We start from the raw sequence: 72,089 nt of genomic DNA, 5'->3' as shown, positions 1-72,089 counted from the left end.
TTTTATTGCATGTAATAAAACTGATGATGCATCTAATGTTGCTAATTTATTTTTCAAAGCAATTGTGAGATTGCATGGAATGCCTAGGACTATTGTATTAAATAGGGATGCTAAGTTCTTAAGTTATTTTTAAAAAAATTTGTTGGCTAAGTTAGGTCCTATGCTTTTATTTTCAACTACTTGTCATGCACAAACTGATGCACAAACCGAAGTAGTGAATAGAACTTTGTGTGCATTGTTGAGAGCATTAATTAGTAGAAATTTGAGAACTTGGGAGGAATGTTTGCCACGTGTTGAATTTGCTTATAGTAGGTCTTTACATTCAGCGACCAAATTTACTCCTTTTGAAATTGTTTATGGGTTTAATCTTTTGACTCCATTAGATTTAACACATTTACCTTTAAGTGAACGTGCTAATCTAGATGGAAAACAAAAAGCTGATTTTGTGAAGCAGATTCATGAAAAGACTAAGGCAAATATTAAGAGGAGGATCGAGCAGTATGCACGGAATGCTAATATAGATGAAAAACAAAAAGCTGATTTTGTAAAGCAGATTCATGAAAAAGACTTAGGCAAATATTGAGAGGAGGACTGAGCAATATGTAAGGAATGCTAATCAAGGTTGAAAACAAGTTGTCTTTGAACCTGCAGATTGGGTTTGATTGAAGTCCAAACTTATACCGCATGGAGATGAACATTTTCAAGTTTTGGACCGGATCAATGACAATGCTTACAAACTTGATTTGCCCCGTGAGTATAATCTTAGTGCTAGATTTAATGTTGCTGATTTGTCTCTTTTTGCTGCAGGTGATGATTTTGATTTGAGGGAAAATCTTTTTCAAGAAGAGGGAATGATGCGACTCTGCCTGTGCCCAAACAATCGACAAACTATTAGGATGATGACCCGATACAGATGAAGACCGGGCCAATCACTAGGGCTCAAGCTAAGAGGTTTAGGGATAATCTTACTGCCTCTATCTAGGTGGTAATTCATTCTCAATAAAGCTTGTCCATATCCAAGACCTATTTTGGGCATACAGGTGGTGGCAGCCGATACGGATCCGGCTAGCGATTTTGGTGCATTTATGGATTCAGGGTAGCGTGAAATGGGGTAAAATATTCTTGAATTCACTTGATATCATTAAAAAGTCATGGAAACTGGTCAAGGCTGAAGCTAAGCTGGTCATTTAAGTGGTGTGCACATGAGAGAGAAATTGGCCAGGTTTTGCTGTATTTTCCACTAGCTTTACTGTATTTTGCTGAGTTGGTTCTTTCTTTTTCCTCCAAGAAAGGAGAACGTGTGGGACTTCATGATCAGCCTATTTGGTATCCTACAAAGCATATCGAACTGATTTGAAGCCCAAATTGGTCAAAGATTGATCAAAGTCAACCTAGTCAAAAAGATAGTATTTTAGTTTCCTAATTTGGTTTCTACTTTTTGTTTTAGGAAATTACCTTTACTTTTTAGTTTTTATTTATTTATTTTCTGGAAAAATAAGTTTAGGAAAGTTATTATTTTATTATTTTTATTGTAAATTAATTAATTCCTAATTTAAAATAAAAGAATTAATTAATTAAAATTAGATTAGGAAAAGAAGAGATTTTCGGCCATATTAGGAATCTTCATTGCATGGCCGGTTTTACCTATTGTAATTAGGGTTTAGTTTGTTTTCTCTTAGCCTACAAAAGGGCTTGTTTTTTAGGAAGATCACACCATTAATATTCAGAATTTATTTTGTGAAACTGAATTCTCTTTGTTCTTTTTGAACACCTAAAACACCATTAGTGAATGAGTGTTTTAGTTTAACTTATCAATAGGATATCCATCACCTATTGTGGCATTATCAATATACTAAGGCTTCTAATCACATGTTGATTAGAGGTTGAAATGATGCGAATACGTCCGAACCCACACAACCGACAACCCGCTGGGGTGCCGATCCGTTACGGATGAAGGTAAGACCAATCACTAGAGCACAAGCCAAGAAGTTCAAGGATAACCTTGCTGTGCTTATTCAAAGGATAAATCATAGTCAAGAAGGAATGATCATGACCAAAGAACCAAGACCTGTTTTGCTGATACAAGCGCTAGAGACTGGTACGGACTCGGGTGACAGTTTTGGTACATTTTTGGAGTCCGGGAAGCATGAATTGGTTCCAATGCTTTATGGGTTCAATACATATGCCTAAGAGGTCATGGAATCAAGTTAAATCAGCCTCAAATTCAATCGAAAAGGGCTTGTACGGAAAGCATCAACAATTTGGCCGAATTTGCTGTATTGCTTGCTGGCTTTATTGTATTTTACTGTATTAGCCTTTTCTTATTTTTCCAAGCATGGGAACGTGTGGGACTTCATATTCAGATTATTTGGCATCCTACAAAGCATGTAGAAGCTGATTTGGAGCTTAAAGAGGTCAAAGATTGATCAAAGTCAACTTGATCAAAAGGCTAGCATTTTTAGTTTCCTAATTTGTTCTTACTTTTTGTTTTAGGAAACTACCATTACTTTTTGGCTTTTATTTATTTATTTTCTGGATAAATAACTTTAGAAAGGTTTTTATTTTATTATTTCCATTGTAAATTAATTAATTCCTAATTTACTATAAAGGAATTAATTAATCAAACTTAGATTAGGAAAGGAAGTATAGTTTCAGCCAACTACGGTTCTTTATGTGTGGTGGCCGGTTTTCTTTATGTTCTAGGGTTTTTAAGTTGTATTTTCAAAGCCTATTTAAGGCTTAGTTATCAATAAGAATTAACTTTGATTTGATTAAGAAAATACTTGTGAGATTAATTATCTCTTTGTTCTTTGAGAACACCTAAAACACCATTAGAGAATTGGTTGTTTTAGCTTGACTTATCAATAGGTTTTCCATCCCCTATTGTGGTGTTTACATTATACCAAGGTTTCTAACCATAGGTTGGTTAGAGGTTGAGGTCAATTCCATTAGAACTTGAACTTAAGTAAGATCCGGGCTAATATAATACGGGTTTAGGAGCATGTCATCCTAGGTTCGTATCATTTGGTATCAGAGCTAAGTTTTGTTCAGGTTTGATCTATCTTTATTTGATTTATTTGTTTTTGTGTTATTCTGCAATTTTAGCATTAGGTTAAGGTTGCATCCATCCCATACACGTTCTGCATCTTAAAAAAGAAAAAAAGAATATATTCATTCCTAGTTGAATTAGGATTTCCTAGTTTTACCTTATTTTTTGTTTCCTAGTTTGTTGGTTGTCTTTCATCATTGTTCTTTTAATTTGGTTATTATTGATTTTTCTTTGCTGTTTTAGTCCTAAATATTTGCATTTATATATTTAAAAAAAAAAAAGAGTTTGTGGCAACATTTAAAAAAAAAAAAAAAACTGCACATTTGTGTTTATTTGGAGGTCACGGGTTTGGTGAATTTTTGGAGTTGGAATTGCAAATTTGTTGTTTATTCTTGCTACTGCAGTTGTGTCTAATATTCAGTGAGTGAAAAAAAAAAAGAAAGCTGAATATAAATATATATATATATATATATATATCTCGGTTTGTTGAAATTGGTGTTGAAGTTTGTTGCTGGAAATTTCTTGTAACTGTTGCTTTGTTGATTATTTATTCCATATTTGGAGTTTTTGGAGAGTTATTTTTGCTGCTAGATATTTGAGTTTGAGTGCTAAATTATTTAGATTAAAATTAGTTAAAGGATTTGATACAAAACTTGAATTACAAGAACAACAACCAACAATTTTCTATATTTTTGTTCTCTTTGATTCTTGTTCGTATTTGAATTTATTTTTCTAGAATTTTATTCTTGAACTCATAATCTATTACCATCTGGTCCAGTTCTTCAAAATTCCAAAATTTTCCCATTAATTTCCTTTATTTTGCCTAGAAAAGTCGAAACTAGGTTTTGTTGAATTCTTTCGGTATTGCCTACCTTTAGCTACTGTTTTATTGATAAGTTTAATTAAAACATACTTGTAATCTAATTGCTATTTTGTGGGTGTTTTAATTAGAACTTTGAGATAATTCATTGAGAGGAAAAAGGCAAGAGAGTGTGAGCACAAAAGAGGGTTAAAAGCTGAAATTAGTGTGCAAACACGATTGTCGAGTTCTTATATTGAGTGAAACACGTGAGGGAGTGAATCTGGTGAGAATTTATTTTATTTTTGTACTATTCATACTAACATGGCAGATTCAAGGGTGCAAAGAGGAGATCCACCTTTGAGAATTAATGAAGAGGAGTCCGTAGGATTTAAAGGTGATTTCCGAGCTACGGGAAGTGGTAAGTAAACGGATATGAGGGCTATATTGGAGCAATTACAGCTTATAAATGCCCAATTTGACCATTTAAATCAAAAGATGGATAGGTTAGAAACATCCCAAGAAGTGCCCAATATAAGGTTAGATGCTCATGGAGGTCGAGGTCGAGGAGGCCGAGGGCGACTAAGAGAGGAATTCGGGGGAAGTAACTATGGAGATGACTTGGATGAGGGGTTTGATAAAATTTTTGAACCTTAAGAAAGGCTAATCCATGGGAGACCAGCAAGGAATAAAGATGATGATCTTGGTAACATCAAGGTAAACATCCCACCATTCATGGGTAAAAGTGATCCGGAAGCATATTTGGAATGGGAAGAGAGAATGGAGATGATTTTTTACTGCCACAACTATTCGGAAGGTAAGAAGGTGAAGTTGGCAGCAATGGAGTTTGGACATTATGCACTCCAATGGTGGACCAATGAGCAAAATACCCGAAGGAGAGTTGGTGATGATTTAATCTCGACATTGCGTCAAATGAAAGGAGCCATGAGGAAACGGTTTGTGCCATCCCATTACCATTGGTTGCTGCATCAAAGGCTTCAATCTTTATAAGGAACTAGGTCTGTGGAGGATTATTACAAAGAGATGGAGATGCTCATGATGAGGCTGAATATGAATGAGGATAGGGAGGCAACAATGGCAAGATTCTTTGGAGGGTTAAACCGTGACATTGCCAACCAGCTTGAATTACAACAATACTTGGAATTGAAGGAGATGTTGCATGTAGCAATTAAGCTTGAGAACCAATTCAAGAGGAGGGGTATTAGCACACGATTTGGAGGAGTTTCTAGCAGTGGAAGGACAAGTTCAAGTGGCTGGAAAAACAATTCCACTTATGAAAGCAAGCTGACGCTGAAACTTGGTGAAGAAGCTACCAACCGGCCGAGAAGAGAATTTAAAACCGAATCTGCCCAAGCCATTAAAGGTGAGGTAAAATCTGAACCTAAACCTCAAAAGTCAAGAGAAATTATTTGTTTCAAGTGCCAAGGAAGAGGACATATAGCGAGCCAATGCCCAAATAAAAGGATAATGGTAATTAGGGGTAATGGAGAGGTGGAATCCGAAAGTGAGGCTAGTGAGGCTAAAATCGAACAAGAAGATGAAAGACTTGATGATGAGGTCGAACCATTAAACACATCAAATGTTGAGCTAAATTTGGTCTCAAGGAGGGTACTTGCTATTTACAAGGATGAAGAACAAATTCAACGAGAGAACATCTTCCACACTAGTTATGAAATACAAGGTAAAATTTGTAGCATGATTGTAGATAGTGGGAATTGTACTAATGTAATAAGTAACCTTGTAGTTGATAAATTAGGCATACAAACAATAAAACATCCTAAACCATATAGATTACAATGGCTTAATGATAGTGATGAGATGAAAGTAAACAAACAAACCAAAGTAAAATTTAATATAGGTAAATATGAGGATGTAGTTTTATGTGATATTGTACCCATGTTTACTGGACATATACTATTAGGTAGGCCATGGCAATTTGATAAAGATGCTACTCATTTTGGTCGAGAAAATAGTATTGTTTTCAGGTTTAAAGGGAAGAAGGTCAAGCTGGAACCATTATCTCCTGAAGAGGTTTACAAAGACCAATTACAAATGCAACAAAGGAGAGAAGCCGAAAAGCTCAAGGAAAAAGCAAGTATGGCACCAACGGCTTCACCACCCTTTCAAGAAGGTAAGAATGAGGTTGCTGATCAAGGTAAGGTTTCTAAGACTCATATTGAGTGGAAAGATCAAGGAAAAACCGAACGAAAGGGGAAAGAAAGTGGCAAACCTAAGAGCTTGGAGAAGGGAAATCCGAAGGTTTGTGCCAATCCAAGGGGGAAAAAGAAAAAGAAAGAAAAGAAAGGTCAAGTAGCAACTTTTATTTGAGTTTAGCCGATATTAATAAGGTTATTGAGTGTAAGAAACCTTTGTTGGTCATGATTTATAAGAAAAAATTATTTTAATGATCAAACTAACTTTAAAGAACTTGAATTGCCAAGTTCAATGATTTCTCTTTTGAAGGAATTTGGAGATGTCTTCCCAAATGAAATTCCAAATGGACTACCACCTATTCGAGGGATAGAACATCAAATTGACTTTGTTCCAAGGACTGCCATACCAAATAGACCAGCTTATAGGAACAATCCCGAAGAAACAAAGGAGCTGCAAAAACAGGTAAGTGATTTGCTTGATAGAGGATACATTCGTGAGAGTTTAAGTCCATGTGCTGTTTCTGTTTTGTTGGTACCTAAAAAGGATGGTTCTTGAAGAATGTGTGTTGATTGTAGGGCTATAAATAACATCACCATTAAATATAGACATCCCATTCCTAGGTTAGATGATATACTTGATGAGTTGCATGGTGCTTGCATGTTTACAAAAACTGATCTTAGGAGTGGTTATCATCAAATTAGGATAAAAGAAGGTGATGAATGGAAAACCGCATTCAAAACTAAATATGGGCTGTATGAATGGTTAGTTATGCCTTTTGGATTATCCAATGCACCTAGTACTTTCATAAAGCTTATGAATCATGTAATGCGTCCATTTATTGGTAAATTTGTGGTTATTTATTTTGATGACATTTTAATATATAGCCCAAATTTCGATGACCATGTGGATCAACTTAGGCATGTTTTGCAAGTTCTTAGAAAGGAAAGATTGTTTGCTAACATTAAAAAATGTAATTTTTGCAAAGATGAGCTTGTGTTTCTAGGATTTGTAGTAAGTGCTGCAGGAATCAAAGTTGACCAAGCTAAGGTGCAAGCAATTCAAGAGTGGCTGGTTCCTACTTCTATCACCCAAGTGAGGAGCTTTCATGGCTTGGCAAGCTTTTGTAGAAGATTTGTCAAGGATTTTAGTACCATAGCAGCACCATTGAATGAATTTGTCAAGAAGAATGTTGGCTTTAAATGGGGGGAAGTACAAGAAAAATCTTTTAATTTGTTGAAAGAAAAATTGTGTAATGCACCTTTATTAGTTTTGCCAAATTTTTCTAAGACTTTTGAAATTGAGTGGATGCTTCGGGTGTAGGTATTGGAGCTGTCTTAATGCAAGAAGGAAAACCCAAGTCTACTTTAGTGAAAAATTAAATGGAGCTACCCTAAACTACCCGACTTATGACAAGCAGATGTATGCTTTGGTGAGGGCTTTGGGGACATGGCAGCATTATCTCATGCCAAAGGAGTTTGTGATTCATACTGAGCATAAGTCTTTGAAGCATATTAAGGGTCAAGGAAAGCTCAACCGAAGGCATTCCAAGTGGATTGAATTTATTGAAACCTTTCCATATGTGATCTGCTACAAAAAAGGTAAGGAAAATGTGGTTGCCGATGCATTATCCCGAAGGTATGTACTCTTTTCTACCTTAGATGCTAGATTGCTTGGATTTGAACAATTGAAAGAACTTTATGAGCATGATTTAAACTTTGAGAAATTTTTAGAACCTGTTTGAAACATGGATTTAATAAATTTTACATATTTAAGGGATATTTGTTTAAGGAAAACAAACTTTGTGTGCCTAATTGTAGCATTAGGGAATTATTGGTTCGGAAAGGACATGGGGGTGGTTTAATGGGTCATTTTGGTGTTTTAAAAACTTTATCCTTATTGTAAGAACATTTTTATTGGCCTAACATGAGGAGAGATGTTGAGAGAATTTGTGAAAGATGTTTGAAGTGCCGAAAAACAAAATCAACATTGAAGCCGCATGGATTGTATAAGCCTTTGCCGATTCCTACCTATCCTTGGGTAGATTTGTCTATGGATTTTATTCTTGGTTTGCCTAGGTTAAGGACGTGTAAGGATTCAATATTTGTTGTAGTAGATAGGTTTTCTAAGATAACACATTTTATTGTATGTAATAAAACTGATGATGCATCCAATATTGCTAATTTATTTTTCAAGGAAATTGTGAGATTGCATGGAATGCCAAGAACTATTGTTTCAGATAGGGATGCTAAGTTCTTAAGCTATTTTTGGAAAACTTTGTGGGCTAAGTTAGGTACTAAGCTTTTATTTTCAACACTTGTCATCCACAAACTAATGGACAAACTGAAGTAATAAATAGAACCTTGTCTGCATTGTTGAGAGCATTAATTAGTAGAAATTTAAGAACTTGGGAAGAATGTTTGCCACATGTTGAATTTGCATATAATAGGTCTTTACTTTCAGCAATTAAATTTACTCCATTTGAAATTGTTTATGGTTTTAATCCTTTGACTCCATTAGATTTAACACCTTTACCTTTAAGTGAGCGTGCTAATCTAGATGGAAAACAAAAAGCTGATTTTGTAAAGCAGATTCATGAGAAGACACGGGCAAACATTGAGAGGAGGACTGAGCAATATGCAAAGGTGGCTAATCAAGGCCGAAAATCAATGGTGTTTGAACCTAGAGATTGGGTGTGGCTGCATTTAAGGAAAGAAAGGTTTCCTGAACAAAGGAAATCCAAACTCATGCCAAGGGGCGATGGACCTTTTCAAGTTTTGGAGAGGATAAACGACAATGCCTACAAACTTGATTTACTGGGTGATTATAGCGTTAGTGCTACATTTAAGGTTGCTGATTTATCTCCTTTTGCTGCAGGTGATGACTTCGATTTGAGGACAAATCCTTTTTAAGAGGAGGGGAATGATGCATATCCACCCGAACCCGTACAACCGACAACCCGCTGGTGTGCCGATCCGTTACGGATGAAGGTGGGACCAATCACTAGAGCCAAGAAGTTCAAGGATAACCTTGCTGTGCTTATTCAAAGGATAAATCATAATCAAGAAGGAATGATCATGACTAAAGAACCAAGACCTATTTTGCTGATACAAGCGATGGAGACTGGTACGGACCCGGGTGACGATTTTGGTACATTTTTGGAGTTCGGGAAGCATGAAATGGTTCCAATGATTTATGGGTTCAATTTATATGCCTAAGAGGTCATGGAATCAAGTGAAAGCAGCCTCAAATGTAATAAAAAAGGGCTTGTATGGACAGCATCAACAATTTGGCCGAATTTGCTGTATTGCTTGCTGGCTTTACTATATTAGCCTTTTCTTATTTTTCCAAGCATGGGAACATGTGGGACTTCATATTCAGCTTATTTGGCATCCTAAAAAGCATCTAGAAGCTGATTTGGAGCTCAAAGAGGTCAAAGATTGATCAAAGTCAACTTGATCAAAAGGCTAGCATTTTTAGTTTCCTAATTTGTTTTTACTTTTTGTTTTAGGAAACTACCATTACTTTTTGGCTTTTATTTATTTATTTTCTGGATAAATAACTTTAGGAAGGTTTTTATTTTAATATTTCCATTGTAAATTAATTAATTCCTAATTAACTATAAATGAATTAATTAATCAAACTTAGATTAGGAAAAGAAGTATAGTTTCAGCCAACTAGGGTTGTTTTATGTGTGGTGGTCGGTTTTCTTTATGTTCTAGGGTTTTTAAGTTGTCTTTTCAAAGCCTATTTAAGGCTTAGTTATCAATAAAAATTAACTTTGATTTGATTAAGAAAATACTTGTGAGATTAATTATCTCTTTGTTCTTTGAGAACACCTACAACACCATTTGAGAATTGGTTGTTTTAGCTTGACTTATCAATAGGTTTTCCATCCCCTATTGTGGCGTCTACATTATACCAAGGTTTCTAACCACAGGTTGGTTAGGGGTTGAGGTCAATTCCATTAGAACTTGAACTTAATTAAGATCCGGGCTAATATAATACGGGTTTAGGAGCAGGTCGTCCTAGGTTCGTATCATGAAGTGACTATTAGAACTTAAACATAATTAGATTTGGGTTAATATAATACGGGTTTAGGAGCAGGTCGTCCTAGGTTCGTATTAGCTACAAATCATATCACTTTTGAACCTTCCAATATTACAAAGAAAAGCGACTACCATGGTGACAATGAACTAATTGTCGGTAATGGCCAAGGTTTAGAGATTAAACATACTAGTTGCTCTTCTTTTCATACTCCCCATGGGAAAGTTCATTAAATAATATCTTGCATGTTACAAAATTTAAGAGAAATCTTTTAAGTATATCTAAATTAACCCCTGATAATAATGCTATTGTGAGTTTAATTCCCATTTTGCTTTTATGAAGGACAAAGATACCAAGAAGGTACTGCTTTAATAAAGGGTTAAAAATGATCTCTATTAAGTGCTGTTACCTAATGTGTCAAGCGTTCCTCATAGGAATGTCAATTCATTTTTAACTTCATTGAATAATGCTCCTGCACAGCCTTATAACTTTAATTCTACTTTTTCTATTCATCAATTATGGCATTTTAGGTTAGGTCATCCCTCTAATGTTATTTTGAATAAAGTTGTTTCAAAAGGCAAACATTCATTCCCTATCAATCCTTTATGTGACAATTTTTGCATTTTTGTCAATTGGGAAAAAATAAAAGACTTTTTGCTCCTTGCTCTTTCACTATAGACCATGCTCCTCTTGAATTAGTATTTTTCGATGTGTGGGGACCAACTCTTGTTAAGTCCCTAGAAGGATACAAACAACATGTTTTATATATTGATAGTTTTACTGGATTTTCATGGATATATCCCATGAAATTAAAGTCTAACATAACAAAAGATTTTCTCCAATTTAAAACAATGGTAGGAAATCTAACAAAATAAAAAAAATAAAGTTTTTCAAGTAGATTGAGGTGGTGAATATCGAACACTAAAACAAATTTTAAATAGTTTTGACATCATTTTTCAACACCCATGCCCCCATACTCATAATCAAAATGGTAAAGTTGAGTGTAAACATAGACATATTACAGAAACCATTTTAATCTTGTTGGTCCAAGGTTCTATGCCTCTTTCTCACTGGTGGAATGCTTGTTTCAATGCTACTGTTTTAATTAATAGATTACCTACCAAAATACTCAACTTTAACTCACCTTTCCAAAAACTATTTAACAAAAAATTTGATTTTTCATTTAAAAATGCTTTGGGTATGAGTGTTATCCTTATTTAAGACTTTACAGTTAAAAAAAAGTTGTTAATATAATTATTTATTTTATTTACAATATTAAAATTATGTAATACAAATCCTTAATGAAAAAATAAACGTGTAATTAGAATAAAAAATTTATACTCATTTAATTGTTATTTTTATTTTATTTTAATTATTAAGTTAATAATTTTTAAATTTTTTTACTGATTTTTTTTGGCTACTTGTTGTTGTGTTTTTTTTTTTTTTTCCTAGTTATCAATTTGGTTGACTACTTTATACCAAAATAAAATTTATTTTATTTTCTATATTAATTTCTAGTTAATTTATTATGAATGTCAAATCACAATCAACCATTGAAATTGCACTTTCTCCAAAAATAATTATGGGAGAATTAAAAAAGATTTGTTTTCAAAAATAAAAAAAGATTCAACGGTACTTATTTATTAACTAATTTAACTGGTTGCACTATAATATATTAAAAAAATTACATTATATATATATATATATATATATATATATATATGAATCAACAATTTAGGAAGTTATAAATACAATGATGCCCCTCCTGGAAAAAATAAAATAAAATTCTGAGTCTGCCATTGTAGTCAATGACCAATATATATTTTTTTGAAAACAATAATACCGCATCCCCTTTCACCATTTTTGGTCGTTCAATAATATCCTTTTACCATGTCAAAATAATAATAATAATGATATCCTATACAATTATAATAACTTCACCTTCATCTTAGTATTTCAAATGTACGATTTTTCAAAAATAAATACGAGTGACTCACTAACTGAATTCACCTTGTTTGGATAGAAAAAGTATATATTTGAAATAGATTTCTTCATTATCTATGCTTGAGTTTTCATTCTCAATCCTCACATAAAGAATTTTCTCAGATTTTATTTTCTTTTATAGTTTAGAAAATGGGAATTTAGACATTTATCCTATGTTTGGTTAGAATTAAATTTTTTTAAAGCATTTGAATATTTTCCATTAAAGCATCTATTAAATGGTTATTTAAGCAAAAATTCTGTCCATTACATGAAAGTACAAAATTATTGTTCCGTTAAAAATATAAATTCTGGCTACCTGTTTGAATAAATATGAGTTTAGGGTCATTTTGAAGAGAAAACAAGTATTTTGATTTTATTTTTATTTTTTTAATTTTTTTTGGTAAGTATTTCGAAAAGTTGAATACTCGACTAGCCTTAAATTTGAATATTCGACAAGTCAAGTAGGAAGATTTGACCAATTTGGTGCCTGTAGCCAGTAAGCCAGGGGCGGATCAAGGTTGCCCTAGTTTTTTTGCCACATAATATTCTTTTAACAATTTGTTAGCCTATTTGTTATTTGCCCCTCGATTCACATACATAATGTTGTGGCTCTCCTATATGTCTCACCTTAGTAAACTATACCCAAAAACAAAAGCAAAACCAAAAACAAAAATCCAACTGCTCATGCATCCTCCACTAAAACTCAAATAAATATTTTAAACATTTTTTCCCTTATACAAAAAAATCTCCATGTCTAGCTTTCGACATTAATATAAATATAAAATTTTTATGTTATATATAGAGCTGAGATAGTTCTAATATAAACCTATATATTAATAAATGAAACCTATTTATTGAACCTTTTCAAAAGTATTAACCAACTTGTTTTAAGATCTAAATTATATATATATATATATATATATCTTTATTTTTAAAGAAAGCCAGTGATCCATTTCAATTTCTATCTAAGTTTCTGTCTCTTGATTCAATTTATCTTATTGTTGCCCGCAATTCTAAGGAGTTTTTTTTTAATCAATCGGCCACAGAACTGAGTTTCAAGTGTCTTTGTGCAGACTTTGTTCATAGGCGATCGATCTGGTTGGTGCCTAGTCTGTCGACTCTGTCCCAACAAATGAAAAGTTATTCGTTCAAGGCTTTTTTTTTTTTTTTTTTTAAAGTAATTCAAGATTTTTCTTGTTTCTATATAAGTATCATGTTTTAAGGGTTAGTTACACTTTTTAGTATCCTTTAATTTGGAAAAGTTACACTTTTGGTCTTTAAATTTAAAATGTTTCTTAGGTCTTCAGATTTTAATTTGTTGCATTTCAATTCAATTGAATTTTTTAGTTAATGGCGGTTATGATTTGCAATTATCAAAATGCAATTTTTTTAAAAGATAAATTACAACAAATTAGAACTAAAAAACCTAAATTGCAAGAGATTGTATGTTAATATTTATTAAATATGATAAAATCGTTAATCATAGTTAACCCAAACAATCAAATTCAACCAATGTGTAACAAATTGAAATTAAACGATTTATACTGGAACATTTTAAATTTGAGGATCAAAAGTACAACAACCCTAAGCTAGAAGATATTAAAATATAATTAACATTAACTTTAAAGCATAATGCATGAGCAATTTGGAAGTTTCACGTTATATACTTTTGTAAACAAGTTGTTTAATGTTCACAGCATTATTAATTTTCTCATTTAGACGTTGGAAAATAAATAAATAAATAAATAAATAACAGTAATAATAGTATACTTCAATTTTACCTTTAGGCCCGGTAGCTGCAGTTGCAAGGGGTAGAGTAGTAGTAGCAGTAATAGTAGTTGTTGTTATTGTAGTAGGTGGAGATAAGAGTTTTGGAGTAGTATTGGGTGGTGCTTGCACATGTTTGTAAAAGGCAAACACTTCGACCCTAACATTACAACTAGGACTAAGAACTCTCGCACCTTGCTTTCTATCACAACACAATAAATAATGGAAGCCTTTTGATGGCGTACTCGAGGCATGTGGTGTAGTTTTTGCTGGACAAGTCTTTGAGTGCACTGCACCCCGCTATAAATCGTCTCAATAATCCAGCGTTAGGTACTTTTTAGCGCTACTTGAAGCCTCTTTCGTGAATCGCTGCATTGTCTCTCTTAGTCGCTCTTTAAATTGTTCTCGGTTCATCGCATTATGGACATTCGAAAGAATTAAAGTCCTGGTTCCAAGGCGATTCTGAGTTAAAATCTTGGTTTGAGTAGCTTAAATAAATAAATAATTTGTGAACTTAGCATAATCAATTATTCGCTTACAGAACTTATTTATGTTATTAATGGGACTGATTTATTTTATTATTTTGTAGTAAGATCCTTGGTCATACATTTTCTATAACATTTCAGTTGGTCCATTGGACTGGAAGATCAACTCTCTTTATAAGTCCATTGACTTACCCATATTTTTCCTAATATTATTATATTATTAAATTATTAGTATTTTGTATGTGTTAAAATTAATGGATATGTGTGATTTGCAGAGATTATAAAAATGTCTAGGACAAGCAAACAGATATATGTGTCCATAGGTACTACTTTGTTGTTTTCTATTTTACAGGATTAAATATTTAATTTATCAATAACTACGTTTGGAGATTAATAATTTATGATTTAATAGAATTTATTATGTATATCTAGATTCTTAAAATTCTAACATAACATGCATTCATCATACCGTATCACAACCTCTTTCTCTACAGGACACATTTTGCATGCTTCTTTGGTCGAGTGTTCAACACAATGCTGGCAGATTTCATAGCGACCATAGTCTTATGTAGAGGAGTGCCTCAATTTTAGCGGACATGATTGAGTTAGTATGGCTGAGGTAAGTGAACATGGAAGAGAGGACCAAAAGGATCGTAAATATGTCGTGTTAAGGCAATATTAAGTCTCAAAAAATGTTCTGTTTTCCTCTTCGCAAACATTTTGCTTTTGGATATTTCAATCAAAATATATTAGCTGCATAAATTTTTTTTATTTTTTTTATTTTTTTTTACATACATTGTACATGTTATTTATTGACATTTTTGTTTCTTATTTTTTTCTATTTAAGTGTGAAAAACATCTTCATTAGACTGTGTCCACAAGGGGTAACAAAACATATCTTTGCACAACAATTCAATCAAGAAACTCTTCCTTTCAACTTGGGTTTGAATAGCTTTTAACTTTTCTTTTACAATTGAAAACAAATGGGTTTGCAGCTTTTTTGTTCTAGGGTGAAGATGTAAAAGTTTAAAGCTTAAACGTTATATACAATTTTATGTTTTTCATTTCTTCTCAATCACTTTGTCCAGACAAGTTCGACTTTAATTTCTGCATTGCTTCCGGTTGATGACTACTAAATCCTAATTATGCCTCCCTCTTCCTGCTGATCTTTTGACTTCTACTTGTCTTTTGTCAGACTATATTTGATAAGAAGGAAAAATAAAATGAAGGAAAAGGACGGATAAAAAGTGAAAGGGTGAAAATTATTATAGTTGTTTGATAGGAGTGAGACACGGAAGGATGAAAAGTTTTCCATCCAAAAGAGTCACTCCAAAATTTAGAGGATTGGATGAAAAAAAATAATAATAATAATAAAAAAATAAAATAAAATAAAAAACTCTTGTTATATTTTTTTACTTGTGTTGTTAAAATAATTACTCGAGATATTTTTATAACTCTTTATTTTTTCTTTTTCCTCGTTTTGTTCAATGTAAATTTTTTTCTTTAACTTGAGGTTTTCTTTCCCTTTCCTGTGATAATTCCTGTTTCATTCTTCTTTTTTAATTTTTTTATTCTATCTTTTTTTCTAACATGTATTTTTATGTTTCTTCGATTTTATTTTTTTAACTAGTCTTTCATTTTTTTAAGTGATTTTTTTGTTTTTTTATTGCTATATTTTTGCATTTTTTTTTTTCCTTTTTACACTCACTCTATTCCTTTTTAATGGTGCCCCTCTAAGAAAATTTTGCCACTCCATACAAGCAACAAGTCTATCAACTTATTAATGACAAATAATGTGTTATAGTATTTATTGGTTTGAAACATATTCAGCAAAAAAAAAATATCTATATATATATATATATATTATTGGTTGAAACATTAATACAAACTAAATATAGATAAATGGACCTTAATTGAAACTCAAATATAAGTCAACACAACGTCATTAACTTGGTAAGTAAACAAGTTGTTAAAGCTACTAAGCATTATTATATCATAGAGGAAAAATATCAGTAAACTTTCACTTTACCTTTAGACCTAGTTAGCAGTAAAGTAGTAGCTGTATGCGTGGTTTGCAGACAATCTGAAGCCGGAGGAGTGTGGGGTGGTGCAGGTACACGGACATATATAAGCTGTCTTCTTTTCCTGTGGATCATCATCCTCCAAAATACAACTGCCCAAAGTTATCATCTCTAATTGGAACAGAGACATATAAGCTGTTGCCAATGGATTTTAGAAGGAACTAGTGGCGGTAACAGACCCACAACAGATTTGAAGATCACACTATATATTTAATATGCGATCAAAGAGGAGATTAGAACTCTCTATGCTTGACCAGAAAGACAGACGCAATTGATTTGAGGTGGTTCAGTATCTATGTGTATATAGAAGTTATTTTCATCAATCAAGAAGAAGAAAGCAATTTACATTTACAGCAATGAAATGCATCAGATACTTTAACTCTAATTCATCTTATATAAGTTTTTATACCCTTATCAATTATAAAGAATAATGTCATCGTGTATGACATTACAAATTGAATGCTGGTTTGCAGAAAACGTATTACAGAACCAAAAATGAAATAAATCTTAAAGAGATATTATTCTAGTCCAAGGAACTTATCAGGTCTCTGAAACCAAAAACAAGCCAATCAGCATTTGCTGCAACAGCAGCTCGAAGTTGAACACCAGCATAGCAAATGAACAAGTCAGCACCTCCTGGTTGACGGGCCTACAAAATGAAAAATTAAAACAAATAAAAAAGAGAAAAGGTAAAAGAAATTATGTCGACACAAAAACTCCATATTGGAGTCAAAAGAACCACATTATTTTTCTGCTCATGCTAAGTTAACCATATTATTTATCTACCCATGCTAAGATATCATTAGAAAAGCGTACAAGATGGTCAATTAATTTCACCTACTAGCCAAACTTAGCTGACTTTGTTTGATAACCAAACCAAATGATCATGAAACTTTGTTTCTCCTATTTCTTTTTTACTCAAAAAATACTAGAGCAGACCAAGTTCATATTGCTGTTTTGAATACAGAACTTGTACTGTTTCAGCCACAGGCCAAAGAGCACAAAAACAGTTTCCTTGAATATATAGCTACATTCTGGCAGGAAAGAAAAACAAATTTTGTCATCAAAATTGCAGATTTAAATTCCGTTCTCTACTTACCTCAAGATCAGTTGCACCATCCCCAATCATGATGAGTGTTTTGTAGCAATGAGCCTGAAATAGCAGTTCAATCAGCTTTGCAAGTAACATTCTTGACATTCAAACTTAATGATCACCATTTTACCAACCTTCCTTATTTGTTGCACTGCAGTTGCTTTTCCTCCACTCCTTGAAGTTGGTTCGTTTTTGTCAAACCCAAGAAACTCCCCGGATTCTCCAAATAGTAGTTGATTGGCAAAAATGTTTTCAGGTGGTATTCCAAGAATAGATGCAACAGGCTGCAACGGAAATATGGCTCAATTAACATTTATTCCAAAAAGCATATTGCTGTTCCAATTCTCTGTTTTAGAACCTGGAGATTGCATATACAATACTTCACATATATAAAGCATCCCGTAACCACAATATTGTTGGTTTAGCACCAATCCAACTAGGGAAACAGCTTTAGAAGGGTGACAGCATTTTAGCATCTAGGTCTACATGCATGAGTAATTATTTGCTTATTGTCACTCCCTTAAAATCCCTCTGCCCATGAAGTAAGACAGAGTCATATAACAATTAAGCTTTTCCTAGATTCCTAGTTAGAGTTCCATGTGGCCTCTACCAAATTGTCTTTGGATAGGGCATATCTATCACTAGGATATGACAATATGTGATTTAAAAGGATTTAACAGTAGTCACTATCCATGGCCATCAAACTGACTCTGAATAAAGTACAAATTTTCAGTTGACAAATGAAAAACAAAATAAGAAAGTAGAGATGAAGCAACATACATTAATCATTTGACGGAAGCCACCTGAGATTAAGTAAACATCAGTATTATTAGCTTTCAGCTTCCTCACTAATTCATCTATTCCAGGAGAAAGGCTACAGAGACATGGTGAAAACTGTCAACCTATGACTATGCTTAAAATAAGTTGTGTTTATAAAGATGTATGAAACTTCAAAAAAGAATTCATGGCATAGGTTCAACAGTATTCTAAATACTTCATATTCAAAGTAAAAACTATTTAAGGTTTAAACATAATAAGAGTATCAATCACATAGTAAAATAATGTCATGAACCATAATAATACTAAGGCCAAACTTAAAACAATTACATTAAAAGTCTGTTCCTGAGACTTCACAATTCCAAGCTTAATTGCAGGGGTAGCTTTAAGCTACAGCATAAATTCACTTGTTTGGCCATGTAACTTAAAACCTTTTTTTATAGAAAAAAAAATGTTGTTTCCAAAAACATATTTTGAGTTAAATCAATTTCACAATTAACAAACCCATTTCAAAATCAATTTCTTGCTCCATCTCTTTCCTTGCAATTGCAAAGTGGCAATAAATTTCACTATGCACTTTTGAGCAAACTGAGATATGCTTTGTGCAAAATAACCTGTTATGTGGTGTCTGAAACATATCAGACTAAATATTTTCATGATCATAGACAAACAGAATAAGACATATTGTTGAGGGGAATTCTAAGTAGGCAATATGAAAGTATGATAAATGTTTGGCTGGAAAAGAAAAAGACTACCTATTGAACACAGAAACAGACCAATTATTTAATCCCCCAAGTGATGTACTCAATTGTAAAACATGCAACCATGCACCTCAAGGAAAGTTCAAAGTTCCATCACAATTTTCCAGATATGGTGCAAGCAATTTGTGCTTTTTGGTGATATATAATTTTGTTTGCAATTTACCTTGGAGGCTTCTTTTCGAGAAAATCCTGGAGTTGGGACAGGGAAGGATTGAACAGTGCTAGTCTGGCGGCCAAGGCATCCTCAAAAGGTACAGAACCACTCATTGCCCTAGAAAATCAAGTACAAACATTGGTACGAAATCTATGGGACAATAAACAAATGCAAGTATTTCAAGAACCATCTCACCTTGCAGTCCATTCGGCAACAGCCTTTCCAGCTCCACAAAACTCTGCAAGTTCATCAATACCCTCATCCAGGCACACTGTGCTATCCACGTCAAAACACACAGCATTTGCATTTTTCCATAACTCAAGAACCTCTGTAAAGATTCAAAAGGCAATCATCGACAATAGCCATAGCATTACATAACTTCCAAAACTATTTTATGCCCAGGTAACAAACCAGATTCATACTTTTTGAAAACCAACTACAAAGTTACATTTAAAATGTAAATTCTTCCACACTAAGCAATACAACCAAACTTCCACTAAACTGAAAAGAAGATCTATGACACAGCATAGTTTTGCACTCCATTAAATTCAAAAACTTATACCAAATTTTGCATCAACCATTTTTTCACTCAAAGCATTGAAAAGAAACGATGCAATTACAAATTTCAATATTCAAATAGATTGTATATAACCTTTAGATGGCTGCGTGTTCTTGAAGCGGCTTGGTGTCGATGTTTCTAATGGTTGAACTGAAGCAACAATTGGGCTGCACGAATTTGGTTGTTTCTTCATCCCAAAATGACTTTTATAAGAACTCCTAGCAAATTGCAGAGAGAATGTAGGAACAAAATGAAGGTGATTTCTTCTACCATGAATAGGAATTTTGACGATTTGTGAAGAACCCACTAACCCTTCCATGGAATAATCTGTGACCCACAAATCAAAATCCCAATAAAAATCAGAAAATTCTAAACAAATCCTCTAAAACCATAAAAATGTTCACACAAAATGAAACTGTACACGGTTCAGGATTCCTTTTCTCATAAATTATTTTTCCCGGTAACCAAACAGAAAATAGAAAGAGAAACCGAAATGATTTACCGAGTAACTAACTTCGGCTAGAAGCGGTACTTTGGCAACCTTCTTTCCTTTTTCCTCTGCTTTCTTCTTAGATCCCACTACTTTGCCGCTGTATCCTTTTATTATTTTATTATTTATATTTATTTATTTTGAAACCCCAAAAAAAAAAAAAAAAAAAAAAAAAAAAAAAAGCGTCATTGTATTTTACCTACCAAAAGTCAAACTTTTCCTAATTACATAGAAATCCATTTGCAATTTGCATGGTGTTTTTTTCATTCCCCCCACCAAGTCACCAACCACTGCGCTGCCCATAGTGATTTTTTTTTTTAATAATTCTTTTCCAAATTCTTAACGAATATCCGACCCATTTCCCCCTCTTTTTTTATTTTATTTTTATTTTATTTTATTTTTTTTACAACACATCAAGAAAATGAGAGATAATTTGCTTGTTTGCTTGTTTTTGATTTGTTGGAACAAAAACAATCTTCAAGCTTTAGTAGTTTTTATTCAGTTTAGGGGACACTTTTTACAATTTTATGGAAAATTATAATATTTGTCATCAACAATTAACGGATAAGTTGTTAAAACAAAAAACAAAAAAATTAAAAAAACGATAAATTCAATTTATACTCAAAATATTTATGTTTCTTCAAGGAAAAAAGTCTTAATGCATTATTCTTTTTGTTTGTTATTTTTTGAAAAAAAAAATAATATCTCAACCAAAACATTTTAGCACCCAACAAAAAAAAAAATTAAGAAGATTTTCGTTTTAATTAAAAAATTAGATTTTCAAACTTCTGTATTAAGGAAATTAAGATATTTTTTATCCCAAAAAGTTATGTCTTTTTCTCCTTTTTGGAGCTTTGTTACTTAAAGAATAATTAAATAAATTATACAATTTTTTTCAGAAAAAAAGTAATTATTTAAAAAAATATTTGTTCCTCTTAATATTTTTCAAAAAAAAAATTATTATCAAATATTTGTTTAATAACTTGATCAAACTATGTTACTCTCCCCTCATCTTTGACCCCGGTACCAAAGCTATCAAAATTTTTATTTAATTTATTTATTAAATAATGTGGAATATTTTAATTGGTTTATTTTTTTTATTTACTTATTAATATTAACGTTTACATATTCATAAGGTTTAAAAAATATGTGTCAATGTAAATATAACGAATTTAAAATACAAAAATATTCATAGAATATAAAAAATTATTAATAAATTTCTTTCAGTTAATTATTATATAGTAAACATTAATGATAATAAAAATATTTTTATCAATAAAAAAAAGCAAAAAAGATATAAATTTGATAAAAATATTTAAAGTAAATTATATAAAATAATTATTACAATTATATTATATTTAATACAATGTCATTTTAATATCATATAAAACTTTTAGATGGTCGAAAACTATTAGTCTCTTCTTCATCTTTATCTTGAGATGTAAAATATAAGAAATAATTATTAAAATTATTTCTTTAATAACTTTGCATATAATTGTTAATATGCTAAGAAGATGGATCTTATATTAAATGTGGATGTTCTTATTGATACGCATTATATGATATTCGTTGAATGTATACAAAATTATTATCAAATGGTTGAGTTTAAAATGATATCCACGATTTACTATTTGATAACATACCATAAACATCTATCAACATTTCATAAATTTATTTACCTACATTACATCTTTATAATATTTGTAATATATTATTTAGGGATATTAGCAGTTAAGCACCCTAAACTTTATCGAGATTGATACATTACACTCTAAATTTTTTTTTCTTAGCGTTCTGTGCCTCAAACTTTCTTTTTGCTTGCACCATTGGTTCTTCTATTAAAAATGCATAACAAAATGATCATGTGTCATGCACTTGCTTATCAAGCAAAGTTAAATCAAGTAATTTCACAGGCCTCATCACATGCTTCTTGCGTGTTTGATCAGAAATTGGTTTCTTGAGATTGGGTTTTTGAGCACCAAAAAAAGTGAGATTGATCTTAGGGATTCAGAGATTGATTTTGATCTGATCAAAAAACCCCTCTCCAACTCTCAAATCCCACCTCTTTATCGCCGTCAATTCTAATCAAAGAAGAAAAAAAACCCTAATGGTTAGAATCCACGAGCTTATAATCTCAGATCTTCTCTAAGAGCCTCCAAATGGAAGTGGCCTAGCGATTCTCTCTTCCGATCTCTCTCTCTCCAAGCTCATCTCCTCTCTCCTCCTCCTCCATTCTCCTTCCCAATGTACCCTCCTCCTTCTCTCTCTTCCCTCTTCCTTTTCCTTCAAATCTCAAATCCTCCATTACCACCACCACAATGAAGAAATCATCGTTGACCTTCCATCCCACCACCGTCTCTCCTTCTACACCTCTAATTTCGCCTTCTTTATCACCACCCAAATCCTAATCGTCGATCTCCTCACCTCCAAAATACCCACTTCCTCAATCACTGGTATTATCCTTCTCAGCGCTCATTGTCTCTTCGAAACCTCCATCGAAGCTTTTATCATCAGAATTTTTCGATCCCTGAATCCGAATGCCTATGTTCCCGCTTTTTTCGATAAGCTGCACATTATGGTTTCTGGGTTTTCGAAGACTGAGAGGATTATGAAGTGTTTGCATATAAAAAGTTTGCATCTTTGGCCAAGGTTTTAGGTTTATGTGTTGCTAGAACCTAACTTCTAAATTCAGAACAGTAAAATTACCTGATTTAACCTTGTTTAATAAGCACATACATAACACATGATCATTTCATTATGCATTTTTAACAGAAAAACTAATAATGCAAGCAAAAAGGAAGTTTGGTTGTAGATTGCCAAGAAAACATTTAGGGTGTAATGTATCAATCTCGATAAAGTTTATCATTTCTTTCACATGCATACTTGTATTTTTGTTTATATTATAATTTATATCTATTTTATAATTTTTATAAAAAAGTATTAAATTTATTATGATAAAAAAAAATAGATAGGTAGATAAATAAACATCAATAATTTTTTTAAAAAAATGTTTAAGCAAATTAAATTTAATAGAAATTTTCTATACTAGAAAATTTAATTATATATTTGATAATATTTTAAATTTTGATAAAAAAATGTTAAAAAATATACTAGAAAAATGGACAAGAAATAAGAATCCTTTTCTAATTTTACATTTTAAATTATGTAGAAATAAGTTGTACAATTTTTAAGATGGTTTTAAAATATGGCACTTTAACATCCTTCACTTTTTAAAATATTGCATTTTGATAGGAATTTTACTATTTGCCATCATCTATTAATGATCATTATCTTATTTGATAAATTTTAATTGTGCTTTTAGTTGTATTATTTTTTATTTTAAAACTTTAAAGTGAATTTTTTTTTAATGGTAATTATTCGAATTATCATTTGGTATGTAAATCTTATATGTAATTATCTATCAATCATGATAAATAGCATTTTTCTTTTACGATCCAATGTGCAACTCACATGGGATGATTGTTAACTAAGAGTCAAACATAGTCAGTCTGCAAAAAATTGAAAATCGAAGACAATTAACAACAAATTGAAAATTAAAGATATAATATAATGAGTTTTGAAATTGAGAACCGAAATTGTAAAATCCCCTAACTAGAGGGTGGCAAATGCAATTAGCACTATAAATTATGGTATTGGAATAATTTTAATTAAACATGTGGAATTAGTTAGAAATGGCACATATAATTCAACCAATTTTTATTTCATTTTCCGTTTTTTTAATATTGGGTGAGACAATTTGAATCCTATTGGCTGTGCTACGATACTGTCCATATAGAACATTTTTACTTCACTTGATAATGCTTCAATTTCTTATGTAACAAGCAAAAAAAAAAGTTAATAATAAAAACAGCAAAAATTTTGAATTTGTTTTATCAGAAAGCTCTCTCTCTCTCTCTCTCTCTATATATATATATATATATTCGATGCTGCCACCATTATATGTGAAATTTAAAACTCAAATTTGTGTCAATAGACAAATCAAGTTAATTTATAGACAATTAATAAATACTGTAACATAATTTGATTAGTGACTTCCACTTGAAACAAAATTGGCACGACTAAATAGTTAAAACTCTTTGCATGAAAGAGCATAGTGAGGATGCCATATACAAATGAGAAGTTTGGCATATAAAGTAAAGTGAAGCTAAATATAAATAAATTAATTAAAATTTTGTTAAAGTCATATTCATCTATGACAATTTCATCTTAATCTTCTTTCTTTCGTATCTTTAAAATTCTGCTTATCTTTCATCCACCCAAAAGACAATTCAATTATTTCAAAATAGACAATTTAATTATATCAAAATTTTGCCTTACCTTTTAACTATTACAAAAAATCAAGTCAAATTAACAACTTGATGTATAAATTTTTACTACAATTCTCGTAAAATCAAAACCTTACCTACACATGATAGCATTTGGAATTTTGAAATTTATTATACAGGAAAAGAAAAGAGGAAGCTCCTAATTAAGGTCAATATATATAGCAGATTATTAAATCAAAACAAAATCTTTACGTATGAATTTATATTTATTTATTTATTTTTATAATGTATACATTTTTCTCGTTTATGTCATAATTTCATTTCTTTTCTCATTTTTTTTTATTTCAAACAATAATATCTATAATTGCATATATATATATATATATATATATAGAATTATTCTTCTGTAAACTATTTGCCAGCTTATAATAAGGACATGATATAGCAAATCAATATGAGTGATATCTAAAATAATAAAATTACAATTAAAAAGATAATTAAGGATGTGACAATCCTACAAACTTATCGTGTGTCATTTTAAGTTAGAAGAATTTCAAGATATTCCAAATATAATTTTAAAATTTGTGTACTTTGGTTAAAGTAGAACATAGGACGATATGATTGGATCATAGAATGACAAAATTGCTTTTGGGATCCTTATCAAACCTAGAAAAACTCCATTGAACCATTACCAAAAATCTAGAGGGACTTTTCCCATTAAATGGATATAACCTAACAGTATGTATAAAATATCATAAATATTATTAAAAAAAAAATTCATCATCATAAGTGTTAAGGGTTTTAACCTGAGAATCAAAAATAAAATAAAATAAAATAAGAGTCATACACATTAGATCAATCTATCAGAATAAAAATAAAAAAAATAAAAGTCATATATATTAGATCAATCCACCATAACAATTTAAAAGATGTAAAAGTTGAAGACTAAATAAAAGATAACATAAATGATAAATCCAGTATAAGTACATAAAAAGGAAAATGTATTAGCAATGGAATAATAGTTGAGATAAAGATATGAAGTGATGATATTCTAGAAAGATGATGATGATGCCAGATATAATATGGATAACCTGTCAACTGAGGCCTAATTGAACAATTTAAAAAAAAAAAAAAACTATGAGACGACTTTAATAAGTGAAACAAATTAATAATATGGAAATAGTCATTTAGAATTTAAACATTTTCACTTAAGACCTCATTTTCAATATTTCGAAAAGTTTCCCCTTTTAAAACCATTACACAAAAATCCAACTTATACTCTAAAACAATGTCATAAAAAAGAGCATTTCATAGTTAAAGAATTTAAAATATCATTAACTAATTGAAATATAAATTTAATGCTAGACAATGAACAGTCTAATCATAATTTAAAAACAATAATGAAACATATAAAACTACAAAAATATGTATATCAGAAAAAGCATATAAAATATATCATACATTATACCTAGCACTACTAGATGGTGCATGGCTTCCTGAAATACCACTAGATAATAAAGAAATACATAAAAACCAATGTCATGAGGGAGTGGCACACAACTTATCATCACTCCGAAAAAATGACACACAACTCATCATCATTTTCTCATATTATACCAACTAGTCATTCTATGATCTCGAAGGAGTGGCACACAATTTATCATCACCTCGAAAGAATGGTACAAAACTCATCATCATTCTTTCATATTGCGATTACACATAGGATGATGAAGCCTGCATGCAGCTAATAACATAAACATAATCACTGATACTATATAGTACATCTTTTAAAAATAATAGTGTAGTATTTGTAAACCATCAATTAAAAATCATACTTTATATTTTTCCCAAACAAATACGGTACTATCAATTGGAATTTAATATTCAAATTCAACAATTTATTTGAAAACTCCAAATATTTAAAATCATCATTTCATACCAAAACATAAATACCAATAGGGAAATATGTATTACCATAATCCATTTTTAAGAATTTTGAAATATATACACACTTAAACATACTTAAAAATATATCATTTCAAATATATTTTCTCAAAACCAATTATTTTCCAAAAATACCCAGATATTTAAACACCAAAACTTCCAAGTTCATCATAAACTCATTTGAATTTAAAACCATTTATAATCTTATAAAAAGTCACATGAAATGATATTACATATATAAAATATAAAAGTATATATTAATACATGTATATGATAAATATTTAAATCAAACCACATATATAAAATATTCAAACCATATACATAAAAATTCAAACGATATATACATATATATATATATATATCGTTATACTAATATGGTCCAAAAGTTAGTTAAAAACATAAACCACTTACAGATATCATTGATATCCACTCCTATCACTTTGCCGGGTTGCTTTTGAGATTGGTATTGGTGCCTATAATATAATAAAAAAAATTTCAGACTCTAAAAATCAAATCCAAGATATTGGTGCATTTCCAATGTTTCAAAATAACATTTATAATTCCAAAATTTCTAAAATTAGACACAGAGTAGTCCAATCTACTGTATCTCCTAAATATTCAAAACTCAAAATTGAAAATTTTCATACGGAAGCCAATTTAGTGAAATTAAGTCTTCCATTGAGTCCTATTAATACCTAATTATACAAAATCAACTTTAATTTTGTCTAATTTGTCCAGTTGCATCCAAACACATTTCAATTTTTACTCAATATTAACTAATTAATCCAAAAATAAAAAAAAGTATCAAATGAACGTTCAAAATCTAAAAATTTTATAAAGATGGGAAGCCCATGAGATAAGGAATATAATAGTGTACTCATCTTAGTCCAAAAATATCATCTACGGTCAAAAAACTTGTTGAAAAATTCAATCAAATTTTATATTCATAGATCTCTTAAACCATGAGTAGTCTTGGCAAATGAAGCATGAGAATGGATTTAGAGGGTCTTAAAATGGGGGAGAGAGGTATGGTTCAGACTGATACAGCTGAAAAATGAAGAAAACACAAAAAACATCAAACCATCATCACTGGGTTTAAAAGATCAATCCCAACGTGTTGATTTGTGGTTTGACCAAAAAACTTAGCAACTCGATTGGTCCAAAGGTGGGTTTGTCAGTGGTTAGGCGTGTGTCTACAATGGTGGCTGAAAAAGAAATCAAAGCCCACTTAACTCCGTTTGGTTTTTAAGCAGGTCATGGGTTGATAGGTCAAGAGGATTTTGGGACTTTTTGAATATTTTTCAAATTGTTTAATGAATGTATAGTTCCTTATGTATATATAGGCTTTTAAGTTACTAACAGATAAAAACCAATACAAGTTTAGATACTGTAGAAAGGAGTTGAATAATTTGTATACATTAGAAAAGTGTTTATTTTGAAATATGGTAGATTAGGGTTTATTATTTAGTTTCATAGAAAATAAAATTAGTTATTGACTGATTCCTAATTAGTTACTTTCCTAGTTTGTTGAGATTCCTATCTTTGTGGGATTCTCCTCTTATTTTCCTAGAATAGTGGATTGGAATGCCGGCCACTCCAACATAAAATATTAGAGTTGTATTTCCTTATGTGAATGAGAATTTCTCTTCCAAAAAATTCTCATGGTATCAAAGCTGGATTCAAAACCTTAATCCAATTTATTGCCAATTTCTCATCATGACCAAATACAGCATGAATACCCAAATCGATAATCCCTCAGCCAATATCATCGACAATTCACCTTTTCCTATTACCAGTCACAAACTCAATGGCCACAACTTTCTTCGGTGGTCGTAATCTGTCCTCATGTATGTACCTGGTAGAGGAAAAGATGAGTATCTCACCAGCAAGTTTCCTATTCCGGCAGCAGTAGATCCCAAGCATCACATGTGGAAGACTGAAAGTCATATGGTCATGTCATGGCTAATAAACTCCATGACCACGGAAGTTGGAGAGAATTTCTTTCTCTACAAAACAACCTAGGAAATTTGGGATGTGGCTCGTGAAACCTACTCCAGTTCCAAGAATAAATTTGAACTTTTTGAGATTGAAACTCAACTCATGATCTACGACAAGGGGAGATGATTATCACTCAATATTTCAACACAACAACCCGGTACTGACAGTACCTTGATATGTTTGAAATACATTCCTGGAAATGTCCTGATGATGTAGCTTTATACAAAAAGATTGTTGATCAAAAGAGAACATTCAAATTCTCCTTGGTCTCAACAAGGATCTGGACAAAGTAAGGGGGAGAATCATGGGAAGCAGGCCACTGCCTCCCATTCGAGAGGCGTTTGCTGAAGTCATAAGAAAAGAAAGCAAGAAGAAACTAATGATGACAGAAAATATGAGCTCCCAGGTTGCTGAAGGCTCGGCCTTATATATACACAACTCATCTTAGGATAACAAGCAGAGAAAAAAAATGCCATGGTGCGACCATTGCAAGAAACCTGGTCACACTAGAGAAAATTGTAGGAAAATACATGAGAAGCCCAATGATTGGAAACCGAATCAAGCGCGCCAGGATCGGAGCAACCGTGCAAATGCTATCACCACTTCAGACAACACTAGCACCACTACTGAAACCAGTTCGTTCATTAGGGAGCAAACTGAGGTACTACAGAAACTACTCAGACAGATATCAGTCCATTCACAATTCGCATCACCCACTGCTGAACAGCATACTAGTAGCCTGGTACATCAAAGTACATTTTCCTTTGCTCATGTTGTGGAAACTAGGAAATTAAGACCATGGATAGTCGATTCTGGAGCTTCGGATCACATGACCAGAAATATTAATGTCTTTCACAAGTTCAATCCATATTCAAGTCCCTCTACAGTACGAATAGCTGATAGATCACACTCAAAAGTGGCAGGAATCGGATCCATAAAATTGACAAAGGACCTCCTTCTCTCATCTGTCCTTTATATTCCAAAACTAGATTACAATCTGATTTCTATTAGTAAACTCACCCGTGACTTGAATTGTGTGACTAAATTCTATCCAAATCTTTGTGGATTTCAGGAAACAGATTCGGGGAAGGTGATTGGCAGTGCTGAAGTGTATGGTGGTCTCTAGTTGCTTAAAAGGAACCCTCCTCCACATGGACAAGTTCATTCAAGTTGTGTTTCTGAGTCTGTTTCCAATTCTATTTCTGTTTCAAATGAGAGTCAAGTTATGTTATGGCATTTTTGCGTTGGTCATCCAAATTTGGTGTACCTTGAAAAATTGTTCCCTCATTTATTCATCAATAAAAATTCCAAGTTTTTTCATTGTGAAATATGTCAACTTGCAAAACACACACGACATGTTTATCCTAGCATTCAATATGAGCTTTCACATCCATTCTCCATAATTCATAGTGACATTTGGGGACCCTCATGAGTGAAAAATATTAATAGGGCTCGTTGGTTCATATCTTTCATAAATGATCATACTAAAACCACCTGGATATTTCTTATGAAAGAAAAATTTGAAACAGGGGAAATCTTCAAGTCCATTTATTCCATGATTCACACCTAGTTCAAAAGCAAAATTCAGGTTCTTAAAACCAACAATGGCAGGGAGTACTTTACATCAGTTTTGGGTTCCTATCTCTTGGAACAAGGAATTATTTATGTGAATTCTTGTTTTGACAACCATTGGCAAAATGGGATAGCCGAGAGAAAAAACAGACACTTACTCGAGGTAGCTCGATCACTCATGTTTACCAATCATGTGCCTAAAAACTTCTAGGATGAAGCCATTCTTACTGCCACCTATCTCATCAATAGAATGCCGAGTCCAGTGCTACAAATTCGGAGACCCCGCCAAGTCTTCCTACAAGCCTTTTCTCACGCCAAATCTTTTTCTTCTAATCTCCCACTCAGAATCTTTGGTTGGTCATCATTTGTTCATATACACTAACAACATCGGACCAAACTTAATCCCACATTAGTGAAATGTATTTTCCTAGGATATTCCTCTCATAAAAAAGGGTACAAGTGTTACTCACCTATTACGAAGAAGATGTACAAGTTCATGGACGTCACATTCTTTGAACACCAATCTTATTTTTCCAAACCTGTAATTCAGGGGGAGAATTCGAGGGAATTTCAGCTTTAGGACATTCTTCAAGATACCTAATTTGTTAGTCCAGCCTCTTTACCCTCTTCCAAGTCCTCAAATCTGAGTCTCAATTCTACATCAGTTCAAAATGACACTACCCAAGTATCAGTTCCATGAGTCACCCAATCTGCCAAATCACACCACTCAAAATGATCTACCCGAGTCCACCCTACCTCAACTTGGCACAAATCATCAGGAACTTCATGTCTATTCTAGGAGGAGACAACCTACTAAGAACTTAGAGAACATCACTCAAGTCAGAGATTGTTAAGAACCTGAACCGGACCCTCCTACTTTAAAATTTCACACTGATATGGATTCTTCAACCTGTGAGCCTCTTGTTCCTTATGTTGATGATTCTGCTTTGCCTATTGCTGAAAGAAAGGGTGTCCAAACATGTACAAACCATCCTATTGAGAAATATGTGACATATGGGAAATTGCTGCCAACATATAAAGCGTTTATCTTAGCTCTTGATAGTGTACAAATTCCTAATTCTATTCAGGAAGCGTTGAAAAATCCAACGTGGAAGCAGGCTATCGAGGAAGAAATCAGGGCTCTAGAAAGCAATGGAACTTGGACTCTTACAAAGTTACCTCAAGGGAAGAAGCCTGTGGGTTGTAAGTACATATTTACAGTGAAGTATAAAGTAGATGGAAGTATTGAGAGGTTCAAAGTCAGGCTGGTGGCGAAGTGCTTCACTCAATCATATGGAATTGATTATCAGGAACCCTTCTCACCCGTTGCCAAGTTGAACACAGTTTGAGTACTGTTGTCACCAGTAGTAATAGAAACTGGCCTTTGCACCTGCTATACGTAAAAAATGCCTTTTTGAACCGAGATCTTGCAGAAGATCTTTACATGGAAATACCTTCAGGCCTAAAAAACTCTTCAAACAGCCGTCAAGTGTGCAAGCTAAAGAAGTCATTATATGGTCTAAAATAATCACCTGCTGCCTAGTTTGATAGGTTTACTAAAACAATAGTTACAAATGGGTACAATCAATGCCAGGTAGATCTCACTCTATTTGTGAAATTCTCACCTAAAGGCAAGATTGCTATTCTCATTGTTTACGTTGACGACATCATTTGAACTGTAGATGACTCAGAGGAAATTATCAAACTCAAAAGATTACTTGCTATTGAGTTTGAAATTAGAGATCTTGGTGCTCTCAGATACTTTCTAGGCATGGAGGTTGCTCGATTTAAGGCAGAGATTGTTATATCCCAACAAAAGTACATCTTAGATTTGCTAACTGAGACTGGCATGCTTGGGTCCTGTAGAGATACCTATGGATCCTAACCTAAAGTTAAGTACAAATAAGGAAAGAGTGTCAGTGCATAAAGGGCAGTATCAACGGCTAATGGGCAAGTTGATCTATCTCTCACACACGAGACCAGATATTGCATTCTCAATGAGTGTGGTTAGCCATCACATGAACAATCCGATTGAGGAACATTTAGAGGTTGTGAATTGAATTCTTAGATACCTGAAGATGACACCAGACCATCGTTTACTCTTCAAAATGTGTGAAATCCGTGAGATAGAGGTATATGCAGACACTAGCTGGGCTAAAGAACTAACTGAAAAGAGATCCACAAGTGGTTACTGCTCCTTTGTTTGGGGCAATCTTGTTACATGGAGAAGCAAAAAGTAATAAGTAATGTTAAGAAGCAGTGCAGAATCAGAATATCGTGCTCTTGCTTTGGGTATTTGCGAAGGACTATGGCTTCAAAGATTATTAAGGGAGTTGAGAGTTGATTTTAAAGACCAAATAAAAATGCTTAGTGATAGCCAATCCACCATCAGCATTGCTAAAAACCCGATACACCGCGACAGGACCAAGCATGTTGAAATTGATAGGCATTTCATTTCAAAAAAGGTCAACATGGAACAGTTCAATTAAGCTACATCCATACTCGATTGCAACTTACTGACATTCTCACCAAAGCCCTTTCAAGAATAAGTTTCGATGAATTCAACTCCAAGCTGGAATTGTATAACATATATAACCCAGCTTGAGGGAGAGTGTAAAAAGGAGCTCAAAAATTTATATACATTAGGAAAGTTTTTATTTTGTAATATGGTAGATTAGGATTTATTATTTAGTTCCTAATAAATAGGATCAGTTATTGACTGATCGCTAATTAGTTATTTTCCTAGTTTGTTGAGATTCCTATCTTTGTGGGATTCTTCTCTTATTTTCCTAGAATAGTGGACTGGAATGCTGGTACTTCAGCATAAAATATTAGGGTTCTATTTCCTTATGTGAATGAGAATTTCTCTTCACCAACATTTTCAGATACTGATAAAATGTTTATGCTTAAAACTTCCAAAAACAATAACTTGAAATGAGGTGTTCCATCAGTTTACAAACTCATACCAATTAGCCCTACGCTATGATATACCGGTCAATCCAAAATTTTTGACTATACAAAAAATCAAATTTAAGACCCATAAATAGCCCTTTTGGTCAACTTTAGTCAAAAATTCAAAATCTAGATTTTTTTTATTTTTTATTTTTTTTGGGGAATGGATTGTTACATAGTACTAGTCATTTTATATTTTCAAGTATCAAAATATCATTTGTGAAAAAAATCAATGTATGTATGTATATATATATACATAGTCAATCTCTCGTTAGAACATCCTAATAAATTTTCCATTAGAACTTTACTTATTAGTCACTATATCTTTTCAAGAACTAAGATTTAAAAATTATATTTTCAATTTTAGTGAAACATTAAGACCCTAGAAAAGACAAAATGAATTCTGTTATATTCATATAAATCCCAAATGCATCTTTATATTTTAACTTCTAAATAAATCAAAGGACTAATAAATGAGATTTTGGATGAAAAATCTATCACAATATCATGATGAAAAATCTATTAGGATATCTTAATGAAAAACTAATTATATATATAATATTTAAATACAAATATTTTAATATCATTAAAATATGAAAATCATTTTTATATATCCATATGTAGGAATGCAAGCACTTTTTACTTCCATAATACATCATTTGCATGGCCTCTCTCATCCATCCATTGGTCAAAATGATTTGTATGTGTCAATTTATTTTGTTGGAAATCACAGTAAACAAGCAATCAATACAAGAAAATCAATGATAAGCAATGCAATTAATGCACCGTTTGAAATAAAAGTTGACGCTTAATAAAATGCCGTCTGATATTGTGTTGTTAAAATTATATTAAAAAAAAAACCGATGCTTTATAAGTGTCGCTAAATGTATAGCAATAGTAGATGCTTTTTCAAAAAAGCATCGGTAAATGAACATAAATAACCGACATTTTTTAAAAAAAGCATCACTAATTATATAGCAATAGTCGCTACATTTTTCATGCATAATAATAGCCGATGCTTTTTTGAAAAAGCATACCAGTAGTTGATACTTTTTTGAAAAAGCATCGCTAAATGCATAGCAATAGTCGATGCTTTTTCAATTTTTGAAAAAGTGTCATCTTTCCTTTATTTTTTTATTTTTAATTTGGAATGGTGCTTTTAAATTTGTCAAATTAGGATTGTTTAATAGCTAACTTCATGCAAAATAATTAATAAACAACAAAATTCAAATAAATATTTGCATAACAAAATAATATTTCAAATAAATTAAATATTAACCCATATAATAATTTTGCTACTTAATCAAGTATTTATATAGTTATGTACAAACAAAAACAATTAAACTAAAATATTCATTAAGATGAAAAATTTGAGATCATAATTTATGCCCATTCAGCACTAAATTGGTTGACATAATCTTATGACTAAGTAACACCTTTATACTGCATATGAAAAATTTATGTTAAAAAAATATTAAAACATATACAAAATAAATAAATATTAATTAATTAGTGTCAAGTAATTAATTATGTTAAAATGTTGAAATTATCATTGTTCGCAAGTTTTACCGAGGTACATTTCTCCTAATAATATCCCTTATTATCTTCATGATATAATAACCATGTTCAATGTTTCCAGACTACTTAGGAGTTTAAATTTGTAAACATTAATTTAAATATAATATTAGCTAAGAAGTACATGTGTAAGATAACAAGTATGTAAATTAACAATTAATAATGCTCACTATAAATATGAAATTCAAACTCATATAACAATTCAATTTCATATTATCAACAAAAAATAAAATTAAACATACCGTTTCCAACGACGCCAAATCTGATACAATCCTGATAACAAAACCCAAATACAACTTGAGGCCAAGCAGCTCACCTCATGGAGCAAACTTCGGTCATCGTGCTAACTCAAATCACTGCACAACGAGCGACCAAAATCAAAATGAAAACCCCAATATGATGCAAAATCAAAAACAAATCCCAATTCTAAGCAAAATCACGAAAAAAACCTTAATCCCAAGCAAAATAAAAAACAAGTAAGATTATGAAAACCCATCAATTAAATTTGAAGAAAAACCCATGACCCAAATTTTTTCCATTTGCAACCCGTACAACACAACAACATAGCAAATAGCACCCAACAACCCAGCAATAAACACACTAAGAAAGCCAACAACGATAGCAACCCAATAAGGAAAATAAAAAATAAAAAAACAAAAACAAAAAATGGCCAAATAAAGAAACCCATTGATGAACCCAGCATGGACGCTATTCAAAATGGAAGAAAAACCAGTGAATATGTGCTCGCCGAAGGCAACAGAGGAAAAAGAAAGAAGAAACCCAAAAAATCAAGCTAACCCAACTATTCAACTTGTCTTAGAACGTGGCAAAGCTTAGATCTTTAAAGGATTGTACTTGGTCAAAAGTTAGGAATTGAAAAACGCACCCAATATTTTTTATAAAATATTAACAATGATTTTAAAAGATCAAAAGATGAAGTTTGAAAAAATTGAAGGCAAATACAAATGATTTTAAAATTTGAAAGAAAAATTAATTTGCTTAATATTTTATTCATTTCCATGTATATTGCTACTTATTTATAATATTTTAGTACATTTGATTCATATTCTAAATAGTACCTTTAATTCATTTTCTAAATAGTACATTTAATGTGTAAAAAACTTAAAAGAAAAAATTCAAACAAATAGGTGATGGTTTTATCATGAATAGCATTGCCCAAACATTTTCAAAATAATTAAATTTATCATATTTTTATTACCTATCTATTAATATTTATAAACATATTAATAAAATATAAAATTAAATAAAATATCAAAAATTAAGACAACAGCGGCATTTTTTATGTTAAAAGCATCATTTAATCCTTTTTATTATAAAAAAAATATTAATTTTGTCCAATTTTTAATAATTTAAAAATAATTTAATTTAAAATTAAATACAAATAAATTAAATGAATAGATTAATTATTTTGCTTCATATTGCTAATTAATATATTTAATATTCATATACATATGAATAAAACATAAAATTAATTAAAATACAAAAAAGTAAGACACCAAGCGACACTTTTGATGTTAAAATCATCACCTAATCCTTTTAAATTATAAAAATTCTGTCAAACTTTTAATAATTTAAGAAATAATTAATTTAAAATTGAAACACAAATAAATTAAATGAATAGATTAATTATGTTATTTCATATTACCAATTAATATATTTAATATTTATATAAATATGAATAAAACATAAAATTAATTAAAATTACAAAAATTAAGATAACAGGCAATGCTTTTAATGTTAAAAGCATCGTCTAATCCTTTTAAATTAGAAAAAAATTCATTTTGTCAACATTTTATAATTTAAAAGTTAATTAATTTGAAATTAACATACAAATCAATTAAATGAATAGATTAATTATTTTGTTTTATATTGCTAATAGATTAATTATTTTACTTCATATTGCTAATTAATATATTTAATTTATATATATATATATATATATAACATAAAATTAATTAAAATGTCGAAAATGAAGAGAACAGACAACGTTGTCTTTTGATATTAAAAGTGTCATCTAGTCCTTTTAAATTAGAAAAAAAATTAATTTGTCAAACTTTTATTAATTTAAAATTGAAACACAAATAAATTAAATAACAAGACTAATTATTTTGCTTCATATTGCTAATTAATATTTTAGCATATTTGATTCATATTTTTATTAACTATGTATTAATCATATTTTTATTTACTATCTATTAATTATGTATTAACTATCTATTAAATTATTAATTTTAAAACAATAAAATTATTATATGAGTTAATGTTTAATTTATTTGAAATATTAGTTTGTTATACAAATGTTTATTTGAATTTTGTTGTCTATTAATTATTTTGCATGAATCTAGCTATTAAACAATCTTAATTTAACAAAACTAAAAGCAACTTTCAAATTTTAAAAAAAAAAAAAAAAAACAAAAGATGATATTTTTTTATAAAAGCACCGTTAGATATGAAAATAGGCGATGCTTTTTCTAGAAAGCATCATAAAGCATTGCTAAATATTAGAAGAATAGGCGACATTTTTGAAAAAACGTCGCTAAATGTATCAACATGCTTAAAAAAACGTCTCTAAATATGGGATAAAAGACAACATTTTTTTCAAAAAATGTCACCTAACACTTTTTTAACATAAAATTTTTTTTAAAATAATTTTTCAAGTCTTTAATGATATAATTATTAAGAAAAAATCTTAAAATAATTTTTATTTAAAAAATTATTTTTACAAAGACAAATAATTGACATATCATTAATTTATAGAATATATCATTGAAGAGTAATTTTTAGCTTAGTTATCTATTAAATATATTGATCAATCATATAAACGGAAAGTCTTTTTCAACTCATATTTTGTATAGACAACAATCTAAAAAGCTATCAAAATTGCTTTAACTCATGTTCTTGGGGTTCACCTCTTCTCCAGTCAATAAATTATTTTTTTTTTAAATTTAAAAAACTATAAGAAAGTAAGATTTAGAGGCTGTTTGTTTTTTTATTTTATGTCTTAATGTAAATTATTTTAAGTTACAAGACATGTTGATTTTCCTTAAAAAATAATAAATTAAAAAATACAAATAGACTACGCTTTTCAATCTAAAAACATTGCCTAAACCTTATTTAATTAAATTTTTTACATTTTTTATTTACAAATTAATAACATTAACATTAATGAAGTACAAATCAATTAATTAAATAGTTCATTTATTTTGGTGTACACTTCTAATTAATATAATTAGTTTTTTTTTTTAATTTCTCAAAATTAAATAAAATGAGAATATATTTTGAAAAAAAAAAAACGTAATAGACGATGCTCGTCTTTAAAAGCGTCACCTTTTTGCAATATCAAATTAATCACTTTATTAGATACAAAAAACAATTACTTAAAGAGTGTATTTTATTGTGTATATTTCTAATTGATATATTTACTATTTTAATACAGCCTATGGTAATTAAACTTAGAACAATTTTTCAAACTTTATGATTTTGAGACTTAGAGGTTGTTTGTTTTTTATATTATGTCTTGTTATAAATAAATTTAAGTCATAGATCATGTTGATATTCTTTAAAACAAAATAAATTAAAAAATATAAATAGCTTATGCTTTTTAATTAAAAAGCATCACCCAAACCTTAGTCAAATTATTGTTTACATATTTTTTTAATTTACAAATTAATAACATCAACATTAATTAAACACAAATCAATTAATTATATTGTTTATTTATTTTGGTGTACACTTCTAATTAATATATTTAGTTTTCTTTATACTTCTCAAAATTAAATAATATTAGAATAAATTTTGAGAAAAAATACAATAGCCGATGTTTTTTTCATAAAAAGCGTTGTCCAATATCAATTTTCTCAATTTTTTTTAATTTACTTACTAATTACATTAACATTGAAACAAAAATTAATTAATTAAATTGTTTATTTATTTTGATGTACACTTCTACTTAATATAGTTATTTTTCTTTAATATAGTTAGTCTTCTCTATACTACTAAAATTAAATAAAATTAGAATAAATTTTGAAAAAAATTATAATAGCCAATGCATTCTTCACAAAAGCATTGTCCAATATCATTTTTTTTTTTTTTAATTAACACTTTGTTTATAAAGGCATCAGCTAATGTATTTTATTCAAAGAGTAAACAACATCGAAAAGAAGCATCGCATATGGTTGTTATTAAGCGATGCCAATATTGTGAAAACATTGTCTAATTTTAGCATTATAGTTGATGCTTTATGTTCAGCGTTGCGGTTTTCTTTTAGCAGACCCAATTTTTTGTAACGCCACCTAATTAGTGTTGCTAATTTATCATTTAAGCATAATAAATATATATATTATAAACACAAAGTACAATAAAATAGAGTCTTCAATATTTTATTGCAAATGCACTCAAAGTAGGAAAATTTCTTATCTTGGCCTTGGTTTATTATAATTAAAAGTTGGGAAAGTAAACAATGTACTCCATATAAAGTGAAACAAAATATTTTATTAAGTAAGAACTAAATTAAAAAAAAAAAAAAAAAAGTATACTTTTCAAACTCATTGCAAAACCAATTTAAAGAATTGCAAATATATGTAAGAGTTATGTTGTGTTAGAAATATACTCGAACTTGACATCACTAAGTGTAAAAGAAATAACATTTCAAAAGAATTAAATTTAAAAATCTAGAATCATGTGTCAACAGGTTTCGAATATAATGTGGAAACTAGATTCCAATGCAAACAAATTTAGGGTTCTAAATAAAATCATGAAAATTTGGCTTAGTCTGGTGGTGAAGCAGTGAGAATGAAAAGTAGGCACAACCAATCCACCAGCACATGCAGACACCTTTTAATTCCTTCAGCACTTCAGCGGGCCAATACCCTATCTTTGGCTATGAGACTGTATGAGAGCTTTGTCTTGTACTAATGGAATCCAATCAGATGTTTGATGAGGAAAGGGGTTTAAATAATCCAATACGTATGACACAATTTGATGCAACAGGCGCTGGATAATTTATACAAAGGAAATGGCTTGTTTCATGTTGTAATGTATAATTGCTCTCTCTCTCTCTTCTGTCTCTTTCAGCACAAAAAAATAAAAAAACAAAAATTAAAAAAAAAAAATTGCTCTCTCTCCCTTTCCTGTCGGTGACACCTCTCATTGGGTGAGTTATATATATATACTTTTAATTAAATCAAAGAAAATGTACAATATTGTCTAACTGCTCTCTCCCTCTCAATATTGGGTTGGTTTTATATTTTTGAATTAAATTAAATTTCTATATTATTTTAAAGAAAGTGTATCTATTTGTTTTTAAGAAATTTAAGAAAATTTGTTTTTATAAAAAAACCTTAAATATTATTAATTCTAAGAAAATCTGTTTTTATAAAAAAAACACTTATTAATTCTAAGTTTTTAAGTAATTTGCAATATTCTTTATACTTCGCTGATTAAACATTTTAAAAAAATTGTTGACTAAGTAATATAACTTTTTTTAGAATTCAATTTTCAAATAAAATGTTTATTTTTGAAATAATGTATAAAATTATATGTAATAATAAAATCTTTAAATAATAAACTGTACATTATATGAATATTAAAATATTTATTTTCTAAATATAATTATTTTTAAAAAATAATGTACAGTTTATTTTGTCTAATACAACACAAAACATGTTATTGGTCACAATTTTTTTAAATGTAATTTTGTTTTGCTAATATTTTGGTTAAATCTTATTAATTTATTTACTATTTTAAATATCAATTTATTTAGATAATGCAGTTATTGTCATGGTAATCAATATAACTCTTAAAATATTATTATTATTATTATTATTTTATAATAAAAATTAAAATAAAAAATACAATACATTTTTACACCAAAGTTTGTATAATGATAAATACAATACAGTAAAGCTACCTATTTTTATGATAAAAATTAAAATAAAACAATACACATTTATGCAACAAACATTTTTTATTGATCAATACAATATTGTTCAATATAATTAAGTTCAATACTATACAATCCAGCCCAATGTGACAGAAATAATATAGTACAATCATGCATATCAATCGAGCTCAAAATGTATAAACTTTGCACATTATATTAATCCCTTCTCTCTTTCTCTCTTTCTTCAAAAGTAATACCTTTTTCTTTTCTTATTAAGTTACATCTATTTAAAAGAGGGGAATCAGTGGATCTTACTTTAGGGAATCTACAAAGTAATTAATATCAAATTGAGCTACCCTTAAGCTACATGCCAAATTTAGCAAAAGTTATTTTGTATGTTAATGATGTGGAAATTTATGAGTAATTAAACTGAAAGTTAAAATGATACTGATAGTACAGTACAAACTCCACATACATAAACACACACACACACATATATATACATATAATGGAAACTTATACATAATATTATAATTTCATCAAAAACTATTATTATTATTTATATACACACACACACACACACACACACACACACACACATATATATATATATATATATATGTGCAATTTGCAAATGGAGCAGAAGCTGGGGCTAGCTGGAGGCAATATAGATATGAGTTTTGCAAAACCCAATTCTACTCTCCCAACTGCTTTTTCACGATGACTTTGGTTTAGCTTGATAGAGATATGGTCCATCTCATATGCTCTCTCTCTCTCTACGTGTCTCTTTCTTTCTATATCCATCTATATATCTAATCTCAACCTTTTCTTTTTCCATGCATGATGCATTTTCTCCTAGTCTTACTCTTCTTTACCTGCTCTCATTTTCTTTCTATTCCTGCCTAATTATAATTCCCACCTGGCCTAGCATATAACTTCTCTTGCTATGATTCCTTTATCTTATTCACAACCATACCAAACTAAATATATGTAATAGTTTTCTCTTTCCCTTCAACCACCCAAAACTAAGAAAACTATATGTATGTAACATAAATAAAAAGAAAAGGAAAGAAAAAACAAATTGCTGCTTAGCTAGTAGCTTTCAAGAATGAAATTAAAATGTCAATTGCTTTGCTAGCTTTCTTCTCCTTCTTGGGAAGCTTGCAATTTTAAACAGATAAAGCAGCACTTATATTCTTGAAAAATAACCCATCCATCTTCTTTTCATGCAAAAGGTTAAATTATATCCTTTCAAACAGTATTTTGTTTCTTTTTGAAAGAAAAGAAAACACACATTTTTATTTCCAATGAAAACTTGATGGTGGAATAGTATAAGGAGATCATCAATGGAGGCTCATGAAAAACAGCAATCCTTTGTGATCACAACTCTGCCATGCTCATTCTCATCCTCCTCCTCATCTTCTTCTTCTTCTTCTTTCACTGCTAGTATAGTTCCGCTTTCTTTCTCTCCGGATCAGAAAAGCCAACACCAAAGTGAGGGGCAACAAGCTGAAGACCAGCGGCCTTATCTACAAGAAAATGGGGAGGCATCCATGGAATTTCTGAGATTCATTAGCATCCCTGGCCATGGTGGTGGTGCTGTAAAGTGGAAGGACATAGAAAAGAGGTTCAACCGGCTTGCCTTAATCAGGAACAGCCATGAACCAGTCGTGAAATGGTCAGATTTTGGTTTTTGTATAGGTAAGAAAATCTGACTAGTTAGTACTTTTTCTCAGGAAGAAAAAAAACAATATAAATTTTCCCCACGGTAGGATATACATATTTTAACTATATTAATCTCTTAATGATTCTTGCATTATTTTAGAGAAAATGGAGACCCTTTTTGGCCATGGGACTAAAAGACCATTCTTTGTTTTCAAAAGCAAAAAGTTATTAATAAGAAAACACTACCTTTTCGTTTTTAAAATTTGAAACTTTTTTCTAAACTTGTGAATTCTATTTTGGCTATTGAAGTAAACTTATGTATTCTTGCCAAATTTTAATTATTTTTGGGCAGGAATGCAAGAATCTCAGGAGTTTGCTATTGAGCTATTAAGGGCTCTGAGAGGATCAAGAAGGAATTTGAAAATTGATTTATCAAAAGCTGAACTTCATAGATACTGGTGTCAAATGACTGACCCTTGCTTCCATTCAAGGATAAGGATTTTCTTTGACATGTAAAATTTATACATCCTCACTTAAATTTTACATTTTTCGTTATTCCTTTTCCAATAAATTTCCTTAACTCTGTAATTGACTTAAAACGCGGTGGGGGTGAATTTTTTTTTTTTTTTTTTTTCCTTTTTAGGTGTGATAGAAACATGGATGGGAAAATTACAGAGATGGATATTAAGCAGGTAAATTATTACATTTACTAGAAAGCTTTTCATACTAATTTGCATAAAAAAAAAAAAATTATTGGGTTTGATTTTGTAATCCTTTAGAATGAAGTATTTTCATAGAACTTTGATGTTCATGTTCTTTTGGATTTGTCTGATTTGGGCACTTTTACAGTCTATTCTTCTAAGTGCTTCTACAAATAAGTTGTCTCTGTCCCACGAGGAAGCAGAAGATTATGCTGCTTTAGTCATGGAAGAGGTTGACAAGGAAAACCGAGGCTACATTCAGGTACCCAGTTTAGCACTATAACAACCTATTAATATTTAACAAATAGAAAAATGAATCTGCTTCTGATGAGTAATTAGGGCATGTTTGGGATAGTTTTTACTTATAGTTTTGTTTCAAAGTAGTACAATAGATGAACAAAAATCCAAATACTACCTCAATACTACTTTTGAGCATTGAAAGCTAGAAACAACCTTTGACAAAGTCACTCCAACAAGACCCAATCGATGTCAACATGTTTGTGTCCATCTTGCAGTTATCTCAGTTTGAGACTTTCTTCAAAGTAAGCTTATCAAAGGGCTATTTTTCAACTAAACAATCATCAACCGCACATTATTCATATCCTAGTGAGGATCCATTTGATCAAGAAGAAGCATCAAGGGCTGAAATTCTATTCCGGGCATATTGGAGACGTGCATGGATAGTGTTGCTTTGGTTGATCATTTGTGTTTCACTCTTCACTTGGAAATTCATTCAATATCGCCATAGAATAGCTTTTCAAGTAATGGGATATTGTCTCTCCACTGCCAAGGGTGCTGCAGAGACTCTGAAACTCAACATGGCTCTGATTCTTCTCCCTGTTTGTCGTAACACAATTACATGGCTTCGTGTCCACTCTCAGATCAACTCAGTTGTTCCATTCAATGACAACATCAACTTCCACAAGGTAATTTGGCATTCAGAAAAAAAAATATATATATATATATATATATATATATATATATATAAATATATACACACATACAACATTCAATTAAGGATCTTTAGTAAAAAGTAAGTAAAAAAATACAAAATTCCATTAAGGATCTTTTTGAAACTTCTAACAAAAAAGTAGTTTGTCACATGGGGATGAAATACTAAAGGTGCCACTGCTCATGTGGTGATGATCTTGCAGTATACAAGTTACGAAATCAATGTCTATTACAATTTTGTTACCAGTGACAAATAGCAATACTAATTTTGTAGTACTTACTTTTATATAGCAGCAAATGTCTTACACTAACAAGCACATAACTTGGTGTAGCTGATTGCAGGAGGGATAGTGGTGGGAGTGATCCTACATGGTGGAACTCATCTTGCTTGTGATTTCCCAAGAATTAGTAGTTCTGACCACTTGATTTTCAGTCAGACAATAGCATCCCGATTTGGGTACCATCAACCATCATACATTCAAATATTAGCCACTACAGAGGTGGCAACAGGCATTGTCATGGTAATACTAATGACTATTGCATTTTCACTAGCAACAAAGTGGCCACGCCGCCGTTCACCTTCACTCCCTAGTTCAGTCCAGCGTGTCACTGGGTATAATACCTTTTGGTACTCCCACCACTTGTTCATTCTTGTGTATGCTTTGCTCGTTATCCATTCTATGTTCCTCTTCCTAACAGACAACACAATGGAGAAAACAGTAAGCCTTCTTTTATACTGGCATTTATCATGAAATACGAGTACAAAAAATGGGGTTTAAATGGCTATGATAAACTTTTTTTCTTTTTTCTAATTTTTTAACCCGTTTGTTGTTCTAAACATTTCCTTGAGCAGACATGGATGTATATTGCCATTCCTGTGCTAACATATATGGGAGAGAGAATCCTTCGTGCGGTAAGATCAGGGTGCTTTGAGGTGGAAATTCTGAAGGTATACCATCAAATTTCCCCATAAACTAGAAATACATAGAAAAGGGATAGTGTGAGAGTTTTTATAATTTTACAGGGGAAGATGAAAAAAGTGGAAGTTTAAGAGACAGATTGTAATTAAATCTCTCGTTATCTGTCACATAAAGAATATATGTGTCTCTATGTATATATATTTTCCTTGTCAAGTTTCAGGATTTTAGTTTTGTAGAAAAATGTAATCAAATTTAGTTTTCTTTTGGGGAAACTATTGCTAATTGTTCTTGTTGCTTCTGTTTGTTTTCTTTTACTTGGTTGCAGGCAAGTTTTTATCCAGGAAAGGTTTTGTCCCTAAAGTTTCAGAAACCAGAAACTTTTAGTTATCGGAGTGGCATGTACATATTCATTCAATGCCCTCAAATTTCACCACTTGAATGGTAATTGTTATATATGCACCTTAATCAAGTTATTTGTTTGTTTTTACACTTTATACAAATATATATATATATATATATATGTATATGTATGAGGGTTACCTTGCATTGCATACAAATATATACAAATACTGCTTGCTTAAAGCCTTAAAGCACCCAAGAAGTCAGTATAATTGGAAAAAGATTTCCATATATAATGGTAAATTTCTCCTCTCTTACAACTTCAGGCACCCATTTTCCTTAACTTCAGGACCAGAAGATGACTTCCTAAGAGTGCACATAAGAACTCTTGGAGACTGGAGCTATCAAATGTACAGTCTTTACCAAGAGGTAAAAACTGGGAGAAACTGAATGCAGACTGCCAATCCTTAAATTTAGCTGGAAAACTATCAAATCCCTCCGAAAATTTCATATCTTCTCAAGTTTTGCAGGCGACATCATCTGCAGTAAAGCAGTATCCTAAAATATACATAGATGGACCTTATGGAGCTGCCTCCCAAGACCATATCAAGTATGATATAGTTCTTCTAATTGGCATGGGAATAGGAGCTACACCTTTCATTAGCATCCTCAAAGACATTGTTAATGGTGTCCAAAATGCTCGCTGCAGCAATGTAAGATCCTTGTCTTTATAATCCTTCCTCTATGTTTGAAGTTTGGAATCCACTAAACTAAGAAAAGAAAAAACACACCGTGATCCTTACATTTGTAACCATTCTACAATAATTTTTTTTTCTTTTTATTATTTGGCTCTCTTCAACCAGACAATGAAAATTGCTGTCTTGGTAACTTTCTGTTGTCCAAACCTAACCTTCCATGTCCTTTCGGGAATTGAAGTTGTTTTTCTAATGTACTTACTAATACTCGCAATTGCTATTCTAATATTCTTCTTCAACATCAATACTCACTTTAGTGTACTTAAAAACAGAGTAGTTGCAGAGATTGCAGCATTAGAAAATGTCCATTAAAAGCTTACCTTTACTGGGTTACAAGAGAACAAAACTCCTTTGATTGGTTTAGAGATGAAATGAAGGAAATATCAAACTCAGACCAAAAGCAGGTATTAAACAGAAGCCAACAATATTTAACCTTTTGTTCATGATTTTGCAATCTAAACATCCTCTAACCATTCCAATTACTGTCTCTGGCAATTTTTGCAGTCTCCTATAGAGGTTCAGAATTTCCTCACCAGTGTATATCAGGAAGGTGATGCACGATCGGCTTTTATCAGTGCTATTCAAGCCTTGTATCATGCCAAACATGGCATTGATATTGTCTCTCGCACACCTGTAAATACTCCGACTTCTTTTCTTCTTCAAAACTCACTAGTCATTCAACCAACAAAAAAATTAGAAAAGGTCTCAAATGCCTCTAATATTGAAGAATACAACATAAAATCAATACTAGCATATTTATTATTATTACTTTTGGGCTTGTTTTTTAAATGTTTATTTATTTAATTTCCAGAGCTATCCTTTTGAGATGCTTATCGTTTAGTAAATATGCTTACTTGCTTAGCGAGGAAACATTAACAAGGAGTTTTGTTTAACTCTCTTTTGGCAGGAGCGACGCCACTCCTCATTTCTTCAAATTAGCATATGCATTTACATACCAATAATAGTCTTCATTTTCTTATCTTTTTCTTCATTTGAGGATTAGGCACTCTGGGAAAGGTATATTAGTTGAGAAATTGACATATAGAAAATGATTTTTTTGAGAAGGCATACATCCAAACCTAACATTGATACCCTACAAGTTTTCTAAGCAAATTTTGCGCATTAAACAATTCACCATCACACTTCCAAATCCCATAGATTGCAATCTTCTTCACTATTACATGAGTTTCTATTTTAGTTGACCAAATGAATTCCATTATTGGTTTTTGAAAATATAAGGTGTGCTTTATGGAACTTTCAGGTACGCACACATTTTGCCAGACCAAATTGGTTCAGCATCTTCTCAAAATTGGCTTGTAGACATAGAGGAGCAAAAATTGGTGAGATGCAAGAAAAATTTTCACAATGCATAATGCATTTGGCTATAGAGTTTCTTTGCATTGATAATTTTAGTATAAATTCATATTTAGCTTTCAATATAACTTGTGGGGTTTGTGTCAATAATGAGTAGTACTTATTCAAATTTCGTTTTTTTTTTTTTTTTTTTTTAATAAATTGGACAGGGGTATTCTACTGTGGTCCACCAGCATTAGCAAAACAGTTGGAGAGATTATGTATCAAATTCTCTACCAAAACCTCTACCAGATTTGCATTTCACAAGGAATATTACTAGATTTTTCTCCAAGTGTTTATGTTACCAATTCCATGATTGGTTTTTGGAGGTGCCTAACACACAAAGGTTAAAATTAATTGTATATAAATAATATAATAAGGTTTAGCGCTATTCCATGCTTTGGAAGGATTCTAACCTACTCAACAAGAACACTTTAATATTCTAACCTAACAATAATATAAAAGTGCATTTGACCAAAATTAACCCCAATTTCATGTCTTGGCACATGAAGTTTCAATTATTACAGTTTAATTGCTACCATACCGATAAAAATGGCTGGGAGATAGATTATCATTTGATTCTTAACCAATAACTCAACCGTGATAAAAACTCTCCATGTAATAAAAATGGGAGGACAATAACAACATTTTTTCCTACAGCATTGAAACTGAATAGATTTGTATACTTTTTTGGCTAAGGTTGTGATTGGAGATCCAAACCAGGATTATTTCTGTAGTTTAGCCACAGTTGCGTTCATGTAAAAGATCTGCTCTGCTTTCTTTGCCCAATCACTCACTTTTCTTTTCAAAACAAAATATGGTTTGACCTCTTCATTTCGGGCACCTTAATTGAAGTATCAAATCGAGTTTTCAGTACAATTTCACCCTCCAACAACATTCTCTCCTTCCCCACCCATAACACAATTTTTTCTGGTGATGAAAACAGATACACCATCCCTATGGACACTCCTTTTCAGTTACCAGTGATTCCATAACTTTAAAATGTGCTCAAAACACAGATTATTGACATTCGATAGACCTTGGTCTTTTAATTCTGAAGAAAACAAGCCATCTTACCAAATTATACAATAGCCTTGAGATGTTTGAGATGAATTTTATATGCAGAAACACGAAGAAAAAGAATCCCAAAATCAATTGAAACCATGTTCACATGATTTTTGTTCCCAGAAACTAAGGTCAGTTCTGGCACAATTATTAGAGCAAAACACCCTCAAAAGGTAGCACCATAAACTCAAATAAAACCTCTGCTATAACCTTATTTCGTCACCGTCAGATGAAAGACCTGTGGGTCTCATGTTCAACCCTCCAATGCTGATGCTCCAGAAATAATCTCGATCAATTCTGTGGTGATAGATGCTTGTCGAGTTCTAATGCAAATAATGGCATAAACAAACAAGATCAGTCGAACACATACATATAACCAGACTACTACAAAATTCATAGCATGTAGATAAGTAGTACTGACAGAAATAGCCCATTTGACCACTTAGGAAGAACCATGACGTTTTTCTTTACATTCATCTAGTTAACCCTTTTCCTCAACTATGGCTATGCAATACAAGGGAGTGTAAAAATTTTTAATCAGCACAAGTGACAGGATCCCATCAACTGATGATTTTATAGTGCTGGTTCAGTGCATTTCTAAAAACTTCAGAATCCAAACAAATAGAATGCATGCAGAATAAATTTATTTTCAAATAATCACAAAAATGTCATGATTTTACTGGATAAATAACTCTATGCACCATCCAATCTAAACTGTGTCACTCAAAGTGCCACTTTTATTTTCAATCTGCTCTCTCTTTCAAGCGAATATCTCTCAGGCCTCTATAAAACACTGTCTCATCTCATCTGTCTTGCAGTCCTAAAACCTGATTGCTCTATGCAACTCTCTAGGGCCAACTCCTTTTCCAACCCAGTCTCTTTAGTTAAGTCTATCTGAAGCCTCTCCAATACATTGTCCCATACCATCTCGTCAGACTTTTAGTCCTACCACCCTACTGCTCTCTGGTTCTGTCATGTTTCTTCGCTCTCCAGGTATTATCTATGACTTAATCTTTTCTCTTTACTCCTAGGTCTAATGGTCAAATGACCACCACATTTACCAGATGCTGCATTCTGCAGCTAAAATCAACCATCTGATCTAACTCATACAAAAACATGGCAGCTTGCAAGCGGCTCAATTTCCACGGGCCTTTTGACTTTTATCAAGTTTCTTTTTTTCTCAACCCAATCTACTCAGCTTGGTCCAACTCTAATGAGATAGCATGGACTCTGAATGGTCTACATGCATGCCACAGAGAGAGAGAGAGAGAGAGAGAGAGAGAGAGAGAGAGAGACCTATTATAAGTAAGTGTGAGGCGATCAAGCATCTCGCCAGCATTTCTGCTGGAGCTATCCATGGCGGACATCCTTGCTCCTTGCTCACTGCAAGCATTCTCCATTACCGCATTGAACAAGACCTGAGGAAGAAGTAACAATTCTTTTATGAAAAGTATTGTAAATGCATCATGAAATTTATAGGCATTATACTTTCTAGTAGAGATCTTCACTTAGGGGAAAAGTTGGATTGCATTCTGACGCTCCAATAAGCACTAAAATAAAACATAAAGGAATGTGCACATATAACTGCTAGGCACTGCAGCTCATATGTTTAGGGAGAGGGAGACCAGAAACTAAAATAAATTTAGCATCTTAAGTACCTAGGGCTGTCAAAAGTTATAGAATCAGAAATGTGAAGGTTAACACTATTCATTTATACTAAGCAGGTTTCTCATATTAGCTTTGTTCTTCAGAAGATAATTTTTTGAAAGAATTTACAAGAAGACTAATCATAGGGTATGAATTCAACTTAATTCCCATCCACTTACATAATAATCAACCTCACAAGAAAGAACTTACACAAGAAAACTGGAACTCAGCAAGATTCTGAAGTATTTCTGACTTTGTTTCACCACCTTCAATCTCATATGCGTCTAGATCACCAACCTTTCCGCCAGATTCAGATTCTCTCTCCACAATCTATACAAAAGACAGCATCATATATCCACTAAACAAAAAGCATAAAACTATATGAAAAAGAGATTTTTATTAACTATTCTTATTACCTCTGGAGATAACACGGTTGACATTGTTGGGATGAAAGAGACAACTGAGTGAAACTTGTTGAAGATAATTCTCAAAGCATCAAACTCCACATTTTTCAAAATGTCATCAGCCAGAACAGATACCTGAAGGAACAAATGTACAAAGAACGATGTAGGAAAATTTCTTTTAATACATTTCATATAATAAATACCCACATATGTAAAAGCACAAAAGAGTATATCAAAGAGATTTAATAGAATCCACATCATTAAGGAGGGTGGTGGTGGGAAATCCCTTGACCCTATCCATCTACGGAATGAACAGCAAATGAAGTCCGCAATAGGAAACTAATTAAAGCTTAAGGTCAATGTCTAAAGAGGCAAAGTATCATAGCAATATACAATACACAATCTTATATTTTACACATTGCGAACCAACAGCAGAAGGAAACCATGAACCAAAGGTGAAAGCCTAGTCAAATAGATGAAAAGATTTTGACCACACTTCCAGCTTTAATAATATTAAAAGAAAAATTACAACACCTTTATGATTTGCATAAATGCCTTTGTATTTTTAGAAATTTACAGAAAAACCCTTCTTTTTTTTTTTTTTTTTTTTTTGGCAATGAACCTCTTTTGTACATTTAATTTTTGAAATTGTGTAAATCAGGTGTAAGAAAATGTGCAAATGAAATAGTTTAATTGATTGTTAATTTGTATTTGAAAATCTGATGTTTAAGGTGAAAAATTCATATTCAAATTCAAAAAATTGTGTACAAAAAGGATAACATTGCAAAAAAGATAAAATGTATGGGATGTTTATGTAACTCTGAAAATTAATGGAATTTATTCAAAACTGACAAAACAAATGGAGTGTCATAATGATTTTCCCTATATGATAATAAATAACGTATAAAAGGCCAAAATTCAAGAGCATATATGTGCTTGTATACATTTGAAAATCATTTTTATATGGGCAAGAAGACAATATACTAACCTGAGAATAGTTCAAAGGATTCTTCTGCATCTCATTAACAGACAAATCAATGTCCTTCTTTGAGTCACGTATCAATTGAGCCTTTGCTTTTTCCCCCAAAATTACATATTTTGTTTCTTTATCAGGACCTATAGTGGCAACAGATATATTAATTCATATAGTATCCAATCTTCATAGGGATCAAGAGACAGACAATCAGCTTGCAAAAATACCAGAATTCAACCTATGCAAAGCCTTGCTTATCTTGACTGAAGTAGAGTTAATTCCACCACATAGACCTTTGTCCGAAGAAACAGTAACAATAACATTCTTCTTAACATCAACACCTAGCAAGAAAAGAATATACAATGAGGACAACTTAAAATAATTAAACAGAGCAATAGAAACATGATCAGTAAGGGGCACAGGTAAACCAATAGAAAAAATCTAATTCATAAAATATTACTTTGAAAAAAGCGAATTATCACACACTACTTTTTCGAAAAGATTGTTGCACAAAGTAGAATATTTTCAGCTGTCATTCGTAATAGAACTCTAACTCTTTTGGCAAATCTAAACTGTATGATTTTGATTCAGAAAACTCGCAGCAAACTATTTTAGCCTGGTTTGCTTTAGAATAAATTGGAGATACTTCAGCCTATAGTCTCTTTTCATCACTCTACTAAAATACAAATAAATGGACTAAATGGCCCAACACTAAAATACTTTAAAAAAAATAAAAAATAAACTGTAGTTTATTTTCCAGTAAGATTGATTATCCATCAGACTGCACTGGTAAATGCACAGTGAGAACTACAAACTATGAACTATTAAAATTGAATACACTATTTGTGCTGGTCTTAGGGCAAAATTATCTTATACACTTACCCGAAACATATTTTAACATAGTAAAACACATTATCAAATGATTAAGAATATGTCAGCAAGTAATCCTCTTGAGAATTGTATAGACTAGACAATGATTTGGAAGACATACTTGGAGTATCACCAAGAAGTGCAGTGAAAGGTTGCCAGAGGCCACGAGAGTTTTCAGCTTTAGTTTGAATTGCTCGTAACTTAGAGGCTGCAACCATCTTCATTGCCTTCGTGATTTTTTGGATATTCTTCACACTCTTCATCCGATTTCTAACTGTATAATAATGAAGTACCAAATCAACCAATGTCATTTTTGCCCCAAAAAAAAAAAAAAAAAAAAAAAAACCGAAAAGAAAGAAAAAGAAAAAAATGTAGTTAATTTACTAAATGATGACAAGAACAAAATTATATCACAAAAGAGAAAGGCAACATCATATAATGACCAAAAAAACCTACCAACTTGAGTTGAAATAGAGCGTACTCCATAAAGGGCCTGTTCCCTGTCCATCCAAGCCAACTACTTTAGTTGCAAGCAGAAATACAACAATTTTTTAACTCGTAAAGCAAACAAGTATACTTAAAACTATAAGATGACAGCAAATATGTCAATGTAAGGTTTTTGTCATTGATATGGATCTTTTCTTGATTTGCTTCTGATTAATAACAATGATTAAACAAATCATTTCCAAAGAAATCTAACAATAAACAGCAGAGTTAAAAAAAAAAAAAAAAAAAAAAGATTGATAATGTTGTGTGCTTCATCTAATTGAGAAAACAGAACTGTAACTGTCTATTGCTCCTATTACGACACCACCAATCAAAAAAATGTAGAAAAAGAAAGAAAGCATAAGAATATAATATTAAGCAAATATAATCTATTCAAAATTTAAAATAAAATGAAACGAAAAGCTGTCTCATAAGCTGTAATTAGTTTAAAGAAAGAAAAGCTTATAGCTTTCAATAAAAGCAACAAGGTAATTTTTTAAGCCAAAAACAGGTTACATATGACATGCATATAGATTACTCAAACAATAAAACTAAAAATAACAGCTTTTTTTTTTTTTTTTTTTTTTTAAATTTCAGGCATGGTTAAAAGAAATGAAGTTTTTATATCTCACACTATATCGACTTGTCACTTCCTAGCCAGCTATGCCTAATGCAACCATTTAACTTAAAGGCGGAGACTGTCTCCTTTTAGTCACCAAGTAAACACAAATTGCAATGTGAAAATTATATCTCCGATTTCCATAATTTTCTTTCATGGCAAGTACAATGTTGAATAACATAACAATATACTCAGAAAAAATAATAGAAACACAGTGAAATGTCTCTAATAGTTCATTAGTCCTCAGAAACAGCTCTGACTTTTTATATTTAGCAATTATTTGTGCCCTTTCTCTTTCATTTGTACTCTCAATAGGCAAAAGTTATAGATTAAAAAATAAAATAAATAAATAAGTAAAATTTATTTCTGTTTGTTAACCGAGAAAGTTTCTTCATTTTTTAGGTATTAGAATGTACATAAACCGTATAACTACAGCCACAGCTCAGTCGAGCCCATTACATCCACTCGTCAAATCTGATGCAGACATTTTACGCCTAAGACTTGAACTTTCTAACGATTAGAATAAAAATACCGAAATGTTCATTTTCCTCAACCTTATTTTCCCCTCAACTTTCTTTATAACCAAACAGGAGCAGAATGAGAATACACGATGCACAGAACAAGAATAAAAATAGATATTAGAAAAATGAAGGGGCAAAAAAAAAAAAAAAAAAAAAAACGTACTCAGATGGGAAAAGAGAGGACCGGACTGCGTTGATTGGACGGGGAGCGATGAGAGGGGCCAAGCGCCTCCCTTCTCGTCTCAGAGCAGCCATCGCCATTGCTTTGGGATTCGATGGTGGAGATTTCGCAAACCCTAGAACTGGTAGCTGTGGATCGGAATTTTTGAAGAAGAAAGTGGCGAGCTCAGGATACCCTTTTCACTCTTTGACGCTGAGGGTAGGGGAAAATTTTCTAATACTTCCGGTGTTCCCACAGCTCAGTACTCCTTCGGTTCAATATTTGACACGTGGATTATTATTATTATTATTATTTTCCAAATCATGATCAGCTCTTTTCTTCTCTAAATGCACGTTATCTCACTCTGTTTATCTCGAATTCACGCTTTTCCTTCCTTAAAACACGGCCTCTCATTTCCTAGAACACACGGTTTCTAACCTTTGTAATTTCAAACTTACAAAACAAATTTTGTCAAGGAAATAAAGAAGTCTATGCAGATGGGAAGGAAATAAAGAATTATATCCGGATGGGATAAGGTAAAATTCAAAATTTTGATGTTAATAGAAATATTAAAAGTTTAAAATATAAAAATCTGGATAGAAATATTAAAAAGTATTCAATATCGATAAAAAATTATAAAAATGATAGAAATTTATTTTTAAAAATAAAAATTTTTATTGAACCTTTAGAATTTATTTATTTAATCCATCAATTATCAAATTAATTATAAAATTTGTTAAAATATTAAATAAATATTATATTCTTCTTAATCAATTAATTTATAATAAATATTAATGAGTATAAATAAATTATTATTAATAAAAATATATCAAAACATACATATTTGATAAAATTATTTATTAACTAAAATATATAAAATAATTATTACAATTATATTATATTTTATAAATGTCATTTTAATACCATATAGAACTTATGGGTGGTTGAAAATCATCGATATTTTCCTCATTTTGATTTTGAAATATGAAATATGAAAAGTAGTTATGAAAAAATATATCTACTTGATAATTTTGCATATTATTGTTATTATGCCAACCATATGGATCTTGCATTATTGGTTGACTATGTATATAACTACTACTATCTGATGGTTGAGTTTTAGATGGTATCCATGAGTTGCTACTTGATGACATTCCATAAATATCCATTGAATAAAGTTATGAAAATGACTTTCAATCTTCATTGATCTAAAATTTATAGAAATCGACTCAATTTCTTGTTGTGACATCTTCATTATAAATTTCCCTTTATGCATATAGTTTTTTCCAATAGCACCAATTCTTTAACCTGTATTTCTATTCCCATTATCTTCATAATCATGTGTGTTGCATATGTGTAATATTGTTCATGCTTAATTTATGATTTGCCAGGTTAAAAAATATAATTCACAATTTTTGTATTTTTGCTTTATCAATAGTCAATAAATATAACTTATTAATGTCATTCGATTCAATTTATTTTATTTTACTTATATTACTAATTTTTAAAAGACAATTAAAGGCTAAAAAAACTATCAATGAAATTATTTGATAAAAAATTACATTAAATATCAATAATATTTATAAATTTTTTTAAAAAAATTTATAAAATTTATAAAATTTCATGGATATTTTCGAAATTCAGTGGAAATTATAGATTTTTTAATCAAATTATGAAAGATTTGATTTGAATATTTTGCCGGAAATTTTCATGAAAATTATAAAGAAATATCAAAAATTGAAACAGATATTGCGGAAATTTTATCTGTTTCCATGTGTAACTTAAGTTTCGTTTCTACCCCACAGAAAAAATGAATATATCCATGAAATTTCCAAGATATTTTTGATTTTTTAAAACTTGGGTTGAGGTGGGGAAGAGAAGAGAGAGAAAAAGAAAGAGCCTCCATTGCAAATTTGCAGAAGAAAAAAAAATTGGAGATAAAATAAGGGCTGAGGCAAAGAGAAAGCAAGAAGGGCTTTTGGTGAGAGTAACATTGTTGTTTTGTTGGTTTTTTTTTTTAAAAAAAAAAAAAACAGAAAATTATGCCTTGGACCCTTAAAATAGGAAATTCTTTTGTGATCTACACTCTAAAAGTTTTTTTTTTTTCTTTGGGTTATGTAAATAGGTGTGTGAAGAAAATGTTAAATAATTTTATCTATCAATTCATTACCCAACTTCGACCTCTACAATTCCATAATCTTTAACTCTTTTCTTTTTATGTTTTTTTTTCTAATTTTTTTTTCTTTTGGAAAAATTGGTACTTGATTTGTGAGTTTGAAAATTGTTGGAGTAGAATTGTAAAAATTGTATTAGGTAAGGAGAAATGGCAATAAAACAAGGAAAACAGTTAACGAATGCATACGGAATAATAGAGATCCGTTTATGACCTGGAAAGATATACACATGTCAAGTATTTAAGGGAAAGAGTACTAAGCTATAGTTACTCCGAAAGTATTAGAAATTTTTCTGGGTTTTTTCGAAAAGTAGCCATCCCGTAAATGGTTTTTTGAAGAATAGCAAATTTAAAAAAAAAAAAAAAATAGCCAACTTTTAGGACATCCGAACTAAAATACCCTTTATTACTATTTTTTTTTTAATCTTTTTTCCCTACCAAAACACTTATTTTCTCTGCTTTCCCTTTCCCTTTCCTTTTTGAAACACAGCAAGGCCTTCGAACACACTAGGGCTTTACTTTTCCCGTTCGAAACACATCATTCAAACACAACTAGGGCTTTCCTTTCCCTTTTGAAATAGACCATTTGACCCTACTCACAATTCCTTTCCTCCTATCCATTATTGAGGTTGAAGAAGCAACCTCTGCTTTCACAAGTCCAAACTATAAAGCTGAGGACCCAAAAATCTTCCTCCTTTTCCGTTGTTGATGCTGCACAGTCCAACTTCTTCAAACGTTAGTTTCGCTCCCTTTTTCTTTTAGCCTTTCCCTTTCGAAACACACCATTCGACTCTACTCATAGTTCCTTTCTTCCGATTTGTCATTAAGGTTGAAGAAGCAACCTCTACTTTTACAAGTCCAAAGTAGGAAGCTAAGGACCCAGAAATCTTCATCCTTTCCTGTTGTTTATGCTGTACAGTCCAACTTCTTCAAAGGTTAGTGTCGCTCTCTTATTATTATTATTTTTTTACCTTCACTTTAACATCTCCACCTATTCCCTGTAAAAACTTTCAATTTGATTCCGCTTCTCAACTGGGTTTTTGTTTTCCTTATTATTCCCTCTTCATTTTTATACATTATGTACCAAAAAAGTGGTTTTTTTTTTATGGTCGATTTTTTTTTTTTTGGGGGTTTTATAGGTTTGATAAGGAAAAAAGTTTTCTACATATAATAGATAAATAGACGTTGATGTCTATGTCTGATAAGGAGATCTCCAACGTCGGCATTAGTGGTGGTGGTGGTGAAGGTGGTGGTGGGTGTGGAGGTGATGATGGTGATGAAGACGAGGATGAGAGTGGTTGTGTTTGTGTCTGATATGGTTCTGAGGGCATTTTGTTTTGGATAACATGCCTAAATATTTGATGTTGACTGTTTCATTTTATTGTGTAAGTTGGTGCCAATTACTCTCTCTAGTCTAGCCCACATGGTGATGATTTAAGGAAGGGAATTCATCAGTGCTACGCATATATATCTGGGAAGTAGTGTGAAATTGAAATGGTTGGGGTGTTCTATAGGCATTTGGCATGTTCTTCTCCAAGTACCTGAATAAGTTTTTAGATGTGCAACTCATCATTTATAGTTGAAGCATATAGGTGATGAAATCATTCTTTTACTCTCTACAGGCCTTTAACAGATACCATAACTTGATTTTAAAAGTTTGATATGCATAATATTATTCTTGGTCCATGGATTTCTTTATTTCTAGTTCCAGGAAACCTTTTTCTTGATTTTTATGGGAGACAAAGCAAACACCTGTAGCTATTAATGAGATATTTTCTTGAGAATGAGGAGATTTTGATTGCTAAAATCACCATAAAAGTATCTTATAGAAAATTATTTCTGCTTGCTTAAGCATGTAAACTTTCTGATTTAACAATGCAAGGAAGATCTACTTGTTTATTGATTTTTTGAATAGCCTTTTGCTGTGTATCTGCAATTATAATATGCATGTCTTTTATAAACTTAAGAGGCTATGCAAACAGAATGTCGTTTAGAAATTAACCTCTTTATGTTTCTGTGGCTTAAATTCAGATGTCATTTAAAAATACATGTATAGAAAAAAGAGGTTACATAAGTTGCAAATATGGTTTTTGCTCTTAGAAAACTGTTTGTATATGGGATTGTTGATCCTGTAATTCTAATTGGTTTTTCTGAATTAGTAATCTGTTCTAATTCAATTCGTGAATTGTAGGTGTATTATATCATTGAAATTGCTTGTCATTGTTGTGGTCAATACCTCTGGGATCTAGCCTACACATTTCCTTCTCTACTTTTCTGGGATTCATTGAGTATACGTTGAAAAACATATAACTTGTTGGATTTCATTTTCACATATGCATTTTTTCAACTCAAAATATGTATGAATTGTGTATTACATTTATTTTTCTACCCCTGTTGATCTTATATAGAGGTTGTTGTAATTTGTGTTCAGGTGCTGGAATTTCCCTTTCATCTTTAGTAGTTGTAGAAGGAAAGATTTGTTGGGATCCTTACTAATATTGAATTTCTATATTTTTCAGCATTGGAGGAGCAAGTGATGGAATGAGCAGAAAATTGAAGCACAAAAGTTGCCATCATTAGAGTTACAAGTGTTTGCTGAGAAAATTACACACACACACTTACAAAGATAGAGAAAGAGAGAGAGAGATATATATATAAATAGATAGAGAAGCATTGGTGGCGGTTTGTCCCCCATTAATGTAAGTTGCTTCTCTGAACAAAACAAAAAATTGTTGTAAACTAATTTCGCTTTAATGTAACGAACTAATCTGAGAACCTTTATTTATGTTGTATTGGATGGTTCTTCAGAATTGTTGATAATTTCCATGATGGATTATTTTAGAGATGATAAGTCATCTCTTTATAAATTGCTCAATTTTGAACCTTTGTCATTATGAGCTATGCTTATAATATTGTGTTATTTGGTGTGACGGAAATATTTGTGTTGCATGGTTAGGATGTGAAATGTGAAATTAAAACTATCATGAAGTTGTGTTTTTGTTTGAATTTAATGGGAGGTTTGAATGTGAAACCATAATATATGTCTTAGAACTATAGGTTATCCTTAGGAAGCAATGTCACATGCCCATGGTTGGTTTGTTTCCTAATGTATAATGTACACTAATATATAGAAGATATTGTAGCTTTTAAATCCACATATGTGCTGGTTCGAAAAGATTCTTTAGCCATTTTCATTATATTTTTGCACAAATCCCGTTAGGTGTATATCATTTAGGTTCTGGAAAATTTTTCGCTTGGCGGAAAAGTTTTTCCTTTAGGTGGAAAATTTTTCCTCAAGGCAAAAAACTTTTTCCTCCAGGCTGAAAATTTTTCCTTCAGGTGGAAAATTTTTTCCTCCAGGCGGAAAAATTTTCCTCCAGGCTTTCCTCGTGTCGGAAAAAACATTTCCTCCATATGTTATGCTTTGTTGTATTTGATTTGTAGATAAATGGATTCAGATTACCAACGAAGGTTTTGGGACTCGAAGATATCGAGGGCAAAGGTTAATTGTAGATAGAACTTCTGGAAAGCCGTGTCGGATATTAAGTTCAAGCTGACTCCAGCCCAAATAAAGAAGTTCAAGGATAGCTGTTTTGGCCACTTTTTGAAGGCCAACGAGATACAATTTAGTGGTCACATTGTCAACAGCATGCTGTATAGGCTATGTGTTTGCGACGACAAGGATTCTATAGTATTTAATTTTGGAGGGCGTGGTGCTAGATTTTTGCGGAGAGACTTCACCATAATTACAGGTCTATGGTTTGGTTACGAACCCAATAAGCGAGTTAACATCTCTACTCGTATTAGTGACACGTATTTTGGTGGAAAGCGAAAGGTCACTAACTCGGAGACAACCGAAGCTTTCATGACCACATAGTGTCAAGACGATGATGAAGCCGACGATGATAGATTGAAATTGGCTTTATTATATTTCCTAGAAACGGTTCTTCTAGGCAAAGAAAGCATGGCCATCGCATCCCATAATCACTTGGAGATGGTGGACGATTTAGAGTACTTCAATAACTATCTATGGGGTACTTTATCATATACCACCACCATTAAATCGTTGAAGAGTGCTTTTGAGCATAGAGAGTCCATGGCTTTAAACAAGTCAACGAGTTATAGTCTTTGTGGGTTTCCTTTGGCTTTCATGGTAAGTTTATTACACTATTATTTAAAGTTTGTTACACTTGTATTTATGGTGTGTATTTCTTTACTTACTCATTATTAATTAATTGTTTAATAGATTTGGGGTTTTGAGACAATTCCTTCGTTAGGTCAAGCATTTGGAAAGAAGTTGTCGGGCATGGCATTCCCTCGAATTCTTAATTGGCATATTTCACAAGTGCCAGGATTTGAGAAGGCCACTGAACTCTTCGATCATCGTGATGTAAGTATATGAGTTCTTCCACTTATATGTACAAATATATATATATAAATATACATTCCAACATAGTAATATTATTTATAGACTTTTGCAGTATTTTAAGTAATATTATTATTACTTAATAATCATTTGATGATAATCCCTTTTGTCTTTTGCAGTATTTCGTTCATGGCTTAATAAATGTAACTGAATTTGAGCATGCATATATTGGCAAAATTGCATGGGATGTACATCATGACATTACTCCATACAGTGTTTCACTTGCTGTTGGAGACAAGCCACCACACGGAAGTCATGGTGAAAAAGATGAAGGTGTTCCACTTACAAGTAGTGGAAGAAGTAAGAAATGAAAACAGGCGTCTGTGGAAAGTAAGAGTAAAGGAGGGAGGCGGCGAATGGGAGATAAGCCGATAGACTAGCCTTCATCATCGACTACAAGAGTTGCTGCTCATGTTCGTGTTAAACCATTGACTCCATCCCAACCTCCAACGACTCCATCCCATGATGAGGTTTGAATAAATTGTATGAATATTTATCCTTTTTATTATTGTAAGTACTAATCATTATTGTTTCTTTTAGGTACCTTTGAGAGAGAGATTAACTATCCTTGAAGGTGAAGTGGCTAATGTAGGGCAAGACGTTAAGGATTTAAGAATCGCCATGCTTAGAGAGTTTGCAAGTTTGGAGACCAAGCTTGATAAGTTAATGAAGCACCAAGGAGTGGGAGTTAATGCTGACAGGTTGGGAGATAGGATGGAAGCGGATGTTGACGGGGATGAAAATAAAGAAGAGTTTGGTCTCAATGCGACCCCCGTTGATAGACAGTCACATCCATCTGTTGTAGACGATGCAGGACCAAGTGTTACGATTATCGAGAAAGTGTCTCTATCAGAGTTTCTAGCCGGGAGACGTGCAAGAAAGGTAGTAGCTGCTAAGCAAAGGATAGATATTGGGAGGCGGGATAGGAAGGCGGTAGCAGCTATTACAACTCCTTACAGTGTTGGAGGCTTGCAGAAAAAACTGCAGCACACTTTACCCAGTGATTCTTCTACTTTGAAGTTCGACCCATACAAACTAGTACCCACGCGACTTGTAAAATTTTTTGACCAATTTATGAAGTCCGGTTGGGCAGCAAAGGTTGATATGGACATTTTGTCTGCGCGTAAAGACTTTTTCCAGTTGCTTAAAACCAGTGAGAAATGGTTGAATCACGATGTAAGTATTTTTCGATCAAGATTTTTATTTTATAATTTGATAAATTCCATAGATAGTTGTTCAACTGCATGGATGTAATTTAAAATTAACTCGTCTTTCAATGCAGCATATGGAAGTCCTGCCTTACTTATTTCGTGTATGTGCCAATCGATTCCCTAATATTTTTTATCCTAGTTTTGAGGTGATAGATGAAGGATTTTGGGTAAGTAAACACGTATTAAAGGCCAGGTGTCCTATATGTGGCTATTGTGATTTTGGGTAACTAATAACTTATTTTGTTGTAGGTATACATTGAGTAGTGTTATGGAAAGTTCCTCGCCAATCCATCTAAGTTCTAATTCTCATATGCAATGCAAGAATATGTATTGGGGATTCGAATGAAGGAGTCGAAGCCATGGAAATGCGTAAATCACGTACAATATAGATGTCCAAATTGTGTAATGTTAACTATTCATTTATTCATGTGCCTTTCTTTATTTGTTGTGCTAACTGAAATCCTATAATGTATTGACAGTTGTTGATTCCACTAAACAAGCAAAACATACAGTGGCTTGTAGGGCACGTGGACTTGAAACAGCGTCGTATGACTGTATATGACTCAGATGAGGCTGGCAATCGAAATAAGGGAGAAATTTATTTCCAAAAATTATGCATTATGTTACCTTATTTACTACAGTATGCATCCTTTTATAAGCAGCGGATGGATCTTGTAGACTCCGTTGATGAGTTTACATGTGAATCGGCACAAATTCCTCTCAGCAAAGTAACGAGTAAAGCCCCTTAATACGTACATGTTTGTTGAATAAATATTAACTATTGAATATGGTTCTAATAATACTAATATATGTTATAATAATTGTTTTTTTGTAGTGGTGACTGTGGCATGTTTATACTCAAGACCATCAAGTTTTTACATGCTAGATTACCAATGACATTCACACAAGATGACATGGAGTTCTTTAGGAGGAAGTATGCATATGAGGCTTACAACAAAGAACTAAGCATATGAGCTGGGTGGTGACGTATTTTTCTTTCCTTCTGTCATGTTTATAGATGCATATTCTTTATTATATTAGAATTTTAATTGTAAAGATAATGGTGGCTTATAATGTTCATTTAACAAAAATAACAATGTGTTATTGATGTAAGGATAACTAATTGACCTTATAAAATGTGCCATGTTTATTTATTAGAATTCCATTATGCACAAACGTCTTACGAGCTCAATTGCAAATTCTAAAAAAGTTTCTGCTTGTCGGAAAATATTTCCTCTAAGCTGAAAACTTTTCCTCATGGAGGAAAAATTTTCCTCCAGTCGGAAATCCCATATGGAGATCAATTGAAGCCTCTGGATAATTTTTCGCCAGGCGGAAAATTTTTCTTCCAAGCAGAAATCATTTTCCTCCTATTGAAAAAAGTTTTCTCCAAGCGGAAATCGTTGAATAATTTTTACTCCTATTAGAAACTAATTTCCTCCACTTGGAAAATCAATTTCTAATAGATTATTTAAGTTAATAGTAGGGTAAAAAAATTGAGAGTGGAGACAAATATTATATAAGATGAAGATGGACTTAACAAAAAATGTATTGACATTTAAAATCAATAACCATTTTAAAGAAAAGAAAAAATGATATATATTTGTTTTTCTTTTCAAAATCATTTGGACATTTCATAAAAATGAGATGTAAACAAAAGATTTAAAATCAACTTCAGAAAACCTCTTTTCACTTAGAATTAAATTTAAAAAAAAAAAAGAATTGCTAATAAATCTTTCACCGTGGAGTAGAATATATAATATCCAAGATATGAAATAATTGTCAAAACATATTAAACCATAACACTAAATTAAAACTTTCTAATTCGAAGCATAAGATAATGGATTTGTACATCTCTGCCTATAATGTCCAACACCACCGCATCGGCTACATCTACGTCCAATAACATCTTCACCTTCGGATGGTATGCGTTGCATTCTCAGCCTACCGGCTCCCCTATGTGTCCATCTTGGTGGAAGAATAATACGACTTACCACGTCATCTGGGGCATGCCACTGTTTTTCATCTAACACAAGGTAAATGGACTCAGCATAAGCTGCACGATATGCATCCGCGGTGTAGTAATGAGAACACATGCCATAAAGAGCAATTTTGCAGTCTCTGCAAGCGGCAATACAATGATCACAAAGATATTGATTAAGATCGAAGACTTTGCATAAGTATGTTTTTTATTGGAGATTAACTGTACCCCTCAAACTCCCACCTTCCATAAGAAATTCATGCATATTAATGGCTTTCGCACATAGTCCAATGGACTTCAAATTTCATAGTTTAAGTTGCTTTTCCATATGGTCAGTAACAAGCTTCGTCAATTTTGCACCTGCAGTACGTCGCTCATAAAACCACCCTTGCAATAAATCCCGTATGTGCTCAATTAATGCTACTATTGGCATCTCTTTAGCATCTAGCAAAATACTATTCAAGCTTTCTGCAATATTGGTGGTCATGATAGTGTACCTTCTACATGGAGAAAGAGAACGTGCCCACCTTGTAGGGTCACATGATAGAATGTAGTGGGCAGCCCTACTGTTTTTTGCCTTAATTTGCCCCATATAAAACTCAAAATCTTCAACCAAATATGCACTAGCTGTGAACATGAAACATTGTATTATTGTTTCATCTTTTGCATGTCCATTTGCTTTAATATTTCTGCTTATATGGTACATGCACAACGCATGGTATGCATTGGGAAAAACTTTGCGTAATGCCCTTTCAATAGCGAGTGTCTATCACTCACAAACACCAAATCCGGAAAATCTCCGATGGCATCCTTGAGGTTTTGGAAAAACCATGTATATGCTTGCTCGTTCTCTCCCATTTCATTATCATTGTCCGGCAACTTATGATCAAAATCTACATCATTATGATCAACATCATCCCCTGCTGCATTGTAATTCTTATCATGATCAATATTGTGCAACTGCTCATACTCCTCATCGTTAGGAAACCGTTTAGCATAGTCACCTCCAACATCAACTCCTTTGTGGATGTTAAATGATGTCCAGGCCCCACGAACATCAACTTGATTTCTAAATTGAGTTTCTTGAACCATAATTTCCTAAGATGTAGCCTGAATAGGTTCAGTACTAGAAACTTGTGGTAGATGAACGCCAATTGGAGTACAAGAAAAAGAATGAAGATTACTCCCACTATCCGAAGCAAAGGCTGTTTGATGAACATTTCTAGATACATGTTCAACTTTCGAAATCACCTCAACATACATTGGAGGCCACATCATTATCATCCCTCCGTTCCTCACTTCTTGAAGAAAGCATTTCACATCCCTATCACAGCGTAATTCTGTAGGATCCAACTTTTCTGCAGATCGTCCATATATCCATTTTAGCTTTAGCAAATATTCATTTCGATTTATCTGAATAGAATTGAAAATCTATTCCTCTAACTCTGATTTTATGCATCTCTTACCGACGGAAACCATTATATTTTTACCATTTCGATATTCCCAATTACCACCATCATTTTGTACCAATGTTCCATTGTATAAGCCCGCAATTACAATATCATCATCTTCCATTTTACTACAAAATTAAATGAATAACATTAAACTAAATCAATAAATATATAAAAATTTGAATAATACTAAACAAACATATTAACTGTATTAAAAAAGTTGATTCTGTTTTTTTTTTTTTGGGCCAAATATAGCTTTTTTCCTACTGGCGGAAAACTGGCAGAAAAATTGGCGAAAAATTAGCGAAAAACTTGGGAAAACTGACAAACTGGAGGAAAATGGCGGAAGTTCATCTTTTTCGCCAAATTTCCTCCGTTTTTACTATTTTTCACAATTTTTCAGTTTTACACAAATTTTCTCCCATTTTCAAACCATATGCCACCTAAATATCTTTACACTCACATATAACAGCTCATAAATTAATTTCCTGTATACCCATATTAAATAAAAAGCTTAAAAATTCCAAAACTAACGAAAAATACAAGAAAAAAGATAAAAAAGAGAAAAAACACATATTTCCTTAGTTTCATCTAATAAGAAGAAAGATAAAATTTTTACCTAAGTTTAGTTTCAGATATGAGAAAATACAAAAAAAATAAGAATAAGAGGAGATGAGATGCAAAAAGTGTTTGTGGCTTGTTAGATAAACCCTTGCACAAAACATGAACGGCTGTGTAGAGGAAGAAGGAAAGGGTAAAAAAAAACCTATTGCGTAATTTTTAATTTTATCAAAGGTATTTTTGTTCCAAGATGGCTAGTTTTTTTTTTAAAAAAAAATTTTGATATTCTTCAAAAAAACATTTATAGGATGGCTACTTTTCGAAAAAACCCAATTTTTCTTAAGATAGGGAAGGGAAGCGCTATGATTCATGTGAAATTGTTATTGACAAGGACAGTTTTGTGAAATCACATCATTTTATTTTTTTGGATGCAGTGGCTCCATAACATTTTTACAATTTTAGGTTATAAATTATAAATTTTAATTTTTCTTTTTGCATTTCTACTTCAAAGTAAAATAGTTTCCAAATAAAAATAAACTTCAAAGAAAAATAATAGTAATAGTAATAATAATAATAATAATAATAAGACTAATTATATTAATAATAAATAATTGAACTTCTATACCAAAAAGTGAGAAATTTATAATAGAAATGCGATTGTACATTGAATATTTTACTTCTTTATTTTCCTCAAATGAAATTACTTTATCCAAATTTTGAAATGCCTTCTTCTTTATGCTTTTGTTAGTGGCTCTACATTCTACATTTCATAGTCTATGAATTATTCCTTTCTATTTTCTAAAGAATTGTAGGTTACATCTCATTCTCATTCCATTTGTATCATATCCTTGGTATACTATTATAGAGGTAACACAACAGCTTTCTTATTTGTTACTCTAGGCTTATAGTATTCTGTCAAATCATTTAAAATTAACCACATCTTCATATTGTGTATTAATTAAAAAATGAAGTTAAATTTCCCATTTACTATGTCTTCTTTCTAAGTTGCCATCTCCAACAAATTTTAATTCCCTTAGTCCCCATTTTTGAATCAAAAGTCAAAACTCATTTTGAAACTTATCAAAACTCATAACTATGGAAATTTTAGAGAGGAAGATGGAAGGGGTTTCCAATAATCTATGCTGATAACCTCTTTATAAACAATAGATAGATCTCTATATGGATAAGAAATCTGGGATTATAACCACAATATCTTCAAGGTATTGGCCTTCTTGAGTTTTTTTTATTTTTTTTTATTTTCCATATTCTCGTTGTGTATATGAAATTTTGAAGGCGTACATCATCAAAAGTAAATCCTAAAGCTGCTGAAATCTAATCCAAAAAAGCCCCAAATTAAAACCAAAATGCCAAACCTTTAACGTGTTCTAACCTCCGTTCTTATTTGCTCTATCATTAAAGTGAGAAATTACTTAGACTTTTTTAGAATTATATAGTTATGTAGATTTTATTGCATGATTTTCTAATTATCATTATTATTACTTACGCTTTTTTCTTCATTTTTTTTTAATTATATAGTTAAATTCCATACTTTGATTTCTTATTGGCTCTAACGATAGAAAGTTCATTACAAATAGCAAACAAGTTGAGGTCTACATATATAAAGATAACTATAGATGTTATGAAATATGCTCTTGATGATGTTTTCCTCCTAGTTCTCATCCATGTCTATCTCTTTTACTCACATCCCTACACCGGATAATATCCTTATGTATTCTTGCTAATTTTTTGATTTCTATATATATATAAACATGTTTGTGTAATCATCTAGTTTGTTGTAGGGAGAATATGATTTGGAAAATTGAGTATATAAAAATATAAATGAAAAAACAATCCACTTATATATATATATATATATATACAAGTCAAATATTATATTTATGATTTGCATGTTGAACTTTTTGACAGGAAAGTGAAAAATCATTCAAGACAACCAAGCAAAGATCAAGTTAAAGATTGCATGAATGAAAATAATAATTGGAAGAATCAATCGATGAATACATCCACCTGTGGAATGACGCCAAAAGATTTAAAGTCACTTTTCAAAAGCAATTTAAATGAAGAAATATTATGGCAAATTGTTAAGTAAGACAATAAAAAATATGAATAAGAAAAATTAGAGCTTAATAATAGATATATATATATATATATAAATGTTATAAATTGTCTAAAAAAATCATTTTTGTGTTGTGAAAAAAATTTCATATGTGACAGTATTGTATATCTTTGCTTAATAATCGCAATAAATGAGAATATTTATTTGGTATATAAGGGTATGAAATGTTATGATATGTACATTTCAATTTACAATGTCAATATTAGGATTCGTATATGAGATAAAAATACATTTTATAAGACTAGAAATTCTTAAGTTGCAAATTGCCATCTATTATATCATTTCCAATAAAATTGTATTCATCAAAATAATTAAGAAATCCAATCTCCTTTACTTAAAATAAAAATAAAAATAAAAAAAGAACGAAAGAAAGAAAGAAACTCAATCTCAAAAAATTAAGTATATCGACTGCATAAACAAAGAATTTCTTCATAGTAACAATCATTGAAGCAAAGCTTTCGCCAATAGATTGTATTACTTTTACTATTTATGAAATGAATGAAAACCATACCTACACAAATATTAGTAAAGTTAACATTATACACATGATGCTTGTAAACTATTGAACCATGAAAACATATATTCAATTTCTAAATATACTTGAATTGATCACTTTATCATTTCTTTCAACACAATATCAAAAAATGTGATAGATGAAAATTTTAAATTGTTATATATCTTCAAATACGCTTTTTACTTTAACAGACAACTGTCATTTTACATGATATCACCTAAAATTTTGGTTTTAGATGGCAACTTATAACTATTATTAAAACTAAATTTTAGATGACTCTTTGCTTTTAAAACTGTCATCTATTATGAACAAAATACATTATAAATGATGACAGTTTTGTAAAGATTGTTATCTATAATAATAACTATAGATGACATTTTTATAAAAAAAAAAAAGTTATTGATAAATATTGTATAGATAACAATTTTACTTAAAATTGTCATCTATACATAAGATTATGACATTTTAAAAATCATCATATACATTTTTTTCACTAATCTATTTAAATTATTAATTTCATTTATTTTTTAATTCTTGATATATTTTTTAAAAATTTATGGTTAAAAAGATAGTATCATAATATAACACAATAATTGCATGTCATCCAAATTAAAAAAATAAATAAAAAGTATTTATGTATATATATATATATATATAAAGTACAAATTCCACAACAATTTATAATGGCAACTGCATTAATATTACAATATTGGACGAAAGAAATACGATGTACATAATCATAAGCTTAAAAAAGTGTTTAGTAATCTATTACAAATACAAAATAGTAATATAACGTATTCTTCAACCAAGCTTACCCATTCAAATTACACTTTATCGATTTCCTCTGCAATATAATAACATTATCAAAACATAAAGCTAATGTTAAAATATAACTCAATTTAATACTTAATATTTAATTATAAATTTTCCTTTACCTTTTGTATAATAGAGCATGTTGGATCTTCAATAATTTCTTTCATGTACTGCATTACATAATAATCACATTCAACCTAATTTGAGGTTACTACATTTGGATAACCACACAATATGACAAAGTTATAAACATTTGTTATACCATAAATACAATCACCAAAACAAATTAATAAAACTATGTTAAAAAAGTTTATATGTTACCTTTACTAATCTCCAAGCTATACTCCTTCTACTTTTACACCATGTTTACATATTAAATATTTTCAGGCCACTTCAAGGAAAAAAAAAAATCAACACCCAACAAGTAGGATCCAAGAAATAAACTATGTCATTATGAGGATTGATGATTATAACACCCAATGTGACCCTATAAATGATAATCAAATGGTTAAATGTGTAAAGTTGGTCAAAATTGTAAGAGCATAAATTTTAAAATGTCAAAGTAATTATGAAAGACTTACACTCTACTTTTGAATTTTATAATTTATTTGCAATTGCTTGTGATCTTTCCTCATGAGAAGTCATAGAATTATATATTATTCTTGGATCAACAAATCCATACACATCTATCAAATATTCTCTTTAAGCATGCTGTAAAAGTATCTAAAAACAAAAAACAAAAAAAACAAAAAAATTATCATTGTTAACAAAAAAAAAAAAAAAAAAAGAAAAAAAAAAGAAAAAAAAGGAAAAAGAAACACAAAATCCAAATTGAATACTTATTAGTGTTTCCTCATGTATGTTACGATGCAAGTAGCTGAAATTAAATCTATGCTACAAAATTGTGGAATATTTTATTTCAAAAGAAAGGTTTGATGATCATGTCCAAAGATTTCATTTTTCTTTTTTATTTCAATTGTTTCACCAAAACTCATAGCTTTTTCATCATATTCTGAGACAAATTTGAAAAATAATGACAAACAAATTGATTTTTTTTGGCATGATAAGAGTCTTTAATATGATTGTCTGATTCCTATAAATGAATTAGAAAAAAATTGTCAACAATTATAAAAATAACATATAAGTGTAACTTGTGATTAAGTTATAAGTTTCTAGCCAGAGATCTCTTATATAAATAGCAATCTGTAGTAATAACAATCAATTTAGTCATTAGTCAAATACTATTTTATCCTTCCATTTTTTTTTCACTAAATAGATCAATTAACTATGTAAAAAAAATTAATTATTCATGATTATATGATTATGACTAATTAGATGCAACTTTACCACATTAATTTCAAAGCTTTTAGCTTCAAAGGATTGCTTTTTGGTAGATATTTAGAGTCTTTTAGCATAACCCTTTTGTCCTTTTCCAAATTCTCTAGGCCCTTTAGCAACCTTGGGTTGCTGAGTAGATTCCTGCTTAATTAAAAATGACATCAATATTAGTTAAATACATAAAATCTAATCAAATATATAGTAATATAGTAAAAGAAATTACCTCATCTATTGAGAAGTCAATGAAATCTCTAAGTCAAGCTACATATGATGCAATTACATCATTTACATTTATCCATTCTTCTCCAACTAGTATTAGTAAAAGTGCTTCATTATTTATGGTCTTGTTCATAGTTATATGAATATTTAACCCCAATGTCATTCCATGAATTGTTGCATTTGGATCATTTATTGGCATGCAAACATCATAAGCTATTATATTTTCAATGGATTCCATTGCAAGTTTGCATAATTTTCTCTTTAAAATATTTTCACATAATCATTAAACAAACATTTAACATAAGAATTAATTTTAGATAAATGATACAGCATATACGTTTTCTATCACATCATACTTACCATGATTAGAATTTGATGTAGCTTGTTCCTCAAACAACTTTTTTTTGCATCCATCAAACATTGCTGCTCCTCCATAAATTTTCTTTATTCCTTTTTAGCAATGAGAACTATGAAAATAAGCATTTGGATCACAAAATTTCTTAAACTTTTGAGTCTTCCAGAATGCTTGAGAATCTCTATGATGAGAATCCGCCCGAACTCGCACGACCAACCATCTGCTGGGGTATTGATCCGATAAGGAAGAAGACTGGACCGATCACTACAGCTCAAGCCAAGAGATTTAAGGATAACCTGGCTGCTTTTATACAGGGAGTAATTAATTCTCAAAAGGGCTTGTCAATACCCAAAAGATACAAAGCCTGTTTTAAGCATCCAAGTGGTGGAAGTCATTATGGATCTTGGTAGCTATTTTAGTGCAAATACAGACTCTAGACATCAACGAATGGATCCAACACTTCTTGGATTCAATGGATATCACCAAGAGACCATGGAATCATCTCAAGGCATAATCAAAAGCACCTAAAACCAGCTTGTATGGACAACATCTCAATTTGGCCGAAAATGTGTTGTATTCTTATTCAAGCAAGTTTGACTTATTCCAATCAAGGGGCAACATGTAGGAATCATTATTAATCATATTTGGCATCTTACATAGCATATGGAAGCTGATTTGGAGCTCAAACAAGCTAGACATTGGTCAAAGATAAATTAGTAGTCAAACTAGTCAACTAGTTTCCTAATTTGATTTTGACCTTTTACTTTAGGAAATTAGTTTTAGATTTGGTTTCTATTTATTTATTTGCTGGATAAATCAACTTAGGGAATTTATTATTTTGTTATTTTCTTTGTAAATTAATTAATTCCTAATTCAAAATAAAATAATTAATTAATCCAAATTAGTTTAGGAAAATAGGTAAATTTCAGTCAACATGTTTCCTTTTCTCTTTGGTGGCCAGTTTTGTCCTAGGTTTTTAGGATTTATTGTTTTGTGACTCTAGCATATTTAAAAGGCTTATTTTTGAGGAAGAACACA

At 31.1% G+C, this 72,089-nt stretch overlaps 3 protein-coding genes and 2 long non-coding RNA genes across 6 annotated transcripts; 1 reads left to right on the top strand and 4 right to left on the bottom strand.

Annotated features, from left to right (window-relative positions):
* Nucleotides 1-16,754: 16,754 nt before the first annotated feature.
* Nucleotides 16,755-20,387, bottom strand: LOC107419044 (phosphoserine phosphatase, chloroplastic). 2 transcript variants are annotated; one of them, XM_016027762.4, is made up of 8 exons: nucleotides 20,230-20,387; nucleotides 19,821-20,054; nucleotides 19,364-19,496; nucleotides 19,178-19,285; nucleotides 18,257-18,350; nucleotides 17,611-17,760; nucleotides 17,483-17,536; nucleotides 16,755-17,032 (listed from the first exon to the last, which is right to left on the bottom strand). In XM_016027762.4, the coding sequence occupies exons 2-8, from the start codon at nucleotides 20,044-20,046 to the stop codon at nucleotides 16,907-16,909; spliced, it is 891 nt and encodes a 296-aa protein (XP_015883248.3). In that variant the 5' UTR covers nucleotides 20,047-20,054; nucleotides 20,230-20,387; the 3' UTR covers nucleotides 16,755-16,906. The 2 variants fall into 2 exon arrangements, with proteins under 2 accessions (XP_015883248.3, XP_015883130.3); XM_016027644.4 differs by having other exon boundaries at nucleotides 20,242-20,334.
* A 5,546-nt stretch (nucleotides 20,388-25,933) lies between these two features.
* Nucleotides 25,934-35,328, bottom strand: LOC132800413 (uncharacterized). Its single transcript, XR_009635475.1, has 3 exons — nucleotides 34,787-35,328; nucleotides 26,859-26,920; nucleotides 25,934-26,247 (listed from the first exon to the last, which is right to left on the bottom strand). It is a non-coding gene; the product is annotated as an uncharacterized LOC132800413 (long non-coding RNA).
* Nucleotides 35,329-41,293: 5,965 nt separating this feature from the next.
* Nucleotides 41,294-47,519, top strand: LOC107419049 (respiratory burst oxidase homolog protein A). Its single transcript, XM_048474089.2, has 14 exons — nucleotides 41,294-42,147; nucleotides 42,464-42,623; nucleotides 42,755-42,803; nucleotides 42,961-43,074; nucleotides 43,328-43,738; nucleotides 44,096-44,482; nucleotides 44,617-44,712; nucleotides 45,009-45,124; nucleotides 45,349-45,451; nucleotides 45,553-45,735; nucleotides 46,050-46,181; nucleotides 46,282-46,410; nucleotides 47,039-47,117; nucleotides 47,301-47,519. Exons 1-14 carry the CDS (start codon nucleotides 41,793-41,795, stop codon nucleotides 47,408-47,410), a joined length of 2,424 nt encoding a protein of 807 aa, XP_048330046.2. The 5' UTR covers nucleotides 41,294-41,792; the 3' UTR covers nucleotides 47,411-47,519.
* Nucleotides 44,326-47,026, bottom strand: LOC132800584 (uncharacterized). The gene is made up of 3 exons (XR_009635746.1): nucleotides 46,632-47,026; nucleotides 46,311-46,446; nucleotides 44,326-44,455 (listed from the first exon to the last, which is right to left on the bottom strand). It is a non-coding gene; the product is annotated as an uncharacterized LOC132800584 (long non-coding RNA).
* A 603-nt stretch (nucleotides 47,520-48,122) lies between the features above and the next one.
* LOC107419050 (ATP synthase subunit gamma, mitochondrial) lies at nucleotides 48,123-54,094 on the bottom strand. The gene is made up of 9 exons (XM_016027771.4): nucleotides 53,879-54,094; nucleotides 52,546-52,589; nucleotides 52,211-52,363; nucleotides 51,447-51,560; nucleotides 51,235-51,362; nucleotides 50,259-50,381; nucleotides 50,053-50,172; nucleotides 49,492-49,613; nucleotides 48,123-48,518 (listed from the first exon to the last, which is right to left on the bottom strand). Exons 1-9 carry the CDS (start codon nucleotides 53,974-53,976, stop codon nucleotides 48,449-48,451), a joined length of 972 nt encoding a protein of 323 aa, XP_015883257.3. The 5' UTR covers nucleotides 53,977-54,094; the 3' UTR covers nucleotides 48,123-48,448.
* Between the last annotated feature and the right edge of the window lie 17,995 nt (nucleotides 54,095-72,089).

The sequence above is a fragment of the Ziziphus jujuba genome, chromosome 2 (assembly GCF_031755915.1).
Source record: "Ziziphus jujuba cultivar Dongzao chromosome 2, ASM3175591v1".
NCBI lineage: Eukaryota > Viridiplantae > Streptophyta > Magnoliopsida > Rosales > Rhamnaceae > Ziziphus > Ziziphus jujuba.
Note: the sequence above shows the minus strand (reverse complement) of the source record. Positions and strands in the feature narration are given on the sequence as shown.

Bases quoted from the DNA above. Each gene is read 5' to 3' on its own strand.
- LOC107419044 (XM_016027762.4), bottom strand. From the start codon at position 20,046: ATGGAAGGGTTAGTGGGTTCTTCACAAATCGTCAAAATTCCTATTCAT. The intron at 18,351-19,177 runs GTAAATTGCAAA...ATGTCTCTGTAG, and splicing joins CTCGAAAAGAAGCCTCCAAG to CCTTTCTCCTGGAATAGATG. The intron at 17,761-18,256 runs GTATGTTGCTTC...TTTCCGTTGCAG, and splicing joins GCTTCCGTCAAATGATTAAT to CCTGTTGCATCTATTCTTGG.
- LOC107419049 (XM_048474089.2), top strand. From the start codon at position 41,793: ATGGAGGCTCATGAAAAACAGCAATCCTTTGTGATCACAACTCTGCCA. The intron at 42,624-42,754 runs GTAAAATTTATA...TTTCCTTTTTAG, and splicing joins ATAAGGATTTTCTTTGACAT to GTGTGATAGAAACATGGATG. The intron at 47,118-47,300 runs GTGAGATGCAAG...TAAATTGGACAG, and splicing joins ACATAGAGGAGCAAAAATTG to GGGTATTCTACTGTGGTCCA.
- LOC107419050 (XM_016027771.4), bottom strand. From the start codon at position 53,976: ATGGCGATGGCTGCTCTGAGACGAGAAGGGAGGCGCTTGGCCCCTCTC. The intron at 51,561-52,210 runs GTATGTCTTCCA...TTTTCTTGCTAG, and splicing joins ACTTCTTGGTGATACTCCAA to GTGTTGATGTTAAGAAGAAT. The intron at 50,173-50,258 runs GTAATAAGAATA...TCTTTTGTATAG, and splicing joins CAACCGTGTTATCTCCAGAG to ATTGTGGAGAGAGAATCTGA.